The sequence below is a fragment of the Lycium ferocissimum genome, chromosome 5 (genome assembly GCF_029784015.1).
Source record: "Lycium ferocissimum isolate CSIRO_LF1 chromosome 5, AGI_CSIRO_Lferr_CH_V1, whole genome shotgun sequence".
Taxonomy (NCBI): Eukaryota; Viridiplantae; Streptophyta; class Magnoliopsida; order Solanales; family Solanaceae; genus Lycium; species Lycium ferocissimum.
Window position 1 is genome coordinate 4,726,900 of NC_081346.1, and position 51,886 is coordinate 4,778,785.

The following is a 51,886-nucleotide window of genomic DNA, read 5'->3' on the forward strand; positions in this document are numbered from 1 at the left end:
CTAATTCATCTTCACAGGCAAAACTTCTGGGAGAAAAGGGCAAGCTGTTAATTTACTTTTCTTCTGCTTCGTGATTTAATTAGTGGTAGAAATATTTACTTCCTTTTTTTGCTAGGAATATTCTAGAATATTTAGTTTCCTTCTAAGTCTAGTTACTACATTAATTATAGAATATTTAGTTTAGTATTTATAAGGAAAATATATTTTATTCTCTTTAGTTCTCTATAAATAGAGATGTAGGGTTTTATTTTTCTATGCAAGAATCAATACAAAGAGTTTTAGTTTATTCTCTCTTCAATTTTCTCTCTAGTTTTTATTTATTCCATAACAGTGGTATCAGTGCCAGATTCATTCATCTCAATGGATCAGTGATTTCATTGAAGAAGAACGACTTTCAACCACTTTTAACCCAATCTTAACCCTTGAATTTATTTTTAATGCGGGGCTACTTTAAACCAATTTTAACCCTTGCTTTTATTTTTAATGCAGGGCTACTTTAAGCCGCTTTTTTAACCAATTTTTTAAACCATACTATTTTTAACCATATTTCAAATCGTGGCAAGCAATAATCTCTCTTTCAATGCCCCACAAACCTTCACTGGTGAAAACTATCAAATTTGTTCAGTTAAGATAAAGTCTTATCTTTAAGCTTATGATTTGTGAGAAGTTGTAAAGGAAGATAAACCTATAGAATCACTCCCTGAAAATTCTACTCCTGCCCAAATCAAAGCTCACTCAGAAGAGAAAACCAAAAAGTACAAAACCAAAATTGTGATTCAAAATTCTGTTGTTGATTCAATTTTTTCTAAAATTATTGCATGTGAAACAGCAAAAGAAGCTTGGGAAAAACTTGAAAAGGAATATCAAGGAAGTGAACGAGGCAGGCAAAATTCAATTTTGAATTCGAAAAGAGATTTTGAATCTCTTAGAATGCAAGAGGCTGAGACAGTCACTCAATATTCTGACAGAATTTCTTTGATTGTCAATAGAATCAGATTGCTTGGCGAGCATTTCAAGGATAACAGAATAGTTGAAAAAATCCTTTTGACTATTCCTGAGAGATTTGAGTCTTAAATCTCCGCTTTAGAAGAGTCTAAAGATCTCTCTACTATCTCTCTTGCAGAATTAATAAGTGCTCTTCAAGCACAAAAGCAAAAAAAGCTTTCAGACAAGATAAAGTTGTTGAAAGTATTTTTTATGCAAAACACCAAAAAGGAAAAGTCCACTACTCTCCTTGCAAATATTGCAAAAAGAAAACACACTTAGAAAATTTTTATTGGTGAAGATCAGATGCAATATGTGGAAATTGCAAACAAGCCGGTCATGTTACAAAAGTGTGCAAGTTCAAAGACACCCGAGACAATTCACAAGCATTACTGGTAGAAACAGAAGATGAGGAGGATCAACTCTTTTAGATTGGCGCAACAGAAGCAAGGAAGAGTGCGTTTTTCTAGAACAATCAAGTCTTCAAACTCGAATTGGATACACCAACTTGAGTTTGAGGGGGAATGTTAAAATTTACTTTCCTTCCGCTTCGTGATTTAATTAGTGGTAGAAATATTTACTTCCTTTTTTTACTAGGAATATTCTAGAATATTTAGCTTCCTTCTAAGTCTAGTTACTACATTAATTATAGAATATTTAGTTTAGTATTTATAAGGAAAATATATTTTATTCTCTTTAGTTCTCTATAAATAGAGATGTAGGGTTTTATTTTTCTATGCAAGAATCAATACAAAGAGTTTTAGTTTATTCTCTCTTCAATTTTCTCTCTAGTTTTTATTTATTCCATAACACAAGTAGCTCACTATTTGAATTGCCGATCAACCTTCAGCTAGCATGATAACAAATTGAACTTTATTAACTTTTAAAATGAAAGTATCATTTGTATGATTATACCCTCGACAAAAACAAGGAAACTTTAATTTCAACGCATCTTAAAATACGAGGAATCCAGAAAATACTTTTGAAGTTAGAATTGATCATACGGTTAAAATTTCAGAAAAAAATCTTGGAGTTTAAAGTTTGAATTGCATGGAATTTCAACTTCTGTTAGTTGAAACTCCAGGCTTTCTAGTCCTAAGAAAAATCTTTAGTTTGTTCCCGATAAGAAAAGACTACTATAGGCTTGCTTAGTTCTAGGAATAAGAGGGGAAAAAAAATAAGAATAATCATATCCCATCTTAAAACATTATTATTAAAGACAAACATCTTGTTGCAAGTTTAAAGTCCGAAATAATGATCACCAAGGAAAAAACTCTTAGGAGTGATATATCATCCAACAAACAATGCAATGGCCATAATCATCTCATGGACACTTCTCAAAATTACAACATTTGTATCATCACTCAATCAAAGCGGTAAATGCAATCTTTTGTAAATTTTATTGGCACATGGATAAATCTGGCACATACTAAGTACTTGATAGTCTTTTGGCTTCTTTTTTTTTTTAAAAAAAAAAATAGTTGAAGTTATTTTCAGCATATGAAGTGGTACGTCGTGGTAAGTCTTAAGTTCTAACACATCAATTCTTGATGGGAAAATGACAACCACCTCGTTGAAAAATGAAGAGCCTTATGTTAGTGCTTTCCACTTCAATTCTATAAGAAGAAAGCTGGTAATTAACCAAGGAACGATAAGCCTTCAAAGAGTCATTTACTGCATAATTCCAATTGAGATCAAGAATAAAAGTCAGCAGATTCCGTTACCACCTAACTCAAAATGATAACTAAAATATGACAGGCAGGTTAGACTTTTTTCGAAAAATATATTCTCGTCCACTAATTTCTTGATTAGGCTGCACGTAATAAAAAGGTACCACCTCTTTTGTACTCATAGCTTAATTGAACCATATGTTTTGGACCTAATTAACGAGGGCAGGTGACACGTTTATATTATATATGATTAGTTCTTTGACGGTGATCATGATTTTAGATTGTTTATTACGTTTGTTCCTATTTATTTCCTTTTTCATCATAATATAATTGATTGCTGCTTGGTTTTTTAGTAACAACTTATTAAAGGTTTATAGGTAAGGCAACATAAATATTACTAGTAGAGTTTAACTTATGCACTGTTAATGCAAGAAAAAAAATCATTGTCAGCTCACCTAAAGAATATTTACAGTTAAGTCTCTATGAAATGTGAGCTTTGTAATCTTAAAATTAAAGTAAGACATATACCTGCTACAATAAAGATAAATTGATCGTGTGAAAATTTCATGGAATGAAAATTTATTGGGTTTAGACTCATACTAGTCCTGATATGTGTTGCTACCTTCTAGTAAGTGCATGTTTTAGCCAGTGTTTTGGCTATTATAAGTGGAAAGAAGGTGACATAGGTCAGCCAAATTGGTTGTCATTTTACTCTAATGGTAAGATACTTATAGTTAATTTACTTATTATAATTGTAGTTGCTGTTGACTCTTAAAAATTTCTAAGTGATTTCATAACAACTTTAGTTGAAAAGTTCCTTTCAATGCTGAAAATCGTGACACGAAATTGATACTCAATGAAACACAAACACAGCTAAAATTATTAAATAATATCCATATGATTGCCTTACCTATAACCAACAGTGTCTTTTTCCAATTCATTCATGCAAACAATATAATCATTATTCACTCACTAAGCAAGCTAGTTCAAGTAGCGACATAAGAAGTGATGTTTAAATAATAGCATCTTCTCTTTACTTTCTAGTAGATTCTTTGAGCTAAATTAAGTAGAGACAGTATCAGCCTTCGCCCTTCTGTCACAAGATTGGAAAAAAATGTATAATCCCATACTAGCAAAGAGCTTTAGTCACTATGAAAGAAAAACACTTGGATGGTATGCTTTTGTTGTAATGTTGATTGTTGTGTTTAGCAGTTGCATGGTTTTCAAGAACCATTTGTATCCTCAATCAGTTAGTAAGTCCTCTGCACTTAGCTATCATTTCCAGTAATAATTTTCTAATTTAACCTCTAATAATAGCTTTGTTATGCTGATTTTACTTTTGTTTTCTAGATGGTGATGCCATGAATTTACAATTATCTTTAAATGCTGCTGAAGACATGCTTGTGATCAAGGACACAACCCTTCTCAAGAAATTAGGTAAGTCAACATTAGAAATTCAAGAATCTCATTGGAACTTAGTAGGCGTTTGGACATATAATGGGTTGAAACTTTGAAGTTAAGAAGTTAAGAAGAGCTTTTCACGTTGAAGTTGAAAAATGGAATTTGGAAGTCGAAGTCGTGTCTTAACATGCATTGCACCCGGAAAAAAGTTTTGCGAGTGGAAAAAAAAAAATTCACTTGAAAAATCGGTTATCTTCCGAAACTAACAAAAAATCAGTTTAATGTACAACCAGACAATGTCTCGGGAAAAAAAAAATCTATGTCCAATTGGCTCCTTAAACTTCTTATATTGACATTTAGATGAAACTATTTTGCAGAAACAGAGACAAAGGATACAGAGCCAATGTGTAACTGTAATGTGTTTGAACCATTGTCTGATTACTGTGAGACTAAAGGGGACATAAGGGTTCAAGGAAATTCCTCATCAATTTTTGTTATGTCTCATGATTTCAACATCTCAGCTAAAAACAATTCATGGACCATAAAACCTTATGCAAGAAAAGGGAGTGCAGGGGCAATGTCAAGTGTTAAATCTTGGACAGTAAAATTAGTACAAGACGGCGAAAAAATCCCAAAATGCAGTATCTATCATGGCTATCCAGCAGTTTTATTTTCACTTGGAGGCTATTCAGGAAACCATTTTCATGATTTCTCAGATTTACTCGTCCCAATCTTTTCAAATTCGCAACATTTTGACTCAGAAGTGCACTTTCTTGCCACGGATTATAAGCCTTGGTGGATAGGTAAGTACAGAACATTGCTTAACAACATGTCTAAGCACAAAATTCTTGACATTGACAATGAAAACAAGGTACATTGCTTTCCTAGTATGACAACAGGCCTTAAATCTCACAAAGAATTCGGGATTGATTCCTCAAAATTCCCAAATATGGTGTCAATGCACGATTTCAGACATTTCTTAAGGAGCTCATTTTCTCTAAAGAGAGTTGAGGCCATCAAGATTAAGGGTGATATTGCTACGAGGCCACGTTTGCTGATTATATCAAGGAAAAAATCACGAATTTTGTTAAATGAGGGGGATGTCAGAAAAATGGCTGAAGATTTGGGGTACGAGGTTGTCCTGGCTGAGGCTAACCTTAGTACAAATTTGTCAAAATTCGCGCAAATTGTTAATTCTTGTGATGTGATAATGGGAGTTCATGGAGCTGGATTAACCAACATGGTTTTCCTCCCAGATAATGCTGTTTTAATTCAGCTAGTTCCATTAGGAGCAATGGATAATTTGGCTAAACGTGATTTTGGGGACCCTGCAGGAGAAATGAACATAAGGTACTTGGATTATAAAATAGGTGGGCATGAGAGTTCTCTAATGGAAAAATATCCACTTAATCATAAAGTTTTTAAAGATCCATCATCATTTCATAGGAAAGGATGGGATGTATTTAGATCAATTTATTTGGATAAGCAGAATGTAAAAGTTGATCTTAATAGGTTTAGGTCCACTTTGTTAGAAGCTAAAAAGCTTCTAGCCACTTCTTAATTTTTTGCACTATAGCGTACATGTTCCAAATTTCGTCTGTTGTGTAATGGCATTTTTATCTACTTGAGTGATTTGATCAATTTAGTTTATGAACATCTTGTGCAATGACACAATTGAAGGGATTTAAGTTATCCTCTTTTATAGCTTATATTTTTGCGTCCACACTAAATTTTAACCTGTGAAATTTGTTAAGACATTTTATACTATTTACGCCATGTCTAACCATGTAATTATAGCGCAAAATAGCTACGAAAATAAGATAAAATATTCTTCCAGCCATTATTTTCGATGTTGATATTCTATTTCAGGAGTCTTCTAAGCAGTCAAAAGCCTCACTCTAGATGGTATAAAGTTCGAAAGGAGTAATTTTTGTGCTAAGAGACCCTAAATCGGATATGTCAATTATATCCATCAAGAGCAGTTTTACCAGAGGATAGTTTCAGACTGAAACGGGAGAAGTGGAGTTCAATTGATCCAAAATATAGAGACCATTTCAAAGTTCAAATTTAAACGTGACTAACAAGCTAGTTATCATTTTTAGTAGATTAAATTAATACTTACCAAGAGATTTACATGTAATTAGTTAACTAGTGATCTGATTATGTAAATATTTTATACCCCGTCATTGCATACAATTTAAATTCTAATGGAAAAGATATGATAAATAAGAGTATAGGTAGAGTAAAGAATAAATAGTTAAATAAACTGGATATTCAAATCTTCTGGTGCTTCTGCATGCTACTTGACCTAACGTTGACTTGTGCTTTGATCAATTAGCACGATTGTTTTTATGTGAAAGATTTCAAAAAAATTGAGGAAAAATACAAAGGAATATTCTGGTAAAATAACGTCACGAGCGAATATTTATTTTGCTCCAAATAAAGTTGATTTCTTTTTTCAGTTACATTCTTCATCACACTTGTCTATAATCTAGAGGATTCAAATTTCCTCCCAAACGTGGTTTCCACCATATTTGAGGAATATTGGTAAAATGTCCTACTCTTAAACCAAACAACTTTCTTGGACCATTCAACATAATTTTTCCGCTGGCTCCCTTTCTATTTTCCTATTTCTACTTTATATTTCATTTTTCTTTTTGTAAAATAGCTAAAAAGAAGTAGAAATATCAACTTGATGTCAATAGAAATTGGGCAAATATAGCCCTTAGAAAACTATTTTTCCGTTAGATTCAGGCAGAGTTGGAGTCAGAATTTCTACTTTGTGGGTTTGTGATTTTAGAACGACGATTTCAAATGTTAATAGTTGAGTTCTAAATTTTATATGTGTAAATATTTAATGAGTTTTTTTTTTTTTTTTTTTAACACAAACAAGTTATATGAATAAAAGTTATTGGGTTCGACCGAACCCATATGCGGACTTCTACCTCTGCTTCTGGACTCAGGTCTAGTGTTTGCTCATAGATTGCTCAATCTTACGGACAAAACATTAAATTATCGCCTAATCTTTGCAATAATACACAAATTTCTAAACCTCAATCTAACATATTCACATAGGATTTTTAGTCTGCTCAAAAGATATCATTAGACTGGGATCTAAGAAATCCTAGGTTGCAAACAAAATAAAAATAATCCTTTACTAAGTAGTTATGTCAAAAAGGGACGGCCGACGAAAATTTCACGTTAGAAAACTTGGTGGAATGCAGCGGTTTGGATGGTAACAATTTATCCTTTCGTAAGCATATCCACAATTTACTCAACTGAGACAAACTCAATCAGGCTAACAACCGACATTTGCATAGCAACACGCTTCTCGTAATGGACTTCATATTGGTGTCTAGGTGAACAATCATTTAAATGGATTGAAGATATTATTAATTTATAAGATTTGAGACAATACTAGTACTAAAATGTTCCAAGTTACAATGTACTGGAAAAATAAATATGTATATATGAAATAAATTCTTTAAATTTTGACCAAATGGATGAGGCATTTTCTTTATTTTTCTAAAGATAAGGAAAATACACCTAACTTCAATTGAAAGGCCGGGAAAAGGAAATTCCAGTTAAATGGAATTGAACACAGATAAATATAACTATTTCAAGGTTATTTGGAATTATAGAGACATTCTAATTTTCATTGGTGACTCAACTTTTCGTTATAGAAAGTAGTAGAAACGAACAAACTTAATTACAGGGAAAGAAAAAAAATAAAAAGATGCAACCATAAACATGAGATCAATAAGTTTATTTCTAGATATTGCATGATATGCACAGTAATTGTTAGACCTCATTTTAGGAAAACTTAGAAATAGTACTTAAGCAGCCATTAATTGAACCCACTTGTTCACACTGAGGCACTTAATGAGCAATAAAAATAAGCAAATATAACTCTAGACTCTAGTAATAGCAAATGATGACCTAAATTGGTATGTTGCATTAAAACTCATAGTCCCATACCACTTAAGCAAACTTAACAAGTTCTTGATATCTATATATGTTGAACTAGTAATTTCTATCCAAATAATAATATGAATGCACGTCTATTTGCCACCAAAATTTGAAAAAATGCGTAAATACCAACCCATAAGGTAAGGATCAACAAAATCTTAATGATGTTTACTTATCGGGTATGTTTGGTAATTAACTGGTAATTGAGTTGCCGGCCATCCTAAATCATGTTCTTAGACATGGGTATTAAAAGGGACACAATTTGTGACAAAACATTTATCTAATAGTCAACCTTGATATCTCTTTCAACGAGAAACAACATAGTATTTTTTTTATTTGTACAAATCCCCTAGATTTATGCAAAACGTGGAGAGCAATCACTAAAATTAGATAAGAGAAGAAAGAGCAATCTGTTCATTCATGCTAGTCACTTAGATATCGGACGACCTCTCTATATATCTTGAGAATTGCAAATACTAGCATTTTCTCACTTATTTAGATAGTTTGAGGGGTTTCCAAAAGCTTCTTGTTTTTTGTAGTTACATTATTAATTTTTAGCAAAAATGAAGTATGATAGTTTCTTCGCGAGGAGTTTTAGCAAGCATGAGCAGAAGAAATTAGGAATTGGAGCATTTGTTAGTTGTTTCATCATAGCAGCCACCTTTTGTATTCTCTTCAAGCCTGAAATTCGTCATTTTCGAGTTGGTAAGTTTTTGGAGCTTTTCTTCATTGAATTTGCAAGTTGTTATTTACACCGTCAGTGTATATAAGTTAAAACGCTTTATCGTTTCCTTTTCTTAGAGTGGATTTTCGCCTTTTCTTCTTTAAGTCAAACTCCTTAAGTTTTGCTAACAATTATGACTATCTTTCTATCGATGTGTGGCGCTTTCTTTTAATGTTTTTGGCGTCTATATGTGATCTTGAAACATCATGCTTAATGTAAAGGCTAGTATTTTATATTATATCCACTGATAGTATAATAAATATTTTACACTACAATTGCTTTATTTTTCAGGTTACTAATTCAACCTAGCATGGTTAATTACATATTGTAAATAATGTTTACATTATCAAAAAGTTGTCATTAACAGTGTTATGTTCTTGTGTGACAGTGAATGTTAAGGTTTCTCTTCGTGGTGGCCCCAAAATTCTAGCAATGACAGAGGAAGTCACTAAGCCAAAAAAGCCATGTAAGTATTCAAGTTAATTAGCATAAAACTTTGCAAATGAGAAAATTTGCAATTTTGTCTAATATCTTACAATGAAATGTAATTATCTGTTTTTCTGATTTCAGATTTTGAAATAGAACAAGAGAAACAAATTTGCAATGTCACACATCCAAGAGCTGATCTCTGCGAGATGAATGGTGACATAAGAATTCATGGAAATTCATCAACAATATTTACTTAGTTTCAACTTATCAATTAGCAGATGAAAAAAACAAATCATGGAGCATAAGACCATATGCAAGAAAAGGTGACAACAGAGCAATGGACAGTGTTACAAATTTAACGGTCAAAAAAGTTCATATTTCTCAACAAATCCCAATTTGCTCTAGAAACTACACTGTCCCAGCAGTTGTTTTTTCAACTAAAGGATATGCTGGAAATCACTTCCATGATTTCACTGATGTGCTAATTCCATTATTCCAAACTTCGCGACGTTTCAATGGTGAAGTCCAATTTCTGATTACTAACAAAATGCCTTGGTGGATCAACAAGTACAAACCAGTGCTACAAAGATTATCAAAGTATGAGATTATTGATATTGACAAGGAAAAAGAAGTGCTTTGTTACCCAAGTATGACAATTGGCTTGAAAGCCAACAAAGAATTCAGCATTAAAACTTCAGAATCTCCTTACTCTATGAGGGACTTCACAAAATTCTTGAAAAGTACATATTCCTTGAAGAGAAAATTGGCGGTGAGATTGAAAAAGAATGCTGACGATCAAGGAAGAAAAAATATGCCCCGGCTTCTTATAATTTCAAGAAGCAAAACGAGACGTTTTGTCAACGTTGAAGAGATTGTTACATTGGCTAGAAGCTTGGGATTCAAAGTGGTTGTGGAAGAAACAGCGGAAAATTTGGCTAAAATTGCCAAAAAAGTGAATTCATTTGATGTATTAATGGGAGTGCATGGTGCTGGATTGACTAATATGGTTTTTTTGCCAGAAAAAGCAGCTGTTATACAAATAGTGGGATTGGGAATGGAATGGGTATCTAAAGTGGACTTTCAAATTCCAGCTATGGACATGAATTTGAAGTATTTGGATTACAAGATTAGCGTAAATGAGAGTTCTTTAATCCAACAATATCCACTTGAACATCATGTGTTAAGGGATCCTCCTGGTAATATGATTTCTCCTCAAGGATGGGTTTCATATAGGAAAATTTATTTAGATCAGCAAGATGTAAAAATTGATGTAAATAGATTTAGAGGAACTCTCTTGAAAGCATTAGAGCTTTTGCGGAGTTGAGCTTCTTTTTTTTTTTTTTTTTTTCTTTTCGTGTTCTCTAATAAACAAAGGCACAGAAACAGGAAAATCTTTATTCAATCTTTTCTTGTTTCACCATCGTTTTTTTTTTTTTTTTTTTTTTTTTTTTGGTTTAACTTAGATTGTGTAGTTAATTGTTCTTTCTCTTTTTGCTTATCCTAAATCCAGATGGCATATTTTTGAAAGTCAAATTTGTAGCTAAAAAAAAGGAAGAGAGAAAAAAATTAATATAAAAACCTTATGCATATTAAAAGGGGAAATAGGTAGTTTGTGTCCAGAGACTAATAAATTCATTAATTGAAGAAGAAATAATAGCAATATAGGTTGACATTTAGATTCACACGACTCTTAGAGCCTTCTTGAGTTTAAATTATTTTTCACAATCGCCTGTTCTTTTTCTGTTTTCTAAATCAGAATAGCTACTTGTTAGAATAAATATCATAATTCAAACCAAGAGCAAGTGCATTTAAAACGATTTTCTGAACCAAGGAAGCCATCCTTTGAATTTGAAAAAGAAAAGAAAAAAAGGGAGCCACTTACTCTTGATTAGTTTGACGTACTTTGCGCTTTCACTCGTACATTCATAAAGTCCCAAGAGAGTTGCCATAGACTATACCTGGTTTAACAGCTTAAATGAATTTAGTAGAGAAAATTTCATGGAGAAGTACGAACATTTTGCAAGTTGTTCAAGCTTTGCTCTGTGAAACTCAGACAGAGAGCATCATTCATTTGTTCTAACCAATTATGACAACTTCTCTTGAATTCCATTGAAACAAACAACCTAACGGTTTTTCTTTCTGCTGGAATTTGAACCCCGCTCTCATTTCACTTCATGGACCGCTAGACCCTAGGGTGCTAACAGTTGTCTTACATTAGATGGTGACAGGAAGAAATCATCCAGCCTAAAAGTGAAGCCATAAAAATTGTTACAGCTCCTAGTAATAATTTATCAATCCCCTTCTCCTACAATACACAAACACATTCGCATCTTGAGATTGTTTTAAGGTGTCACAGGCAAACACTTGCAAATAATCTGCACCAAGAATTCCCCAGCAATGAAAGTCACAGTGAAACCGGAAACGCACCATTTATATGTAATCATTGTGAGTAGAAGGCAAATACATTCTTAGACATAGAAGTCTATATATCATGATCACGATCATTCACGAGTGTCCGTAATACAACTTTGTATTTGGTGTACAACTATATTTTCCTCCTACAGATCCTTTCTCATAAGTAATAATGAATTAGAATCAGATTCATACAAGGTATAAATATTACTGTGTACCTTCTGTAATCCGAGCCTGAGCTGACTGTAGGTCATTGCACATCTGCCCATCCAAACTAGGTGGCCTTCCACTTCTCGGCGAAAGGATTGATCAACTAGGCCAAACTCTTACTTGAGAATTTGACTAGCCTTTGTGGCAGGAATGCTATGAGAACAAAGACATCATGTAGTGAACTTTAACCAAAAGTCACCAAATAGGAAGATGCCGCATTGATTAATTCGTCCCACAATGCCTATACTCAAATACAGTAGCTCCCTCGAGATTATCTGCAGCCCGCTTAAAAAATGAAGGCCCAATAAGACTCTGATTATATACAACCTTCAAGCTGCATCTTCCTTGCCAAAAATAACTTATCCTTGTTCAACCAAGAAAAATAATGCCAGCAAGAACCTCTTCATCCGCGGGACTGTCAGGTTAGTGACCCTAACTTATGCAGACAATTACCTCCATTTTGTACTATGAAGTTGTTTCTTACTCTTGCTTTTCTTCAAAAGTGCTGACATATGTTCAACAGCTTTAGAAGACGATTGGGTCTCACCAGTCAACCACTGCAGAGCTTCAGCAGCTGCATCTTTTTCAGCTTCTTTCTTACTACTGCTAGGCTGGCCAGCAAAATTCAACCCATTGAATATTACAGTGGAGCGGAACTTATTATTTTTTAGTTGTGTTGTCTTGTAATTGGGTGATTGGTGGCTAGCCCGAAGAAGCAACGTCTGGAGATGAGACTTCGGATTTTCACCACCACTGCCCTTCGTTGGAATGATGGTTTTCTGTAACTCCTTTGCAGACTTCTTTGGGGTTGGTTTACGACCAAAAACAAATTTACCTTCACATTGATCCTCCGACACCAGTAATCTAACAGCTTCTAATAGCTCACCATGACTGCCTACATCAAAATTACGGTCCGAGAGCTGCCAGAAAAAGCAAACATCAGGAGAGAGAAGAATTTGTCATATGCATCCCTTGTACCATTCTTTCCGAAGAATGCATACGGATAGTTACAAACAATATCATCCATTCACACAGTTGACAAGGAGCAACACTACAGAAATATCAACTATGGAAAACTCAAATGGATGATAGCACAAACAAAGATGGAAAGATATACATACTTTCTTATGGACAAGTTCATTAAGCTCCCTCTTCAAGCTTACATAAGTATTTGCCAGTGAGGGGCTCATGAAAAACTCCAAGTATCCTCCAAGCATCATCAAGTGTCCATCCTAACAAATGAAAAAAGGGAGTTTTAAGGGAACACCAAATAGTAAATTGTACAGATAATCATGGAGGATTCAAGAACATGACAGCGGGAACTCTGCAAAACAACAAAGAAATCAACCTTGTCCCTGCGGGCAGGGGAGCTGGGAGTTGGGGTAGGTAGAGTCAGATGAAAGAACTTACTAGAGCTTTTCCAAAAATGCTTCCGCCAAATAAGAGTACCACAGAATCAGATACAGCTGTAGAATCTCGCAGGAATACTGAATTCACTTTAACTTTTTCGTTGAAGACAAGCCATGGGTATGGAATCCTAGGTTCTTGGGCATTGACAGAGTTCTACGCAGAAAAAGGAAAAGCACCATTAAAAGAATGGAAACCTTTCGTCAAAAAATTACATGGCACGTGTAAAAATTTAAATGACAGTAAAAAATTTAAATGACACTAATTATACTATGAAGCTTACAGAGTACAAAAGGACTCCACCATCCTCCATTGTTTTCAGTGAGATTGACTTCTCCTTGTTCTGTCAATCCAAATATGCTCAATTAGCATGCATAGATACAGGAAGGAGGGATTGCCATGAGATTTTGATAAAAATGCATAGGAAAACCAGTCTGACCTAGCTCAACACTAACCTTTTTATTGATGAAATAATCTAAGATGGAAGTGCAAACATGTATTCGGTGAGAGAGCAGAAGAGTTTAGCAATCAGTATCATGTACCAGCCAACTTTCATTTCATGTAAATACCAGATGAAGTGCTAACCTCAAAGAGAGAAGGATTGTTAATCAAAAGAGCATAACTCACCACAACAGAGCATATGCCAGGGAATAACCCACCACATATAATCGCTCGAACCAGATTTTCATCATTACTCCAGGCATTACAACTCTGAAAGCTATCAACTAAACCAATGTCCTTAAGCAAATACAAAAATTGCTTGCGGAGGGAGTCCATCGCTCTGAGAGTTTGCGCAGAAAGGAAATTTCTCCAACAGTACTCATGACCAGATTGCTGCCTTTCAGCCTCTTTCCAGCCTTCATAAGCTCGAACAAGAGCAAGATGATCACTGAAGTCACGAGCAGAAAACTGGGCTTTGGCAGACTCAGCAAGCTGCAAGAAGTGATAATTCAATACAGCAACCCAGAATATAAGGTGACCAATGGCTAATCAAAGAGGTTCAACATGTGGGAAAATAGATCTCAGTTCAAAAATTGTTCCCAAGCACTAGGATAAAGGAGGTGCAAAGGTTAGCAGTACACTATAGCAAGTTTAGGACAATATAAAGATTCACGCAACTGAAATAGTTTTCTACTCAAAAATCCACAGGACTTGTGGCAATTCCCCAGTCTACTGCTGATAACTCAATAAAACTACCAAAATTCACATTAGTAAAAGCACACTCCCCGCACCCAGTTCAAGATAGGTCAGGACCTCTATTTCTTCTTCACAAGCTCTACCGTTCTCTTCTAAAATATTGTTTAAATTTCCCGGCTAGAATTCAGCACCAACCCTTGTTTTCCAAATATAATAAGGTAAAACTGTGAATGTCAGCTAAATGTTTCATATTTTGCACATTCAAAAACTTGTACACAGAATAAAATGTTAGCATGATCCAATTATTTCAGTAGCAAAGACCCTCAATCCTAGCACTAGCGCTGTTAAAGAAAATAAGTCCATCTCATTCTACAGTCCTCAAAACCAACTGGGAAATGTTGGCATAAGCCAGTTCTAGAGTGACAGACCACTATTCCCTTGCACTAATGCTGTAAATGGAGGGAGTAAATTTACATTTTACAGTCCCCAAAACTAACTTGGAACAAATGCAACTAAAAACCTGCCAAAATAAAAGGATATGTTTACAGAGCAACTTTCGGGATGCATGCACATAAAACATATTAAATCTGTTGCTCATTAAGACAATGCACAGAGATTCCTTAAAGAAAGAAAGACATGCATGTATCACTGTAAGAAAAAGACAAAACAAGAACATATCTAACTTATTTGAGTCACTCTAAGAAACAAGAAGATGGTAAGATTAGTCATCTTCATCCATAAAATCAGAGAATATTAACTTACATCCTTTTTGTCAAATGGCATTAAAAATGGGTCTCTAGCACTTAAACCAGCAACAACTGTAAGAACTGGATCCAGGCAGTTGAATACTGCACCTAATATTATCATTTTCCCCAGTTTTGGCTCAACTGGAAGCATTGATAAGTTGTGTCCTACAGGAAAATCCAGAAGTCAAGTTTTCTTTTCCCAAAATAACGGTGACGAAGCCTATGGAGAAAATGCTGGATGATTTATAAAATTCAGCTATGCTTTTACCAAGTACTGTCAGATTTTCATTTTCATCTAGAGCCCCTATTGTCTTCAAATACTCAATAGCATTTTGAACCTGCAAAACAATAATCGCAATTACATGAGAATCAAATTAACCACAAAGCAAACAAGATATATGTCCATTAAACATAAAGCTAGGGAGCCAGAATTGTCAAACGAAGAAGTATACTAGACAACTTAAATCCAGGTCTGGTGAAAGGCAGATGATACGTATTCTTCACCTTATAGGATGCTCATGCATTTACCCGCGTTTTCATGAGCAGAATGTGGAAATTAAGAGAGTTCAGTGGTTTACCAGTCTAAACACTTAGACATGATGCCATAAGTGCATATTAGGTTGTTCGGTGTCACTACCCATTGAAAAAATTGAAAATTTTGGAATGAAGCGTTTGCAAGTTCATCACTTTTGACATCCCTCCTGATTATTTCCCTCCCCAGACGATCTAAACCATTTCCCTCCATTTTACTTACCCTCGTTCTCTACTTTCACTCTCACAAACCACAACACAATTCAAGAAACTAGGTGAAAAAGTCGGTCCCAACTTACAGATAGTGGTTCTGGTGACTGAATTGCCTTGGATAGAAAGTCTGAAATACTTCCAAGTTGTAAGCTTTTAATCTGTAGACATAGGGACTGTAAAGGTGTTCTCAGAAGCTCTGGCAGTTGATAATCTGCAAAAGCTTCAAATACACTTCTAGGATAGAGATGATAACACTCCCCAGATTGAACACGGCCAGCTCTTCCTTTTCTCTGCAAAGTTAAAAGGACATTCACTTATGATGTCGATTCCACAGCAGTAACTAAATAGCTCAAAAACACTAAAAAGCTGGGGGGCGGAGGACCTATTCCCCGAATTATATAATCATTTTAAATATTGCAAAGGTTGAAGCAGGTAGATCATATCTGTCTTACTTGTCGAGCAGAAGCTTTTGAAATCCAAGAAGGAAGCAAACATGGAGTGTTGTTGATTGCATCATAAGATGTCTCTTTTGCCTTTCCACAGTCGACCACAAAAACCACGTCATTTATGGTGATACTTGTTTCAGCCATGTTGGTAGCTAACACAATTTTCCTGATTCCATCTTCTGGCTTCTCAAAAATCAATTTCTGTTTGCAAGCGAACAGAGATCCAAAGTTAAGAGGGTACAACAATATGTAAATTACGAGAATAGCAAAAGTATTTAAGTTATAAAAATTAGTACTTAACCATAAACTAATGATTTCGACTAGATTTTAAAGCTCCCAATCGAGGAAGGATGAAACTCAAACTCAATTGACATCTCTAGTCCTCAGGATTATTTCAAATGAACTTAAGTTGGAAGGTAAGAAAGAACCTATCGGCGCCTAATTAGTTCCATGATAATTGTTAGTTGATGATTTTTGTCATCAAAACATGTCTTCTGTTCTAGGATCAAACACAAAACACATTTAACAGAGATACCATGAGAATACACACTAATTCATTCTACAGCCCTCAAACAAAAGAAAGAGAATTCATTAAATAATTCATAACAAAAGATACGAAAGAAAAACACCATCCACTATTCAAAAGAAAATTCCTTGATAACCACTAAAACAATATAAAAGAGACAAGCTCCTCAAATCTCAATATTTCTTACATCAATAGGACAAAGATACCTCACCTTTAAATCCAAAAAAGTTAGCATTGGCTTTTCAGAGATACTGGAAGGGCCTAACAGATCACAGAATTGGTATGGTCGTTCTGCTTTTGAATAACCGAAATTCCTCCATAAAGCCATATATGATGTTCTAAAATACTGATTTTCTATGGAAGCTAAATGAATATAAAAACGAAAACTATGGGAAAAGAGCATAACACTTCCTAACAATCAAAAAACAAATCAACACTCCAACTTGGCAATACCTGCTCTGCACTGGCCATGGAACCATGGCATGCAAGCAGCAAAACTCTGCTTGGATCCCCCAACAGTGGATGAGCCTGCAGCTGGTCCTTCACAGCATTAATGTCATCCCAACCAGTCATAAAAACCAACACAGCACCAGGCCTTTCGTTTCTACATATGTGACAAAGCACATTCTCAATGAGGTTGAAACCAATTGAATCAGGATTCCAACAGGATAGTGAATCCCGAGTCAGAGGATTATACTGCCCAAAATCAGCTGCTTCTAGCGCTTCCTGTTTCAAAGCTCAAGTGTCAAACAAAAAACTATCATACAGAGCCCATAAACAGCATAGAGATTCCATACCTCAACATCTGAAGCAATTTGGGTCTTCCTCTTCTTAATAGTCTGTTGTTTCTGCATTTTCCACATCTTGTCTTGACCATAATTATCAATTTGATTATATGGAGTTAAACGGTATCTAGTCATTTCCAGGATATTTTCCAGAAAATGACTTCGGACTGGATAAGTAAAACCCTGATGAGAACGGAGAGAGAGATTAGTCCCCCAAAAATGAAACCATCCAGTTCTAGTTTTCAGGAACTCTAGAGCAGCTCAATACGAAGCTTGTGTCATAATCCTTTGGCAACGCATATATATACATATAAGATTCATATTTAGTATATATATTAAGTATATATGTATATATGGTATTACCTGAAGTTATACATATATATGTATATATAAAAGCCATATATATAAGTATATATAGTAATTATATATCTATATATATGGATATTAACATATATATGGATGATATATATATATATAGTATATATAAAGTTATACATATATTTAGTATATATATATATATAAGTATATATATGTAGTATATATATATATGTATATATATATATATAAAGTGAAGTTATACATATATATAGTATATATAACTGAGTATGCAACTTCTCCATTTCATTTTGTTGTATAACATATGTAAATATACCTACAATATACAAATAAATACTATAATATATATATATATATAATCAAAAAAAAAACCAACCAACCAACTACGCTGCAGTCCAAATTAGTTGAAGTCAGCTTTATAACTCTTCTTTTTCCACTCTATTCTTTTTTTTCTTTCGGCAAGTCAAAACAATTTTACCAAACACCAAGTCGGTTTAAATGTATTTCTACTATATACAGGCCGTTCTCATATATAAATCCTTTATTTCTGTTATGTTATATTTTTAGTTAAGTCTACATTGATTCCAAAGGATTCTAGGTTTCAGAATACAACTTCCTTTTTTAAATTTTAGGTCTACCTCATCTTTTTTTTTTTTTTACCACATATCATGTTGTCGCAACAACAGTTAGTGCATCTGGATATCTACTTAGAACATAGCAAACAATCTTAAGCAACTTTTTGTCATTTTATACTCCATGTGTGCTACATGCATGCTCTGTTGCTAGTGATCATTCCTACTCTTGACCATTTGCGTATGACCGCATATCTATTCGAAATACAACTCTCATATTATACATGTATTGAGCCTTTAAGGCCCAATACTTAACCCTATGTAAAATTGCTGGTCTCAAAGCTGTTCTATAAATTTGTCTTTCAGTATGGCAGTATCTTCCTATAGCATAGAATGTTTGTGTGATATCATCACATATAAATATCTGATTTGCATGCATTTAAAAAAAACTTCAAACATGCATAAAATTGTTTAAATACCATCTACAAAAGTCTCCTAGAAAACCACTTCTATGAATGTTCCTATTTTCTCTCAATATATATTTTATTCTTTTTCTGGTCGCAAAGGAGGGCATCAGGATGGGTATCACATGACTGAAGCCTGCATCATGACAGACAACGTTTTAAACCTTCAACTTACAGGAATATGGATCATTGGAGCACCGCCAAAATAGGAAGAGAAGAGCTCAGCATTAAGAGTAGCACTCATCAGAATCAGCCTCAATTCAGGTCGACGGAGAAGGAGATCTTTAAGGACAATTAAAAGGAAATCTGAAAGGGAAGACAACTATAGTAAGCAAATTGGAGTACAAGAGTTTAAAATTTTAAAAGAATAAAAGCAACATTGCCAGGTGGGCAGATACCTTCATTCATTCCGCGTTCATGAATCTCGTCTACAATAACGTGAGTGACACCTTCCAACTTTCTATCAAGCAGTAATCTCCTCAGAAGAATGCCAGTGGTGCAAAATAAGAGGCGGGTATCCCTTCCTCTCATGCCCTCGAGCCGAACCTTATAGCCCACCTAAAAAAATTGGAGAACATAACCAGAAAATTACCATTTTATATACCCAATGCAACACATATAGCAGATATAGCAAAAGCCAAAAACTCACAGATTCTCCCAGATTCTCCCCACGCTCAGCAGCAACTCTTTCAGCCACAGACATAGCAGATATTCTCCTTGGTTGAGTACAAATAATATTGCAAGTAGCTCCACGAGCAGCTTCTATCTCAGCTTCTAAAATGTACTGAGGCAATTGGGTAGTCTTACCGCATCCAGTTTCCCCAGACACGACCACCACCTGCACAACTAATTTCGGTCAGGACAATTCTTCACATGAACCATTATGCCCAGCCTAATTCTAGGAAAGCAAGTGTCAATCCGGTTAAAGTATTCCAACATATAAGTACCACTCTTTCACTCTAACTGATATTAAAACAATGGACTATCAGATATGCAGGTTAGAGCCCATATCGGAACTTCTTGATGTGGTATTTTCACCATACTACAATGTCCGCATAAAACAACCAAAATTGTGCAACATTGTGATTGATTCATTGGTCAATCAAAATTGAAAGTGGAAGATTAAATTCAAGTAAAATAAGAAGCCTTGAAAGGGAGGCCTACTATTATTCAACCTAAATATACAGCATCAGCAAAGCCATACAAGTGAATAATTTGACAGAACTGCAGATAACCTGATTCTCAGAAATGGCTCTAAGCAATGCCTCTCTCTCTTTATATGCAGGGAGATTTCTTCGAAGTTCTCGCATCTTCTGGCCTTCTGGAGATCCCTACAGAAAGATGGCTGTTGTCAAATCTGATATTTAGGATAGTGCACAAAGATGAATTGTTTTATTGCAGTACGCATTCAAGAGACAACTTAATAGTTACTTTTTACAAAAATTCTACATGTAAATTACTGAGAACTTCAGATCAAGTATCCCTTGGTAGTCTAAACCAACTTTACAGTCTAATAACTAAGAATAAACTTCTAAAACCTTTAACAAAGACAAAAGTAAAATTACCTGTCAAATATAACGTGACCTTAATTAATTAATTTGTTCTAGTTTAAGAAGAAAACATATCGACCATCCATTCTCTCGCGCACTAACTTTACAGTACAAAATTTGCTGCAATAGTTGTTCATGGTTTGGTTATTATGCATTTCGTCTTTTTCTGCTTTTCCTTTTTTTTTTTTTTCTTTTCTTTTGTGATAAAAGTTATTGTGCATTTCGTTTTTATTTGCAACTTGCAAGAACGAACAAAGAAAGGATAGAAGACAGGGAATCACACTGAGCATGGAGGATGCTTAAAACAGGTAGAACTCGACCAGAATGGGATATATTTACGAAGTCCACATGTATGGAATACAACAATAGTCATTAGATCTCTTGAACTTCCCACTCCAAATACATGATTCAGAATGAGTACCATAAACATGTGCAAAGGGTGCAACTGCAAAAGACCAAGGAAGGTAAATGCTATAATGTTAAAGCAGCCCTGGTAGAACAGGACCACTCTGCCATTTTAAATGGGTCAAAATAGTTTTGACTCTTTAGAGTAATTCAACCTCCAAGGAGCACTAATGTGTAATACTTGAGAAATGGTAGTGAAAGATAAAATGTGGAAAGTTCTGGAATGCAGCTGAATTACAATAGAAGGCCAAGTTTCCTGAAATACAGTTTACTTACTTTATCCCCTCTTAATAAATTCCATTTACCTCTTGAGGCCTCACTGGGCTCTGTTCAAGTGTCACGCCACTAGACATTCTTTATGTTAACAGTGACCAAGTTTTTCAAGGTTGTAAGATCCAAAACATTTTGAAAAGAGAGAAGAAGGCAGAAGCCTAACATGGCCCAGCTGATAGAGGAGAAATGAGGTCTGAACAACATACAGATATCAATTGTACACCATCAAACAAACAAAAGTCCAGAAAATGAAACAAGTGTTAGTTGCAACAATCTGGCAAAAGATAGAATATAACCTGCCAATCTTCTTGTTTATTACGCATCACCAAGCTCCTTCGCATGAGAATTCTCTCTGCAACAACATTTCGTGCAAATGGCTTCTCATTGTCATAAAGCCCTTTATCATTGGGAGAATTGCTGTCTTTGCTTCCTCTCAAAGAAGCATTTTGTGCAACATTTTCCTGGTTTACTGACTTTTTAGAAAGATGTGCTTCAAGAAGATCACCTACCCTACTTTGCAATCCGTAAGGCAACACTACCTAAATATCAACGAAGATGCATTAATTGAAAAATGCACTGAAAAAAGAATGAAGCATAAGGAACAGACAGCCTGACAAAAGCTTCATGTTAACCTACCTCTCTCTGTGGCCGCTTAACATCCAAATCTGGCCTATAATTTGGCAATGGGTCTTTGCTACACACAACTACTTTTTCATACTGGCGGCTGCATCAATATATATATATATTAGAATTAAAGAAACTCACAACAAAGTGAACACAAAATGAATTGAACATCCTTCTTTCTGACTAACCACATGGAGAAACGAAAGTAAATGCTAAGGAAATTTGATATACCAGTGTAAACCCATTCTAGTTGCCAGAGCTGATATATGCTCAAAATCACGGCGGTCCTTTTTGTCCTGTGAGACGACCTCTTGGTCATCTTTTTTTCGCATTAGCATGCTTAGCTTCCACCTCCATTCTTCAATGTTATGAAGGGTTGACTCACCCTAGAGTTGATAACACATGAAAGTGAGAAAAAGGGATAAGGTTTTTTTTTTTTCCTTTTTGAAAAGAGGAAAAAAAAGAGATGAGTTTTTAAATTTAAACGCACACAAGAAGACAATTGCTACTCCCTCCAACCCATTTTAGCCGACATGTTTCGCTTCTCGAAAGTCAATTTGACTGATTTTCGAAGCTAAATTAGATTAGAACAACTCAATATTTCACAATTAAAATTTAGATATTCAAAAACTATAGGACAAGTACTACAAGTTGCAAATTTTCTCACGTCAATTTGATAAACATACATATTTTAAAATGTTGGTCAAGTTTACATAGTTTGACTCACAAAAAGCAAAACATGAGAACTAGTTTGGGACCGAGGGGTAACTAAAAAATAGCTGCCCAGTCTGATAAGATTACAGAGAGAAAAAAAGGCAAAAAGATTTATGGCCAAAAATGTAAACGGAAATGGTTGAATTTAAAACAATGCCAAGAAAAGTAACAGAATTTGAAGATTTCAGACCAAAGACACTTATACAATAGCCATTTTAATCAACAAGATATATTTTTTACTACCGTACAATCCAATAAACTACAAAAATGAGCACCAAGATGGAAGTTTTACTACCGTACAAATCCAAATGTTCGGACCAAAGAAACATTATAGAGTAGCCGTTTTAAACAGCAAGATATATTTTACTACCATCCAATCCAATAAACTACAAAAGTGAGCACCAAGATAGAATTTTTACTACCGTAAAATCCAAACGTTCGGACCAAAGACACTTACAGAGTAGCCATTTTAAACAACAAGATAGAGTTTTTACTATCCCACAATCCAATAAACTAGTGAATTAGATGAAATACTTCCCTTGTTCAATTTGTTTGTCTTACTTCCCTTTTTAGTTTGTTTCGAAAAGAATGCCTCCTTCCTAATTTGGCAACTCTTTAATTTCAACATCTCACATGGCATAGTTAAGACCACAACATTAAAGGACCTTTTAGAACATTATAATCTTTAGTTTAAGACCACATGATTCGAGAGCCGTTCTTTACTTTCTTAAACTCCGTGTCAAGTTAAACTAAGACAAACAAATAGCCCCAAGGATGTTAATTGAAAGTGGTAGACTCACCAGTTGCTTATTAGAGGAGTCAATTTCTCTATCAGACTCGGACTCAGACTCATACTCATCATAAGCAAACCGCCCATACCCTAAATTCTGCTGATATAAATACGGAGAATACGACGAAGAAGAAGAAGAAGGACGACCATGTCTTTTCCGCCTCAACACAACAGACGAAGAAGAAGAAGAAGAGCCTTTAGCTGAGCAAAAAAATCCAACACCTCCATGAAGGCAACGTTTGTGAGGTACTACTATGGATTGTGAAGAACGGTAAGGGAAAGTGTTAGTTTTATTAAAGTGGAAACGATTTGGACAAAATTGGAGACAAGTGGTGGAAGACATGGTGGCCAGAAATTGAGTGGCCTTGAGCCTCAATTGTATAAGGTTAGTGTAAGGCATGGGCATGGTGGTGATATGCCTAAAGATTAATTTCAGTGAAACATTTGTGGTTAGGGTTTAGGGAAGGACAAGAAAATGAGGAATGGAGACGAGGTGTTTGCATAATAGTCACACAATGGAAACGTAGAGCGTGCAGTAAGCTTAGCAGTGTTCTGTAATTGGCTGATGAATTATTGAATAGTACTCATGTTTTTGTTCTCGCGGGTTAGTTGTCGGATTGGTCCCTGTAGAAAAAGAATATGACGATTGACATGTTAGATATCTAGAGGGGTTTAGGTTTTTGAGATTTGTTCAAGGATCTTCGAAGGTTTTGTACTCAGGCCGTATATATGAAAAAATTATGGTAGGAAGCGCTTCCCCGAATAGGCTCTACGCGACGGGAATCCAAATTTAATCGCGTTTAACATGGATATCGGACACCGAATTAAAAAAAAAAAAAAACTTTAAGCTATGACTTGGAGGGTGGGAGGTTAATGATTGAAAGAGTTCAAACCACATAAATAAATAGTGAGTTATATTCCAATTGTTTTTAAAGTGATAGTAAGAAAGAAATTTGTCAAAGATTTTTTAAAGTTAGAATATTTTTAAAGTCATCCAATTAGTACTTTTATAATCGAATATTTTGTGAAAAATAGTAGGGGATATTTAAGATTCAGTGGATGATATGCTTGTTTCTTTATTATTGTGTACTTTAGATTAGTATATATAAACTTTACAATTTCTTTTTGTACTAACATATGAATATAGTTCTTTGTAACGAAAAGATGTGCAGAATTTATAAACAAAATTTGATAGAATAAAACTATTCAACTTGTACTTTACCTCATGTTATTCTAATTTTTTAGTTCTAGTTAGAGTGACAGAGCAACGACATTGAGGCTCTACCTCATTTTCATTTTTTTTTTTTTTATTTCAAGTTGGATGAAGGGTATTTTAGTTTTAGATTAATAATGAGACATGTCATTTTTTTCTCTTAATTACTTTTAGTAATTGAATTTTATGCAAATTCTTGTCTATATTATTTGGTAATCTATATAAGTATATTATAAAATTAGGCAATAGAAGAGTGATATGACACCTCGATTTAGCCAAGGATTCTATTTATTTATTTTCTTCTTCTTCTTCTTTTTGAATTTTTCTCATTCATTTTATTGTAAACTTCATAACTCGCACCTCTGCGTGTTCATCATCATAACTTCTGCTCTTAATTAGTATTAGTAATAGTAAAATTCATAACTCCCAAGCTCTTTATGTTTATAACGTCCCAATTATTTAATATGCAAGTTTATAACACCTTAAAATTATACCAAAATGGTATTCCTGTCCAAATAAATTATGTTTCAGCTTTGTTATCTTATACTTTTGCTGTGCAATAGCCATCGAGAAAGAACAAATGGTTTGTTTTCTTCATTGCATGAATAATTCTTACGAAAATGATTGCAATTTTTCTCTTTCTTTCTCTTTTAGCTTTTTGAAGAAACTTCATGGTGACAGTAGAGTTCTTCTTTCTTCTTTAAAAAATATAACATTTTTCTAAATTTTCATTTATTTATATAACTTTTTTTTAATTATTATTGATATTGTCTCCAGGCTATGGATCTTTTTTTAGAGCGGAAGTAGGGGAAGGAAGCCAACGTATATGTTGCATGTTGCTTAAGGAAGTATGTATCTCTCCGCAATTATGTTGATCAACTTTTAATAAGCCTATTGATAAAGCGTGAATATAAAATTAATTTGTAATTTGCAGAATATAATTTAACTCAAAGAAAAGTTATTTATTAATATATTAAATTGCAATCCTCAAGTTTTTCATTTTATGCTGTTGATAGAAGTCCTCCAATTTTTAAGGTTTTCATAGATCATTGTTATCCTCAAGTTTAACTCATATAAAAGTTATTTATTGCTATGTAAATTTATATTGCAGTTCTCAATTTTTTCATGTTACACTATTGATAAAAGTCATCAAGTTTTTCAGATTTTCACAGATCATTGCCGCCTGTTATGTTGAGTCTGAAGCCTTCGAGCTTACTACTTAAAACAATGCAGAAATGTTGGGTCAGGGTAAGAATCTATATATTCTATAAAGTTGACGTGGCACATCTCTAAAACCAAGATATTTATGTATCTATTTTCTCACTTTTTTGCTCTTTTCCCCTCTTATTTTGCACAAAGATATCTAATTATCTTGATTCTTTTGGAAGTAATGGCTGCACATATTATTTCAATTAATTTGAAAACAGAAAAGAAGTTATCACTTAATTATGAAATTTAAAGGGATACGTGAAAATTGAAATTAATTAATTATGGGATTTGAAGGGGTACACCACTATACGTAGACTTGTATCCTCCGGAGTTTGGAATATGAAAAGGTCTGCCTTTTATAGGTGTATAAAAAAGATATGATGAGAGGAAGCAGCTACCGAATCTTTACCATAAGCAAATTCAATGAGGCAAGTTTCACTTTTTTACACCATCAAGGAAGAAAAGAAGTAAAGATTTCAAATGAAGATGAAGTAAAATATAACTCTACACTTTTACTCTTCTTTTGATGAAATTATCATTCTCCCATAATTACTTAGTTGAAATAAAGAACGAAAAGCAACTTCATGGGCGTCAAAGCGGAACAAAAATAAGAAAATGTTGACGGTGGTGGCACTACAGTGCTCTAGAAGGCGAAGCAAAAGTGTAATTTCCTTACCATTGGATTTCATTATCTCAAATTTTCTATTTAAATTCTGTAGTTATTGGCAAAATGAAAAAGGAATAACATAAACGATATGAGTTTTAAACTTTTCTATAGTTGGTCATTGTCCTATAACTTATTTAAGTTAAGGAAAATTTTGAGCTGGCTTTAGTAAACAAGGGTTATTCGCCTTTGTAGTTTGTTAAATTTTGCTTATGCCATCGATGGGTTTGGTGGATTGAATAGCATCTTTCACCTTTAACTAAAAATTTCGAGTTTGCATACTAGAACGGAAAAATTTATGGTAGAGAGTGTTTTTCCTTTTAATGAATCTTACGACGCGCGAATCCAAATTAATTGAGGTCCAACGGCCATTGAATGGGGAACCAAAATAAGGTTTGTTTTTATAGCTCATACACTTATGATATTTTCATAGCCGCGCGAAGCGCGGATATATTCTCTAGTGGGAAATAAGAGAAGGTTGCACAAATACTTAAAATCTATAAGAAAAATGCCGCACATAATTAATACATTTATATTAGTAAGTGCATTTATATAAACTTTATCATCTACATATGATTAATCGATATGAATGTTCATCACAATCACTTAACTACGATGAAGTAATGCCGTAAATACATGCAACTGATGCGCCCCCCACTTATTTTTTTTTTTAACACAGAGCAGCCTATTGTATCGTCCAAGAATTTTAGTAGGCGTTTGGCCATAAGAATTATTCACTTTATTCCAGATTTTTTTTAATTTTTTTTTTCACTTTTCAGCGTTTGGCCATAAGAATTCCGAATACAACTTGAAGTTGTATTCCGAAATACTAAAAACTCAAAAAATTTATTTTTCAAATTTTTTCACTTTTTTACAACTACATTTCACCAAAAACTATAATTTCAAAAACTATGGCCAAACACAACTCTAACTCCAACTCCAAAATTCCAAAAAATGTGAATTTTTTTTTGTTTCTATGGACAAACGGGGCCTTAGGGTCGATTTTTGGGTGAAAAATGTATCCATGGTTTAAATCGGGGTCGAAACAGAATTAAAAATTAATCAAGGGGAGAAATAGAAAAACGAAAATAAATATCAGGAACTCTCTAGTAGAAGAGTGAAAAAGCCCAAAAGCACCCTCCAAAATTTCAATTCCTCCATAACCCACGCTCTCTTCTCTTTGCTCCCCTAGGGTTTCAAAAACACATTCTCATTTTCCCACTTCACTCAATATCACCTCAATCTCATAATCCATCTAGGGTTTCCTCAATCTAGCAAAATGGCATCACCGGCAGTAGTTTCCGCACCACGCGCCGCCGCCACGTCATCCAAAACCGAAACCTTCGTCGACAACAAACGGAAAGACGATATCCGTATGGCGAACATCGCCGCCGCACAAGCCGTCGCAAACGCCGTCCGTACAAGTCTAGGTCCTAAAGGTATGGACAAAATGATCTCAACCGCAAACGGCGAAGTAATCATTACTAACGACGGCGCAACAATACTTAACAAAATGGAAGTTCTTCAACCTGCTGCTAAGTTCCTCGTTGAACTATCCAAATCGCAAGACGTTGTCGCCGGTGACGGAACAACAACCGTCGTTGTCATCGCCGGAGCGTTGTTGAAACAGTGTTTATCGCTACTTTCTGCTGGGATTCACCCAACTGTTGTTTCTGATTCGTTGCATAAAGCGTCTATGAAGGCTGTTGAAGTGCTTACTGCTATGGCATTGCCTGTTGAGCTAACGGATCGCGATTCCCTTGTGAAATCGGCTAGTACTGCGCTTAACAGTAAGGTAGTTTCGCAATACTCTACGCTTTTAGCTCCATTAGCTGTTGATTCTGTGTTATCTGTTGTGGACCCGGAGAAACCTGAGATTGTTGATTTGAGGGATATTAAGATTGTTAAGAAATTGGGTGGTACTGTTGATGATACTGAGTTGGTTAAAGGTTTGGTTTTTGATAAGAAAGTGAGTCATGCTTCGGGTGGGCTTACCCGTGTTGAGAAAGCTAAGATTGGTGTGATTCAGTTTCAGATTTCGCCTCCGAAAACTGATATTGAGCAGAGTATTGTGGTTTCTGATTATACTCAAATGGATAGGATTTTGAAAGAAGAGAGGAATTACATTTTGGGTATGATTAAGAAGATTAAGGCTACGGGTTGTAATGTATTGTTGATTCAGAAGAGTATTCTGAGGGATGCTGTGACTGAATTGTCTCTGCATTATTTGTCGAAGGCGAAGATTATGGTGATTAAGGATGTCGAGAGGGATGAGATTGAGTTCATTACTAAGACGTTGAATTGTCTGCCTATTGCTAATATTGATCATTTCAGAGCAGAGAAACTTGGGTTTGCGGATTTGGTTGAAGAGATATCTCTTGGGGATGGTGGAAAGATTGTGAAGATCACAGGGATTCAGGACATGGGTAGGACTACTTCGGTGCTGGTTCGTGGGTCGAACCAGTTGGTTCTTGATGAGGCTGAGAGGAGTTTGCATGATGCGTTGTGTGTTGTAAGGTGTTTGGTGAACAAGAGGTTTTTGATTGCAGGTGGTGGGGCACCTGAGATTGAGCTTTCTAGGCAGTTGGGTGCATGGGCAAAGGTCCTACAGGGGATGGAAGGGTATTGTGTGAAGTCTTTTGCTGAAGCACTGGAAGTCGTTCCCTATACTTTGGCTGAGAATGCTGGGTTGAACCCAATTGCAATAGTGACTGAGTTGAGGAACAGGCACGCACAGGGCGAGATCAACACAGGGATCAATGTGAGGAAGGGACAGATCACTAACATTTTGGAGGAGAATGTGGTGCAGCCATTGCTGGTGAGCACAAGTGCAATTAGCTTGGCTACCGAATGTGTGCGGATGATTTTGAAGATTGACGACATTGTTACAGTGAGGTAGAGTGATGTCATGTGAAATTGCCTGAATAGAAGTGTTTTGTCATATCTTCGGTTCTTGACTTGTGTCCTTCAAGAATTAGTGGTCCTCTAGTACTTCTCTATTTCGGATTATATGCTGGATTTTCAATTTGTCATTTTTGCTTAGCTAACTTTTACTCGTTGGGTTTTTCTCACTTGAATGCTTAGTTTAGAGTGCGCAGACTCTTTTTCATGTATTTTGATTGGTTGACATGGTGCAGTATGTAACATGTGAATCACTATCAGTTTATCGATATTTTTTGTCAGATGCTCTTTAGTTGGTGAATTTTGTTTCTGTCCAACAATTTGCGTTCCAATTAGTTATCAAATGGTTCTTCATGTTTTAACGTTTATCTGTACCATGTGCTTCTTGCTCTTTGCTGTCCTATGACCCACCAAGAGGAGCTTGCTATCCCTTTTACATTGGTGTGTGCTGACAAATGTTCTCAAGCACTACCTAGATCTGGTCCAGTTTTGAGATCTAGTTGCACATTACATATTTTATATGCTAAGATTTAGTTGGAGAAAGAACAAAAGCAAGTCTACTCGGTTAGTTTACATAGAAAGAATATGTGTGCTGTGGCAACTGACAGTTGAGGTATAGTAAGGGTGATGTAAGCTCACCTAATATTGCTTTGTTATTAAAACATAAAAGTGTGAGATGTCAGCTGCGACCTATCAAGTTTTTCCTCTGATTAAGTTTTGAAATGGAGGACTCTGTTTAGTGTCAGATTCTCTCCTTGATTCTCCAACTTCCAATTGAGCTCAAGAATTGTAGCATCTTTAGAGTAGACTAATGTTGAGGTGCTTTGATTTTTCTTTACTGATCAGTTCTATAAACAACTTTACCTGAAATCTGTTTTGAGCCTAGTGTCGTTCGTTATATTAGGTGATAGGATCGGGTTGACTCCGAATCGGCTTTTGTGGTTGGGTTACGGCAGGATTGAATTAATCATCCTTCTTTTCTGAAGAGTGGTTTGGTTTTATAATTTATCATATAAGCTAATTGTAATATCAGATTTTTGTCGGTTGAGATGCCTGCCTCTCTTTCTTCCTCGTCCTTGGGGAAATAGTATTACTGCACCTTCATTCTAATGCCTAAAGCAGAGAAAATGTTAGCGAACTATGATCTTTAAATTGCATGAATGGACGATTAAAAGTCAATGTCTTTTTAAGGAAAAGGCAAAGACCAATAAAAGGGTGAAAATGAAAGCCCTTTTCTGTTCACTAAGTCGGGGTTACTTTGTTTGTTGGGGCATGGGTCTAGGTAGGAGATTAAGAATGCCATGACAAATGGCAGGGGAGATGGGAGCTTATATATAGATGCGAAGAGAAAAGGATAGACATGCAGCCAGGGACTGGTTTTGCTGTGACCTCTTGGTGATCAATGAGTGAAAAAAGCAAATAGAAGAAATGCGAGTTTTTTTGGATCGTCTCGATTGGCTGACCTAAGGAGTAATTAAGTAAGTCGTTGCTCGAGTCCTGTCACTGCTTGTAAGATATGGGAGTTGCTATTTTGTCTACATATGTAGTACTCTCTTAAGATTGTTAAGAAATTGGGTGGTACTGTTGATGATACTGAGTTGGTTAAAGGTTTGGTTTTGATAAGAAGGTGAGTCATGCTTTGGGTGGGCTTACACATGTTGAGAAATCTAAGATTGGTGTGATTCAGTTTCAGATTTCGCCTCCGAAAACCTAAGTTACTCGGACTCGGGTGCGGGAGTCCGATACGGGTGTGGATCTAGATGTCGGATCCTTCATGATCTAAATTTAAAGGTTCGGGGATACGGATCCAGTTATGGATACTAAATTATATGTGGAAAACTTGTACCGAGAGGAGAATCCACAAAGGAGATAAAAGGAAACCGAGTGACAGAGAAATTTTTATATAGAAGGTATTCCATTCAAATATCTAAAAATAGAGTTATAAAACCTAAATTATATGTGGAAAACTTGATTATACTCAAAAAATATTCGGCTAAAATTCAAATATCTAAAAATAGAGTTATCAAAAAAAAAAAAAAAAAAACTTGAAAAAATATTGATCAAGAGAGAATCCACAAAGGAGATAAAAGGAAACAGAGTGACAGAGAAATTTTTATATACAAGGTATTCCATTTTTTTCAATTTCACCTTAGCTTTAGTTTTGATTAAAGAAATCATTGAATCTGTCCGGAATTTTTACGTCGATTTTGGTCAAAGTATCCAAAATCGGTTGACCAGATCAGGTAGGATCCCACTCCCACACCCACACCCACACCCACACCCACACCCACACCCGTGTCGTGTCGACACGGGTGCGGCACCGAAAGTGAAGAGTCCGAGTAACATAGCCGAAAACTGATATTGAGCAGAGTACTGTGGTTTCTGATTATACTCAAATGAATAGGATTTTGAAAGAAGAGGGGAATTACATTTTGGGTATGTTAAAGAAGATTAAGGCTACGGGGTGTAATGTATTGTTGATTCAGAAGAGTATTCTGAGGGATGCTGTGACTGAATTGTCTCTGCATTATTTGTCAAAGGCGAAGATTATGCTGATTAAAGATGTTGAGAGGGATGAGATTGAGTTCATTACCAAGACCTTGAATTGTTTGCCTATTGCTAATATTGATCATTTCAGAGCAGAGAAACTTGGGTTTGCGGATTTGGTTGAAGAGATATCTCTTGGTGATGGTAGAAAGATTGTGAAGATCACAAGGATTCAGGACATGGGTAGGACTACTTCGCTTTAGTTTGAATCTGTCCGGTGCTGGTTCGTGGGTCGAACCAGTTGGTTCTTGATGAGGCTGAGAGGAGTTTGCATGATGCGTTGTGTGTTGTAAGGTGTTTGGTGAACAAGAGGCTTTTGATTGCAGGTGGTGGGGCACCTGAGATTGAGCTTTCTAGGCAGTTGGGTCATTGTGTGAAGTCTTTTGCTGAAGCACTCGAAGTCGTCACCTATACTTTGGCTGAGAATACTGGTTTGAACCCAATTGCAATTGTGACTGAGTTGAGGAACAGGCACGCACAGGGCGAGATCAACATAGGGATCAACGTGAGGAAGGGACAGGTCACTAACATTTTGGAGGAGAATGTGGTGCAGCCATTGCTGGTGAGCACAAGTGCAATTAGCTTGGCTACCGAATGTGTACGGATGATTTTGAAGATTGACGACATTGTTACGGTGATGTAGAGTGACATCATGTGAAGTTGCTGAAAAAATTAGAAATGTTGTCATATCTTTGGTTTTTGACTTGTGTGCTTCAAGAATTAGTGGTCCTCTAGTTCTTTTCTATTTCGGATTATATGCTAACTTTTCAATTTGTCGTTTTTGCTTAGCTAATTTTTACTCGTTTTGTTTTCTCACTTGAATTCTTAGTTTTGAGTGCGCAGGCTCTTCTTCATATGCCTTTTGATTGGTTGACAGGGTGCAGTATGTAACATGTGGATCACTATCCATTTATCAATATTTTTGTCAGATACTCTTTAGTTGGTGAATTTTGTTTTTGCCAGCAATTTATGTGCCAATTAATAACTAATGGTGCTTCCTGTTTTAAATTTTTCTACACGATGTGCTTCTTGCACTTTGCTTATCCTATGAGCCACCAAGAGAGCTTGCTATCTCTTTTACATTTGTGTGCTCTGACTAATGTTCTCAGGCACTATCTAGGCCTGTCCAGTTTTGAGATCTAGGCCTGTCCAGTTTTGATCCAGCAGTATCTGGAATTTGCTCAGAAATAAGCATTCTTGCACCTCTAAACTCAAAACAAAAAAGCATCAAAGTGTACCAAATAATAGACTGTAGCACAACTATTTGCACCATCAAACTCCCAGAGAAATCACCATACATTCCCTTTAACAAAGGAATACCCATAAGGCCATAACTAAAGTATTTGGAAGAGTTGATAAAGAAAAGAGTGTTATACTCCATTCTAAACTACCCTTTTGCTTAAATTAGCACACACAGCAAGAGCCCCAAGAACAATAAGTTTCTGCGAAGTGTCAGCAGCAATGAACCTTAAGTTCATTTTATATGGATTATTAGCAGCAATAAAATGGAAGGACAAAAGTGGAACAGCAAAAAGTGCGACAAATCTGTTAATTCCAGAACACTGGTCTGGTGAGAAAATTTTCCACCATTTAACACAACCATAAGCTAATATCATAGCCACATAAAGTAGCACAACAACAGTCATAACATGATAAAAATCAGCTAAAGTTATCATCTCTACTAAGTTCTTGAAATACCCAGATCAAGAAAAAATACAAGGGTAGAAGTTGAGAAATAAAAGAAAGTTTAGTAGAAATGAGGACGTGGGGTTGGTAAATATAAGCATGTGTTTTGGTTTATGGGGATTTTGCAGAAAGGAGCAATATTTTTTGGCATTAGAGAATAGAGATTACAGAAAGAATACAGCTTTGAGAGTTGTGAGCAAGCTTGCAGTCTCCAAGGCAAAGGGCGATTTTTCTAATTATATTTTTTGCCTATTACTCTCTTTGTTGTCTCCTCTTTGTTTTGAGCTGTGTTTGGATTGGAAAGAAAGAAAGAGAGAAAAAATTTGGGGTCTTATAAATTGGTATAATCTGGTATGGTAAGTTGGTATATGGCGCTATCTTCAATGGTTCACAGAGTTGTGTAGAGAAAAAGCATTTTGGTTGGAGGTGGTGTCCCTATAAGTACTAGTTTGCCGGAGCTTCTTTTTTAATGTCATTTTCTTCTTGTTTTTGGCTTTTGGGCTCGTGGGCTGTTGGTGGGCTACGTCTGTTGCTCTAGTGTTAGGAATTTTTATCCCCTACCTCTTTTATTTAATTATAATTAGTTTTCATTTTTCATTCTGCCTATATCAAAATACATACCCATAATATAATATTAATAAAGCATTTTCCATCCTCTCAAAACCCAATACCATCCTAACCAAAACAACCTCTCTCTCTCTCTCTCTCTCTCTCTCTCTCTCTCTCTAGATTATGAGAGAGAGAAAATATTGTTATAGTAGAGAATGGATCTTCCACATATTATCCATTATAAAGATTTGCGGATTTGAGAGTGTTTTTTGTATTTTTGAGTGCATTTGTTAACAATGTATTTGGCCGAATATATGAACAAAAAATGATAGTGTTTTTTTATTTTTTTTTGTTAATAAAGTATTTGGCTGAATTCTCAATGTATTTGGTTGAATATAAAAAAATATAAATAGTGTTTTCCGTAAATTTAAATGTATTTCTTTAGTTTGAATGAACACAAGGTATTTGACATTTGTTGAAATCCATTCAAATACATTGAATATATACGATCATGTTTTCAAATACATATTTTTATTATTTGTTTTGTATAATAATATTTGAAATTTTGTTGAAATGGCATCAAATAAAAAAATATATCCGAATCAATAAAATAAATTACATATGTTCATTAAATAAATGGTTGGTAATATTGAAAAGGTTTGCCTAAAGAATCTATTTGTTTTACCTTTTTTTATGCGCTTTCCGTAAATTAATAAAGTAGTGCCATTAGAGAAACGATTATAAAGAAATCTAATGGTATTTAAAAATGGTATTTTTTTTTTTTGCTTCTCAAAAAAAAAAAAAAAAAACCCATTAGATTTCTTTATAATCACCATTCTCTGTAACAATATTTCACTATAACGATCATATTTCCTTTGAAATCTATATTTCATATTATGTTCTATTATTTGTTTTCTATAATAATATTTCATTTGCATAAAAAAAGAGATCCGAATAAAATAATTCTGTTATAAAGAGGTTTGACTCTATTTGTTTTGCCTTTTTGCGCTTTTGCCAAGACAACCTTCTCATGCATGTGAAAATGATATAAAGCAGTTGTGGTTTGCGGGCTATTGCACAAGACAAGGTGTTTTATCCTGCGGACAATTTGGGTTCTTTGTCATTAAAAAAAAAAAAAAAAAGAAGAAGAAGATATAAAGCAGTATTTCCCCCTCACTGTTAAGTTCTTTATTAATGTAATAAAATATCTTCTATTTATGTTCTGGTAATGGTGAATCTTCAAGTCCTGATTGAGGCCTTCATGGGGTATTGTGACAAGAACAGGAACTAAGGAATAACAAGGCTATGGTGAAATTAAAGGTGCGTTTTTGTGGTGGGCCGGTTTGGTTTGTCCATTCCTAGTTCGGTTTAAGATGAAGAAGACCCCTTATGCTCTCTCTATACCTTGTTTCACTAAAATTTTGAAGTGACAGTTTGTTAGATGAGCTGGGGTAATTGAAAGCATACATTAGCAGGAGGTACAAGCCACCTAATTCAAGGAGCTTCAACATAGAATTTTCATTGTTGAAAGGAAGGGTTTGAATTAATCTGAATTGGCTTTTTGCGGTTGGGTTAACAGCAGGGTTGAATTAATCATCTTTCTTTTCTGAATAAGTGATTTGATCTGCACACTGCGTATGTTGTTGTTGTTGTATTGGAAGCTAAGTGTGGTATCCGATTCTTGTCGGAGAGATGCCTGCCTGACTTTTTTTTTTTTTTTCCTCCTGTTCCGTAGGAAAATAGTATTACTTCACCTTCAGTCTAATGCGTAAAGCAGAGTAAATGTTAAAGAATTATGATCTGTTTTCTTGCATGAATGAACAATTAAAAATCAAGGGCTTGTTAAGGAAGGGCAAGGCCAACAGAATGGGGAAAATGAAAGCCCTTTTCTGTTCACCCAAGTCGGGGTTACTTTGTTGGTTGGGACATGGTTAGAGGGGTAGGAATGCCATTACAAATGGCAAGGGCTATGGATGCAGAGAGGAAGAGGAAAGGATAGACGTGCAGCGAGGGGATTGGTTCTGCAGTGGCTTCTTGGTGATCAATGAGTGAAGAAAGCAAATAGAAGAAATGCGAGTGATGAGGGTTGAAGAGATTGATTTTGGATCTCCTGGTTTGGCTGACCCAAGCCTAGGTTGCTCGAGTCCTGTCACTGCTTGTAACATAGGAGAGTTGCTACTTTGTCTATGTATTTAGTACTCTTATCTTGATTTTATGCTTTTGTGTACTGCATTAGGCTTTAAGTAATTGCTTGGTAACCCCTATGTCTGCACAAAAACTAGATTGAATTGGCCTATTTCAACGACTGGCATTCTTGGCATCTTTGGTGATATGGGTATCTGTAGCTAACTGAATTGTTGGATCACTTTATAGTGTTCCAGAGCCGCGAGCTATTATGAGGTTGTAAGTCTTTTTTCAGGAAGAGTACTAGATGAACTGAGACTTTTAAAATTCATCTACTACTTCGAGTCTCTTGGAAGAAACCTTTCAGTAAACCCTCTCCACCTTGTTGGTCAATTCTTATGTTTTTTCACTCATGCTCAATTCTTATGTTTGTTTTATGAAAATGTTACTCCATTTGTCCCGATTTTATAAGGGAAAATGACCTAATAATACCAGTTAAGACTCTTAATTACAAAATATAAGGATATTTTTTCTTATTTATAAAATATAACAATTTAATTACAAAATATACCAAATTTAAAAAAATTAAAAGCCCACCATTCCTCCTTTTCCTTGTTCTCTATCAATTGATCTACTTGCACCCTTCCCTTCCCTTCTTTCCGTTCTCTGACTCCACCGATGTAGCGAATTTGAATTGCAGAAAAAGCCATTTTTGTTGTTTGTCCCATTTCTTTTCTTTGTCATCCCTTTCCCTTTTCCAACAAATCTCTCAGAATCATAAATTCAAACAAAAAGAAAAAAACGAATCTCACAATGCCAAGACTACCATTGCACTCAACCCTTCATACACATACAACCCATAAATATATGACATGTTTAAATTTTATTTTCTACATGCTAAGTACATAAACAATATTAAATTTGCGTTAACATTGTATAAAAGTTGTATCCAATGTTATTGCATTTAAATTTTCAAAAAGCTAACATAAACTTTGTATTGTATAAAATTTATACGATTATATACATATTGCATACCGTTTTTAGACAAATATATACGAAAAATGTGAGAATTCTAATCTTGTGCGAGATATACATATTTCATACATAAAATTTTGAGCAAAATTTTAAGCCTATGAATACACATTTCATATAGTTTCCATACACAAAATTTTGAACGAAATTTTTAACCTTTGTGAGATATATACATTTCATAAGCTTTCATACATAAAATTTTAAGCCTTGAGCGAAAATTTTCGTATATGTTTGTAAGAAATTTATTGTTATGTTTTGTAGCGAAAAGTATCGTCGTATTTTGTAAATATACCCTATTCTTATGTATATATACATCATTCTTTTATAATAATATAGATAAAACATTACTCCATTTGTTGGGGGCTCTGTTTGGGCCTTTGTCACGTAACTTTGCCACTCTACAAGTAAGAAATTGCACGGTTTTCCCTTCAAATGGGGTCTTTAATTTTTGTCCTTCAAATGGTTTCTGCCTTAACTTTTATCCTTCAAAATCGAAGACGGGGGTATAAGTTCTTTAGGGCAGTATAACTTTGTGAAATATTTTAAAGCGAAAATATGAACTTATGTCCTGTGAAAAAGTTATTTGTCTTCAAGGACAAAAATTAAAGACTAGCACAAAATAGGGAATAAAGTGCGAGTGACCCAATTGTGTTAATGTGACATAACCACAAAGGGTGATTCTGTAATAACAAAGCTATCTTCTTAGATTACATTTTAAAGATAAACGTAAAGGAATAGACAAATGATAATGGACACAGTAATTATATGGTTCAATGCTTGGTCCTGCTGTTTAAAGAAATCAGTTGGGCCATGAAACTCTTCAACAGTTTTTTCTCGTTCGTAATACTGTACATTCAGTAATGTTCGACACTTTGCATTTAACGAGGTTCAACTTAACCAACAGCGAGAGCAACGTAAATGAATAAAATCCATTCATTTAAAAGTAATATTCAAAATCGGAAACTGTACACCAAAGGGAAATAAACAACAAACTGGAACACTTTCAAAAGTCATGGTTCCAGTGGAACACCAATTGACTGATTCCTTCTCAAAGGTTTACATGGAAATATAGGTGTCCACATAATTTTAAAAAGCTGTTAAGCTGTGCCAAACGACAAACTCAGCCCTCATAATCTGGACTTCAATTAATTTTTTTTCTCTACAGTATTCCGCAACGCCCATGCCAGGTGACACTGAGCTTGTTGCTTTAATTTTAGAATGAAACCATAAAATAAGAACTAATATTTCAAGGAAAAAAGAAGATCTTTCCACATTTAAATGTTGAATGATGCTAGTCTTGTCCCAGATCATGTGTATAGGTGAAGTGTATTTGACAGATTTTGTTAGCAATTGTCAGCTCCAGCGGAGGATTCCTCCTTGTTTGAAGCAAGAAGGTGCTTTGTCAATGTTGTCTCTTCAGTATTATGTTGGTTGACAATTCTTTTCTCTTCATTTTTACCCCACAAAACTAGGTAAAGTCCAACCATTATCAGAAGTCCTCCAAGTATCCTGCATTTAAACGTTGATAAGATAATTAAGATCAATTTATGGACCAGATATCGTAAGCAAGCCGATTAATCTGACATGTGGTTATTGAATTTTATCCACTATAGCAGTAAAATAACAAAATTATCTTTTCACATTAAAGTAATTGAACTTTGCACAAAAATTTGGTGATTTTTTGTGTAACCATAAGCAAGCGGGTAACTATCAACAATTATGAGCGAGTGTTGAATATTTTCCATGGATTTGTTAACTTACCCTCCAGAGTACAACTGATCACCAAGAACTACAAAAGCCATGACAGCAACTAATACTGTTTGCACAGGCTGGAATGTAGCAACATACACTGGTCCTCCTTTCTGAATGCACCAAGTCTGGAGAGAGATTACTATTCCAGAAGAGATAATACCCTAATAACAATTAAAATCCAATATAATTAGACTTTCATGTTAACTAAGATAATGTGAAACAGGGAATTGAGTCTTGGTTCTTTTATTAGGTTCTTACAGCATATAAAATCAGATATATTTCCTCTCCAGAGTGGATCAGCCATTTTTTTGGATCCCTTTCTGTAAAAGCTGCTATAGCTAGGAACTGAATTAATCCAAAGAAGCATGTAAATGAGGTAAGTGATAGCTTGGCTGGGTACTTCTTCACCACAGGTGCCTGCGTAATTTACCAAGTAAATAATAAGTTGTCGGCACTGACTTTGACTGTGTTATGGCTCCAGCAGCCTTGTGGAGACTGCTTGAACTTACTAACAATAATTGCAGCTTTGGTTTCAATATATCCACTGACAGTTTAAAGAACTTTTAATTTACACTATCAATGTAATTTAACTAGTTGTAGCAGGTATGTTGCTTGAACTAGCCAAAAATGTTGCCGCACTTGTGTTACATCATCCTCAAGAAACACAACTTTGGAGGATCCAACAAGCACCCAACAACATTTTTGAAGAATCCAAGCAACATAGATGGCAGGTTGCTCGCCTTATTTTTCAGGCAACTAGTTCTACTTAATCTGAGCAGTTACTTATAATTATCTTGTGTCAATGCACATAAGTTAAACTCTCTTGCTGTTACATGAGGGATACCTGAAGAACCATCCAACCAGCCCAAGATAAGCAATGACCAAACAAATAAACACAACCCCATGTCCAATCCAGCATGTTCTCTTGAGAAGCAACCATATCTTCTTCAGAAGAATTGCTTCCTCCTGATAGGGGAGGCCCTTTGTAAAGAGTAATAATTGTGGCACCTCCAACACTTGCTAGGGTTCCCAGAATCTTTGCCATGCCATCTCTCCTCATAAAATGAACTCTTTCTAGCCTGAGAGCATACAAGCATGTACTTTAGTCTAAATGTAGTTGCTATAAAATTTAAACGAATGAATGGAAATGAGTCTTTCTAAAGAGCTCTTGCATACCTTAGACTAGAAGCCATGATGAAAGTAATAGCAGGAACAGAGTTTTGCATTGCTGAAGCAAAGGTTGGGGATGCATAATACAACCCTAAGATATAAAATCCTTGGTTTGCTGTGATCCTGGGAAGCAAAAACTTGCAATGATCAGCAAAATACATATCAGGAAATGATTTAACTTATATACACTGACCGTGTAAGGAAATTTTTTATTTGTTGCGTCGTTAACGTATTGTAGCTGGTAACTTGGCTTATTTCCTAAGTTACTAATCCTACCTTTTTATTAACGGTTATCTATAGTTGTATCTTTCGGTTGATCTAATATTGTAAAAGTTCTTATCACTATTAGTGTATATAGTTGTATTTTAAAGGAAAAAAAAAAAGGAAGTGGATAATTCCTCTTGCTACTTGCTTACCCTATTAATGCAAGAAAGAAAAATTGAGCCAATAGAGAGAATGTGAGGGGTGGTCTTTCTTTCCTGTATAAATCATAACACAAGGGAAGAAAAGGTTAATTACATATCAATAAAGAAGGAAAAGAAACAAAAAATCTGAGGTGCTTTGAAATCAAAGACTCACTTTTCCAAGAAATAAGCAAAGGGGCCTAACAAAAGCAATGCAATAATATTTCTATAAACTGGATACACAATCTTGCTGACACCAATATTAAGTGCAAGTCTTGAGACTATATGAAATCCTGCATAGCATAATTGCAAAACAAGCAATGCTATAAGAAGTTTCACTTTTCCAGGGATACTGGGGATTCCACTTTTTGGTTCCATATCTTTTGATTTCTTTCTAAATTTTTTACACTTAGATCCTCAAGTACTACAAGTACTAACAATTATCCTCATATATATACAAAGTTAAAGATTCCATTTGGAAAAAATAAGTGAATTAAATTGATGAATAATAGAGGACAAAAACAGAACAGCCTCACTGGCATATGCAAAGTGATCATTTAGACATATTATTGTGAGATTCTGAATAATTTTTTTAAGTGCCTTAATGTATAATGTGCATTTATTGATATAGTTGCTCTATGCTTTGCATGCAAATCTGTCCACTATGAGATCGGTTTTTTCTAAATCTTGTATATGATATATGATTCGTTGACTTAGACTTTGGACTTTGTTAGGGAGACAAACTGGGAGTTATGCATGTTGGTTTGGTAGTTATAGCTACACCTTATTTTGTGACCTTTCTTAAATTTATGGCAGCCATTAGGTAGTACATAGCTTTAATTAATTGGTGGGTTAGTTTGTAGTTAGTTAGTTCAAGTAAGAAACTAGAAAGTTCTTCTTCTATTCTTTATTTTTTCAGTTATCCATCTAAGAAAGGCAATCAAAAATTTGCCAGTTGAATTAAGCTGCTCTTTTACCTTCATATATTTTGCAGTAAAAAATAGTTGCTACCATAAATTTTATTTGCTAGCCAAGCCTACCCATAAAATACATGTGACTAAAATTGATGATTTAGTGTATATGACAAAGTGCCAAAGAAAATATGAGAATTAGTCCCTTGGAACAGATCCCTCATCTGTTACAGGTGACCCGGGATTGTAGTAAGTAAAGAAAACATTGCAGATGGTGAAAATTATGTAAGATCAAGTATCCTCAAAATTCTGCACTGACAAAAAGAAAACTCATTTAATTACTCCTCATATGTCCAAGTCTTAGTACGGAGAGTTATATCGATGCTGGCGGGAAATGATAGGTACCTAGTGAAATAGTTGAAATGTGTGCAAGCTACTAGAACACCGCCATTATTTTTTGAAAAATAGATAAGAAAAGAAAACAAGAAGGAATCTTAGATACCATGTGGTCCTTCCTTTGGTTTTGTCATAATACCGTACACAACTTTGCAATATACTACTCTCTCCGTTCAATTTGTTTGTCTTAATTTAATATAAGACGGAGTTTAAAAAAATAAAGAAGATTGTTCAATTTTGTGGTCTTAATATATATATAATGTACCGAAATGTCTTTAATCTTATGGTCTTATACATGCCACGTGGGATGTTGAAACTAAAGAGTTGTCAAATTAGGAAAGAGACATTCTTTCTGAAACAAACCAAAAACAAAAGTAAGACAAATAAATTGAAACGGAGGGAGTACTAGTTAGTTTTGAAACTGCTAAATTAACGTCCACAAAAGGAGGAGTGTGTCATTTGGCAAGGCCAACAAGGAAGCAATCAGAATCATATACAGAAATCTTATGAAAAAAGAAAATATATGAATAAAGTTTGCAACCGCAAAGACGTTGGATCATTAGACCTTTGATAGAATCTTTTCACAGGCAATCAACGGAAATCATAGTTTGTCCTAACGAATCTTCAGTCAGGAGACAAAACCCATGTTATCCTTGTTATTGAATTTTCAGATTAGGTAGGTCTTATTTAAGAGATTCCCTAGCTTAGAAAAAGAATATTCTTATCTCATTTGTCACCGAAAAAGAAAAAAAAAAGAAAAAAAACTTAGACAATTAACCAAGATGGCTCGTGGTTCATGAATGAGAATATTACTCAAAGGTATATACATTTTTCAACGTTATCAAGTTGCTCTAAATTAGAACATGTTCCATTGTTCCCCAAGCAAATATTTCTTAGGGTTGCGCATCAATCTAATTATAAGTATAAACTTGATAAAATGGCCTTTTGTGGATGTGGGGTGAGAGGAAGTAGTAGTTTTTTAAAAGTTTACCTGAGCTTGAGGTTATAGTTTCTATCACATTACATACTTTTATTTTTCAGTCAGCAATTTGAAAAGGTCAAAATAATGTGACCATGACAAAATAAGCAAAAGCTTCAAATAATCATCCAATTTAACGTAGAGGTAAAATACTTCATGAACCAAAGCTAATCACAACAGCTGATCAATAAAACAAACCAAAAAACTTTAAATCTACTTTCTACAACACGAGCAGCTTTGCTTTCCACCAAAATCCTTGAGTACTCGTATGAAAAAGTTCCAACTTGGATGGTTTGCTCATACATATGTCTTGTGCTGGAAAAGATTTCAAAGACTGCGCTATTCTACAACAAATTGCCTAGCTTGGTCAAAAGCCAAGAGATCTAAACCGTACAATCTGCAACTAAATTAGATGAAAGCAAGATACAACCCACCATAAAACATGAACCAAAGAACAAGACCAGATTTGGTTGCCTAAATTCTAAGATTCTTTTCGAACAAATCTTGGAGTTCTACTGCTTTTTCCTAAAAGCAATTACAACAGCAGAGCAGTTATCTTTGCATTGACGCTCACGGACTGCCTCTCGCACAAGGCGGCGGCTCACAGCTGACACAGGTAGCCCCTCCTGCCAAAACAGATGCAAGGGTTAATCAAGCTGCCACCAGAAATCAGTTCTCAAAGTGCAAATCTTTTGGAGACTACTTAACTTTTCAGGGGAGAAAACGAGAGCGTGAGAGAGGGGAGGTGGTGATATACCTTTAATAGCTTCTGAACAAAATCAACAGCATCACTTGGGCCAAAAACCTACAATCATAGGGAAAGAATAATATCCCAGGGAAGAGCACCCAAAGCACAGTGGTTTTATGCACGACTAAAAGAATAATACAAAAAAACAAAAACAACAAAGATACCCCCCACAAGCCATCACAGCCAAGAATGATGAAGTGTTCTCTCTCGGTAAGTTCAAATGAATGAACATCTGGAGTTGGAATGACACCAACCTGCATATTGAATTCCTTTACATGAAAAAGATGGAATACACCATAAACTGCATGTTCAATAAGTAATTCAAGCATCTATTGAATTCTCTTGAGGTATTTGGCAGCCACACGCGCATAAATGAAAATCCACTATCCAAAAAAATACTCCTCCAAATAATAAAGCACCAATGAAGAACAAGCAAGTAGTGATTTGGTGGAACCAATTATAGTCATCATTATACCCAACAAAAAGTAAGAAGGAAAAAGAAAAAGGTTATGTCAACAAGGAGATATTTTCATATCTCAGCACACAACCTTCTTGAACTGACGATCTCCAAAAGCTCTGGAAACTTCAAGGCGAGCTTGTAATCGGCCATTAGAACTGACAGATCCCCCAGCCTACAGGACCATGGATGTTCATCAGCAGAAGCTCAATACACATAACAAGAAGCAATAGCAAAAAATTTGAAGCACTAAGTTCAGCTTATGACAAGAAAAATTCAGTTGGAAACACTTGGTCCTTTTAGGTAATAGCGTTGAATCAGGAAAGAAGTAACAGAGTAATCTGGCCATTATACATTAATGAGTAGCTTTTGGAGACAACATTCTCCCTTATATCTACCAACATCTGAAAGGTACATACAAGTGCTAGTATACTTCCCACGAGACTGTATCTGGATAAAATAATGGAACGCATTCCATTTGAATGTACCAAAATACGGAATCATTATCTAATTATGTTACCAAAATGGTTTAGAAATTATCATTAGCTAAACAAATTGTGGGATTGCAGTGGGTATGTTGTTGTTGTTGTTGTAAACAAGTTCTGAACAGTCTCAAGAGCAATAAGACAAGACTGATAATCCAGCACCACTAGAAAAAGAGAATTGGAGACAAAAATAAGTATCAGATTGAAAAAGGTACCCATTGCTGAATGCTTACTTTTTGGATACGTGCACGTTCTTGAGGATATATAGCCTTGTGTTCCCTGGTCAAAACTATGGCCTTCATAGGAGTTGATCCATCAGAACTATTGTTTGAACCATCTGCAGGAGATGACCGTGCCAAAATTGCCTTTGCATCTCCTATATTAGCAATAAACACCTAAATGCACATGGTACAAAGTTCATTAGATATTCAACGCAAATCCCTGAGAGCCAATATCAAACTGATAAGAAGGAAATTACGTGTTTGAGAGGTGCTGCTGCTTATTCAAAGAGTAAGTTTTACAAAGACATTACATAGATTAAACGAACCACTTTAGCAAGCTACTAGATGATACTTGGTTTAACGCTCAACATGCACATGACTCTTTTGGGACCACAAGAAACTTTTGATTGCAGAGATGAAACAAAGACACATCTTGGTAAAAGCGGCAGAATCTATTTACACATTACGTCACAAAAAGTTTGGCCCCAAAGATTTAAAGATCTTGAAATATGTTTTCAGCAGAAATAGGTTTAGTTATATGCTTACTTCTAAATATTACTGTCAAATACACACGCGCGCGCGCGCTCTTGCGCTTTCTCTAATTATCTGTGTGTATGAGAGATAGTAATCATACCAGTCTAATATTGATGGACTCGCACTTTATGTGATTCTACTGTCAAAAACATCATTCCAACAAGTTCAACAATGAGGAAAGAGAATCATGGTAGAGCTCAAAAGCAAAACCTGAATCACTGATTGGAGTGCATTAATAATTATAAAATGAAACTTACTTTGGATCCTAAAACCCAAACACACACTGCAGCAGCACCATCTTGCCAACCACCTGATGATGCATCTAACACTGTGAGTAAACACACCAACTTTTAAAAGACTCTAAGAAAACGGAAAAGAGTATATCGTTTGGAGTAACAAACACAGTTTGAAGACTGAAGCATGAATAAAAACAAATGACAACACCTAGATAATGATGACAGGCCTTTAGAGAGTTTGAACATGAAATATACTCTCCTGAAATGAAGAGTATACACTGAGCAGAAATGCAAAATCTACATAAGAAAAGTAGCAAGGAGATAAAGAATGTCTTCCGGAGGAACTAGTCCCTGAAACTACTTCAAGATTATTCAGTTCATTATTTACAGAAGGAACACCAGAAAAAAAAAAAAAAGAAACTTTCCCTGCCGCTTCTTTTACCTACTAATATTATATTATTTGTAAACCAAAGTACTAAGCAGTAAACCTTAGTTAATCCACTATACAACCAGGTTCAAACCCGTGAAATGCACCTGACGCACGCACACGTGTTGTATCCTTACATTGAACCAATGGGGATATTCGCTATTCTAACCTCATCGGGCAATTTGTCTAAATGTCTATGTTTCTCATGTAACCAATTTTTGCTTCAGCATATATGATACAAGTGCAAGATGCTTGGAATAATTATGTCATAGAGGTAGACAGGTGGTTATGGCTCTTACATCTAGCAAGAAGTGAACCAGAGGCGGAGGCAGTGTTTCACAGTTATCTTTGTGGCGGGTTTTATTTGATAGATGGCCTATAGGAGTATGAAAAGAGCTATAATTGATGACGAGGGATATGAGAGGCAATTCAGATCATCATCATCATGACCAGATACCACTGCCATGAAAAAAAAATTCCATGTTTCTTCCTCCATGGGAGAAAATGATGTAGAGATCAGGTAGGACAGCTTCAGAACATAGAAATTAGGAATATCAAACACTAATCTTGAATGAGAGAACAAAATCACAATTACATTCAATCCTCGTGATATCAAAAAACAAGAATGCAGAAAAATGTCGAACGGAAAATAAAGATACCTTTGGTGCTTTCCTGAAGAAGAGACTCGTCAGTTCTGTTAAAACCTGGTAAATATAAGAAATGGAAAAGAGATGCTATTAATCTCCCTCTATGCACAATATCAAGAGTTGGATCACTTGAAAATGGGCTAAGGACCATGAATATCAAGTTTTTTTAGCAAAAAGCCAAGTAACATACCCTCAAGTATCGCCTTTTTGGCTGCTTTAACATCCAACTGCAAATTCATTGAAAGACTGACAATGATACTCTAATCCAGAGAACATAAACAAAATAGAAAACCGCTACCAGTAACAGAAAATATGGAACAAATAAGATATGAACAATGGTCACCACCAAATTTTAAGACCAACACTAACAAGACTAAGCAAACACACCAACTCACGTGGTAAGCCTGCAGATAGAACATTGGCATGTAAATGCTTCTGAGCATACTCAGCAGCTAATCGACCTCCATGTCCATCATATATTGCAAAATGAGCACATCTACAAAGGAAATAACATAGTCAGGAAACTTCAAAAATCCTAGAAGAGTAATATAGAGTATGAGATGTCAAAAAGTACATCAATTTCCACTTCATGTCAAATTTGTTTATTTCTCTTTTATATTTTTGTTCAAATGCCATAAACAAACAATGATTTCAAATCAAAACTTCAAATTTGAATTTTGAAAGAGAAAGAAACAAAGTAGAAGGCCAAAACAATAAGATTCTGTATTCAAATGACAGCTTTCGTAACATAAACTCTTTCATCTCCCTCAATAATCAACTAACCCTATCTCCATTTAGCTAATCGATAAGTACAACAACGACAACATACCCTGTGTAATCCCACAAGCGGGGTCTGGGGAGGGTAGTGTGTACGCATACCTTACCCCTGGGACCTTTGGGAGGTAGAGAGGTTGTTTCCGATAGACCCTTCGCTCAAGGAAAAACAATTCGGGAAAAGAAATAACAGAGGTGAATAAGCCATGTCAAAAATACTGTAGACAGCATGGCAAAGGAGTCTGAAAAAAGGAACGGTAACCTATGTTGCTCGGACTCTTCAAAAATGTAAACGGGTGCATGTAAGATTCTCCAAAAGTAGTGTATTTTTGGAGAACCGACACAGGTGCGGCATCGAAAGTGAAGAGCAACTTAGACAGTAACTCCAACAAAATAATACTCCTGTGATAAGTCAAGTACAAGAAACAACCCATAGTAACAAAAATCAAAAGACAAGAAACTACAAGAGTAATACTACATAAAGCTAATTGATATGTAAAAGACGCAAATTTCTTTGGGGTCTAGGGTTAGTTTAAACCTCAATTTCCCGGGGGTAGCATGAGGAAGAACGACTGTAGCGTCCTCCATGGTGTGCCTGGAACCCTTATCCTCAGCAGCATCAGCATCTATTTCAAAATACAATTCACTTCCATTTTTCGGGACTGTGATCTCAGCCTCTTTAGTGTCGCTGCTTCTCAACTTCTTGGTTACAGAATCGGAATTATCAGAATGGCCTTCGCGTTTGTTATTTGATGTGGTGCTGACACTCTCTTTATCAAGTGATATCGAATGGGAACTTTCAGCCATTGTTTAGCAGTTAATAATCAGTAGAGATCAGGAGACTGAGAGTGAACCCTACAGTGGTATTAGGATAAAGTTGAGGCAAAAACGACAGTGCGACTATAGTGGTATTTGTTTCTTTCCTTTCCCTTGTTTTGGGTGAAAAACTCATTTTTGCCCCTAACTTTTATTTCAATAATTAAGACCCGTTTGGATATGATTTGAAATTAGTAACTTGAAGTCATGTTGATTTAAAGTTAAAGTTTTGTTAGGATATGTAATTTATATTTACTAAGTTGTATATTTTCTCACAAACATGAAAACTCCACAAATTGTGAAAAACTATCAAAATTTTCCCAATTTTTATATACTATCTTACCAAATGAATAAATCATAGTTTATAACAAAGTTAATACGCTATCAAAAAGCTTTTTTTTAAAAATACAACATCTATTGATCAAACTATCGTTTAATAAATTAGAAAAAAAAAAAGTTGAACAAGAGTTGTACTGTAACTACTCTTTAATATAATCTTTCCACATGGTACAAACAATCTCTTCACTTCGAGCATGCATTTCCCGATTAGACGACCAAGAAGGCTAACCAGCATTGTTACTTTTAGACAAGTTTTAAAGTTATATCTATCAACTTATGAATCTTTTTCACAGAATCTAAACTTATGGGTCAAGTTTTTCATTTAAAATTTTTTGAATTATAATTGGGAATCTCAAATCCTACTTTTTGGATAATTTGGAATTTGCAATCATGATATAAAGTTAAAGTTGAGATTTTTATGCAAATTTCATAAACAAAAACTAATTTAAAATCAAAATATAAAATCAGACTCACAAATCGTATGGTCACGACTAATTACCTTTCAATATTGAATAAAATAAAAGATACTAATATTTCTTCCTATCCAATACAGTAATTATTTTGCAATTGAAAACTTCAATTCCACGTCTATATATTTCCCTTTTCTCATTTTATAGGTGGTAATTTTTCTTTTTCACTTATCTAAAAAGTAATATATTTTCATATCTAACCCTAGAACTCGCCCATTTATTTCGGTTTAAACTTGGAAGAGGCAAACTCGAGATTGGGAAAGAATAATTAACAAGAATTTGGGGCGTTAACCCTCATCTAATGGAAATCGACCTAGGGATAGGTGACACCACTTGTAGCCATATTCGGGTGTTCTTAATGCTCTTAATTGCTTTAGGGATATTCAATTAGGTAGTTTAGTTAGTCTTCGGAAGAAGCTAATTTAGAGTCATTATCCGAGGCTAAGTAATATAAACTCACCATTAGTTGTAAATCATGAAATACATTGGATCGTTACTTGAGCGTAATTTCCTTTGTATCCATTCTTGTGGCCATTGATCATTTTACTTGCTTTCTAGGTTAGTTTATGTTTTCACAATTAGTTATAATTCTCTCTCTAAATAACCTTTAAGTGTTTGGCATAGCTATTGTTGGTGATAATTCCTACTTTTCCTATTCGCCTATATATTGTTCTCTGTGGAATCGACCCGGATTCATAGTTGGGTAAATTATATTTGCATACGACCGTGCTCATTCTAATTAATAGGGTGGATATCAGTAGCAAAATACATAATATCCACGCGCATACAAAATTTATCCTAACTGAAATTGTACAACTACAATATCTGATTGTAACTATATTGTATTTATGTATGACCAATTGTATTTGTATGTATGTGTGGCCAATTATATGTGCATGTATATATGTATATTCAATTGGGCGAAGACATCAACGATACGTGTGGCCAACTAGATTCAAAATATGGTACTGGCTAACTATATGAGAGGCCAACTCCACGTGAAAGGTATATAAATGTATGTTATATACATGAGGGATCCACCTATAAACGGCAATCTTTGAGCAGCATCGATTTTCCAGCAAGGCAACTAAAACGCCGAGGAACTCTGATAGTGGCGAACAAGTGAGTTTAAGGTGGGTATGCATGCAGTGGCGGTCGATTTTTATGAAAACCTTCAAAGATGGTGATCTCAGGTAAAACAACATTGATTTTTCAGCTACCAACCGAAACGCCGACGAACGGGTGAGGTTGGAGTGGGCAGTAGTGGCTAGAGGTTTTAAATACAAATATACTATCTAATAAATGGGAATAGCAAGCTCCTCTCCGTCAACATGACTGCTTGTTGAAGCGGGTAGTTTGGTCATTTCATGCACTGTTGCGGATATTTTGGTCATTCTGCCTCCCTTATTGTGTATTGTTTGGTTGTACTTTACGCTTTACTGCTTTCTTGCAGCCCACATATGTCAACAAACCAAATTTCTTTAGCTCAAAAGTCAAGCTTATCTTGTCTTTTATAATATGGGCCCAGGAGGTTAGTTTGTAAATGCATTAAAATATAGCAATGGTATTGGCCAAAAAAACTTATTTACTGTAGCTGTAGTATAAATATTTTGATGTCTTGACCAAATTAACCCTTTTGCTTATATCATCATCTATATTTCTTTCTGACAGAATCAGCTCTGATTCTTTGTGGGACCCATTGAACATTTTGTTTCACCCGCCAATATCTTACTTCAACTTCAGAGAAATCATGCCAAGGCTTAAGCACACCTTTCTTTTGAAACTTGTTTTTTTTTTGGGTAAACTGGATATTATTATAGATAATTAAGCCAAATCATTGTTTGAGGTTAAGGCCTGGTCGTGCATTGTAGTCTCTGTTATAGAGTTAATATTACATGTCAAAATATTCCTGGTAAATACAATTCCTACGCTGTTTGCTAAGACAGATTCGATAACAAACAAAGGAGGAACTGTCCAAAATGTTGTTGCATCAAAAAGCTTGTTCTGGGCCCCTTCTTTGGCTAAGATGTCTGCCACTCTATTTTGCTCCCTATACGTGTGGCGAGTAACGGAGCACCGAGCCTCTCAATTAGTGACCTGCATTCAAAAATAATGTTGTTATAAGGGATGTGTCCTTTGTTGATCATGTTCATTACCTCAATGGAGTCAGTTGCAATTTCAATAGGTGTCAGCTGCTTCTCGTAAGCCAACTTTAGACCCTGCAAAATGGCAAGTAGTTCTTTCAGAGAGTTAGTAGTATGGGTTAATCCTTTCATGTACCTAATGACCCATTCCCCACGGTCATCTCTGATAACACCCCCGATACTGCCTATCTTTGGGGTTTGAGAGTGCTGAACCATCGGTATTTAACTTGTAACTACCAGAATGAGGGGGTTCCCACTTAATGTCAATTGTGATTGATTCTTTAATGCTATGATTCTTGGTGATGAGTTGGTGATATTCAGTAGCGCTGGCTATAGCATTAAGGAAAGGGATATCATTTTTTTTTTATCATTGAAGAGATTGTTGTTTTGACGAATCCAGATGCTTTTAAACAAAATGGTATGAGAGTATCCCATTTGAGATAAATATTGTAGTGTTTTCCTTTAATGGTGTTCCAAGTGTCAGTCCATTTGTGGTGATCAAAGTCGAGGTTATTGGGACTTATTGGACAAGTACTACGCTGGCACATGCTATGCCAATTTTTTTTAGCATTGCTACAACTGAAGAAGATATGGGGTATGTCTTCCCTTTGATGATTGCACACTTTGCATTGGGAGTCGACATTGATGCCAATTCTATTGAGGTAATGACTAGTTGGGAGTCTGTCATTATAAAGCATATAAAGCAGCCATGTGAAGGTCTTGATTTTATTGG

At 35.1% G+C, this 51,886-nt stretch overlaps 6 protein-coding genes and 1 pseudogene across 8 annotated transcripts; 4 read left to right on the top strand and 3 right to left on the bottom strand.

Annotated features, from left to right (window-relative positions):
* Positions 1–3,618: 3,618 nt before the first annotated feature.
* Positions 3,619–5,683, top strand: LOC132058114 (alpha-1,3-arabinosyltransferase XAT2-like). The gene is made up of 3 exons (XM_059450676.1): positions 3,619–3,907; positions 4,005–4,091; positions 4,433–5,683. The coding sequence occupies exons 1-3, from the start codon at positions 3,769–3,771 to the stop codon at positions 5,614–5,616; spliced, it is 1,410 nt and encodes a 469-aa protein (XP_059306659.1). The 5' UTR covers positions 3,619–3,768; the 3' UTR covers positions 5,617–5,683.
* Positions 5,684–8,436: 2,753 nt separating this feature from the next.
* LOC132055558 (alpha-1,3-arabinosyltransferase XAT2-like) lies at positions 8,437–11,100 on the top strand (annotated as a pseudogene).
* A 487-nt stretch (positions 11,101–11,587) lies between these two features.
* Positions 11,588–23,901, bottom strand: LOC132055557 (DExH-box ATP-dependent RNA helicase DExH3-like). Of its 2 annotated transcripts, XM_059447445.1 has the most exons (19): positions 23,329–23,901; positions 22,046–22,200; positions 21,823–21,914; positions 21,487–21,725; positions 20,198–20,293; positions 19,612–19,800; positions 19,361–19,520; positions 19,138–19,268; positions 17,603–17,773; positions 17,259–17,531; positions 16,286–16,480; positions 15,920–16,123; positions 15,358–15,427; positions 15,106–15,254; positions 13,834–14,139; positions 13,490–13,549; positions 13,210–13,362; positions 12,921–13,031; positions 11,588–12,719 (listed from the first exon to the last, which is right to left on the bottom strand). In XM_059447445.1, exons 1-19 carry the CDS (start codon positions 23,722–23,724, stop codon positions 12,249–12,251), a joined length of 3,621 nt encoding a protein of 1,206 aa, XP_059303428.1. In that variant the 5' UTR covers positions 23,725–23,901; the 3' UTR covers positions 11,588–12,248. The 2 variants fall into 2 exon arrangements, with proteins under 2 accessions (XP_059303428.1, XP_059303429.1); XM_059447446.1 differs by lacking the exons at positions 21,823–21,914; positions 22,046–22,200; positions 23,329–23,901 and having other exon boundaries at positions 20,198–20,283; positions 21,487–21,627.
* Positions 23,902–27,531: 3,630 nt separating this feature from the next.
* Positions 27,532–29,606, top strand: LOC132055559 (T-complex protein 1 subunit delta). Its single transcript, XM_059447447.1, has one exon. It carries the CDS (start codon positions 27,684–27,686, stop codon positions 29,301–29,303), a length of 1,620 nt encoding a protein of 539 aa, XP_059303430.1. The 5' UTR covers positions 27,532–27,683; the 3' UTR covers positions 29,304–29,606.
* A 1,692-nt stretch (positions 29,607–31,298) lies between these two features.
* On the top strand, positions 31,299–32,934 carry LOC132055560 (T-complex protein 1 subunit delta-like). The gene is given in 2 exon segments (XM_059447448.1): positions 31,299–32,049; positions 32,052–32,934. Coding segments are annotated over 2 exon segments (792 nt in total). The 5' UTR covers positions 31,299–31,701; the 3' UTR covers positions 32,496–32,934.
* A 5,300-nt stretch (positions 32,935–38,234) lies between these two features.
* LOC132058115 (WAT1-related protein At3g18200) lies at positions 38,235–41,126 on the bottom strand. The gene is made up of 7 exons (XM_059450677.1): positions 40,745–41,126; positions 40,582–40,644; positions 40,172–40,288; positions 39,840–40,074; positions 39,254–39,412; positions 39,005–39,156; positions 38,235–38,752 (listed from the first exon to the last, which is right to left on the bottom strand). Exons 1-7 carry the CDS (start codon positions 40,945–40,947, stop codon positions 38,587–38,589), a joined length of 1,095 nt encoding a protein of 364 aa, XP_059306660.1. The 5' UTR covers positions 40,948–41,126; the 3' UTR covers positions 38,235–38,586.
* A 1,965-nt stretch (positions 41,127–43,091) lies between these two features.
* On the bottom strand, positions 43,092–48,204 carry LOC132055561 (probable protein phosphatase 2C 8). Of its 2 annotated transcripts, XM_059447449.1 has the most exons (10): positions 47,923–48,204; positions 46,998–47,106; positions 46,801–46,837; positions 46,623–46,667; positions 45,558–45,610; positions 44,779–44,940; positions 44,152–44,235; positions 43,768–43,857; positions 43,613–43,660; positions 43,092–43,481 (listed from the first exon to the last, which is right to left on the bottom strand). In XM_059447449.1, the coding sequence occupies exons 1-10, from the start codon at positions 48,189–48,191 to the stop codon at positions 43,368–43,370; spliced, it is 1,011 nt and encodes a 336-aa protein (XP_059303432.1). In that variant the 5' UTR covers positions 48,192–48,204; the 3' UTR covers positions 43,092–43,367. The 2 variants fall into 2 exon arrangements, with proteins under 2 accessions (XP_059303432.1, XP_059303433.1); XM_059447450.1 differs by lacking the exon at positions 44,152–44,235.
* Positions 48,205–51,886: the final 3,682 nt, after the last annotated feature.

What these genes read in the sequence shown, in the direction of transcription:
- LOC132055561 (XM_059447449.1), bottom strand. Translation starts at nt 48,191, where the DNA reads ATGGCTGAAAGTTCCCATTCGATATCACTTGATAAAGAGAGTGTCAGC. An exon ending in GCTACCCCCGGGAAATTGAG is followed by an intron (nt 47,107 to 47,922) that starts GTTTAAACTAAC and finishes TTTCCTTTGTAG; the next exon opens with ATGTGCTCATTTTGCAATAT. An exon ending in TCTTCAGGAAAGCACCAAAG is followed by an intron (nt 45,611 to 46,622) that starts GTATCTTTATTT and finishes ATGCATCATCAG; the next exon opens with GTGGTTGGCAAGATGGTGCT.
- LOC132055557 (XM_059447445.1), bottom strand. Translation starts at nt 23,724, where the DNA reads ATGCCCATGCCTTACACTAACCTTATACAATTGAGGCTCAAGGCCACT. An exon ending in CTCCAATGATCCATATTCCT is followed by an intron (nt 17,774 to 19,137) that starts GTAAGTTGAAGG and finishes CGTTCTCATCAG; the next exon opens with GGTTTTACTTATCCAGTCCG. An exon ending in CAAAAGCTTCTGCTCGACAA is followed by an intron (nt 16,124 to 16,285) that starts GTAAGACAGATA and finishes TTAACTTTGCAG; the next exon opens with AGAAAAGGAAGAGCTGGCCG.
- LOC132058115 (XM_059450677.1), bottom strand. Translation starts at nt 40,947, where the DNA reads ATGGAACCAAAAAGTGGAATCCCCAGTATCCCTGGAAAAGTGAAACTT. An exon ending in TTCTTTCTTGCATTAATAGG is followed by an intron (nt 40,289 to 40,581) that starts GTAAGCAAGTAG and finishes TTTGCTTCCCAG; the next exon opens with GATCACAGCAAACCAAGGAT. An exon ending in ATCATGGCTTCTAGTCTAAG is followed by an intron (nt 40,075 to 40,171) that starts GTATGCAAGAGC and finishes GTATGCTCTCAG; the next exon opens with GCTAGAAAGAGTTCATTTTA.
- LOC132055559 (XM_059447447.1), top strand. Translation starts at nt 27,684, where the DNA reads ATGGCATCACCGGCAGTAGTTTCCGCACCACGCGCCGCCGCCACGTCA.
- LOC132058114 (XM_059450676.1), top strand. Translation starts at nt 3,769, where the DNA reads ATGTATAATCCCATACTAGCAAAGAGCTTTAGTCACTATGAAAGAAAA. An exon ending in TTTGTATCCTCAATCAGTTA is followed by an intron (nt 3,908 to 4,004) that starts GTAAGTCCTCTG and finishes TTTGTTTTCTAG; the next exon opens with ATGGTGATGCCATGAATTTA. An exon ending in AACCCTTCTCAAGAAATTAG is followed by an intron (nt 4,092 to 4,432) that starts GTAAGTCAACAT and finishes ACTATTTTGCAG; the next exon opens with AAACAGAGACAAAGGATACA.